Below are 72,089 nucleotides of genomic sequence, written 5' to 3'. Positions count from 1 at the left end.
CACAGGGGCTACCGGTGCCATTGGTCAGCCCCTGTCACATGGTAGGAGCATAAGATAGCACCAGCCATCCATTGCTCCTACCATGTGACAGGGGCCGACCAATGGCACCGGTAACCCCTGTGACATAGTAAGGGTAAAGGCTATCGGCACAATTTTGAATACCGGAAGCCGACGGCCCGAGTGCAGGAGATCGCTCCAGGACCCCCGCTGGACCACCAGGTACTTTTTTAAAGTCTTGGGAGTGGTCAGGAGGGTGGGGGTTTGTAGTTATTTAAATTTAAAGGTTTGGGATGGGGTTTTTTTCAACTTTAATGGGAAACGAATACCGTATGTAACTAATGGACAAATCGGGTTCCCCCGAAAACGGATGCAACGGATTTGGGTCCCGACGAATACGAATACCGAATCGGATGAATCCGTCCCTTCTGCACATCCCTATCAAATACTATTACCTAAATAAATAAAGTCCTAAACTTATACACGGCATGCTTGTCCATCTGTTCTTCTGTAATCCATGAGTATACCCCATCAGTGACCTAACAAAACTTTATTTATGGGATTCTAACTCTAATATCATTTTTCATTTCTTTGGTTTAGGCACATTCCGAAGTGGACATACTCTGTTAAAGATGTTTCACTGTTTATTAAAGGGTACAGATATTTTTCTTTGCTGGTGAACAAAACTAAGTAAGCAAAGACAAAGAGGAGATACTTAAAAAGGGCTCCAGAAGTGATCCAGGAAACTATAGACTGATTAACCTGACTTCAGTGCTTGGAAAATTCATGGAAACTATTATAAAGAAATCATAGAACATATAGACATGATTTAATGGGACACAGCCAACATGGATTTACCCAAAGGAAGTCTTGCCTCACAACTCTATTATATGTTTTTGAAGAGGTGACTAAAAATGTGGATAAAGGTGAACTAGTAGATATGGTATATTTGGCTTTTCAGAAGGCATTTCACAAAGTCCCTCAAGAGAGGCTCCTAAGAAAACTAAAAAGTCATTGGATAGGAAGCAGTGTCCTTTTGTAATTGCAAACTGGTTAAAAGACAAGAAACAGAGTGAATGATTAAATTGTGTTTTCACAGTGGAAAAAGGTAAACAGTGGAGTGTCTCAGAGATCTGTATTGAACCGATGCTTTTTAATATATTTATAACTGGTCTGAAATGGGGTACAATAAGTGAAGTGATCAAATTTACAGATAACACAATTATTCAGAGTAGTTAAATCACAAGCAGATTGTGATAAATTGCAGAAAGACCTTGTGAGACTGAAGACTGGGCATTCAAATGGCAGATGGAATTTAATGTGGAGAAGTGCAAGGTGATGCATATACAGAAAAGTAACCCTTGCTGTAATAGCAAAATGTTAGGTTCCATATTAGGAGATACCACCCAAGAAAAAGATATGGGCGTTATAGTTGATATTCCATTGTCGGCTCAGTGTGCTGTAGCAGTCAAAAAAGCAAACAGAATGATAGGAATTATTAGGAAGGGAATGACAAATAAAACAGAGGATGTCATAATTCCTCCATATCACTCCATGGTGAGATCGCACCTTGAATATTGTGTGCAATTCTGGTTACCACATCTAAAAAAATATGTAGTTATACTGGAAAAAGTACAGAAAAGGACTTGAATGCATAAGTGTGAATCAGTTATTTACTTTATCTGATAATTCAAGGACTAGGGAACACTTAATGAAGTTAGCAAGTTGCACATTTAAAACAAATCGGAGAAAATTCTTTTTCTACTCAACACACAGTTGACTCTGGAATTCATTGCCTAAGGATGTGGTTAAGGTTGTTAGTGTACCTGGGTTTAAAAACAATTTGGATAAGTTCCTGGAAGAGAAGTCGATAAACTGCTATTAATCAAAAGGGAATAGTCACTGCCTGTTGCCGGCATTAGTAGCATGACATCTGTTTAATGTTTGAGTACTTCAGATACTTCTGACTTGGATTGGCCACTGTTGGAAACATAGTACTGGGCTTGATGGACTCTTGCTCTAGCCCAGTATGGCATTCCTTATGTTCTTATATAGTCTTATGTATCAAAGGAACAAGAGAAAGAATGAAAGAATAGAGTTGGTCATATAAAGAGGGAAATTTTATATAATGTATATCTAATACTTATGGATATGATATTTTGCTAATTTACATTTGCTAGGCATAATAATATAATAATATAAGAGCCATGCTTGGTCAGACCAATGATCCACTGAATCTAGCATCCTTTCTGACAGGGGCCAGCCCAAGTCACTAGGAAGTACCTGTTATATCCCAATAGGAAAATACATTCTATGTTGCTCATTCCCAGAAATATGAGTTGGAGATACCCAGGTCTATCTGACTAATAATTGTTAATGAATCTATCCTCTGGAACCTCATCAAACCTTTTATAAACTCAGCTGTACTATTAGCATTAAACAAATTATCTGACACGTTTCATAGCTAAATTGTCAATTAACTGAAAAAAAAAACTTTCTTAAATTTGTTTTAAATCTGCTGCTAGTTAGTTTCATGGAGTGTCAACCTCTGTCTCAGTCATTTCTTCTCTGAGCTGATCAGCCTTTAACGTGTTTAGTCTTTCTTCTTAAGGGAGATGTTCCAGCCCCTTTAGCATTTTTGTTGCTTTTCTCTGTGCTTTGTATATATCAGCTTTTCTTTTATTCTAAGAACTGCACACAATATTCAATAAGGGTGATAACCCCAAAATATTTTGGGTTCTTTTTGTTTTCAGTCCAGGGATTGTTGTGGATTAGCAGGAGAGAGTTGTTGTGCTCCCCAGCTGTGGCAGGCCCGCGGCTGGGTTCATTCATCCCCGACGCCAAGCCTCCGGAGCTGGCCCGACTTCCTTGGTGGCAGTGGCAGTCGCCTCCACGCCCATGGTCCCTCGGTGCTCCTGGGACCCTCCTGTGCTGCTGTGAGTTCTTCTGGGGCCAACCAGGCCTCCCCTCGTTCGATGCAGGGAGACGCTGCCACCTCCTCCTCATCGGCCTATTGTGTTGCCACACGTACCTACTAAAATTCCCCCCACTTAGGTGCTCGAGATGGCATTCATGTGCACACGAAGTAAGAGATTTAGGCATCATTTTAGACAGTGAATTTAATCTTAAGAAGTCCATAAAAACCATAGTAAAAGAGGGATTTTACAAATTACATATCTTAAAAAAACTAAAACCTTTATTACACACTAATGATTTCAGAACAGTTCTTCAGGGTCTTCTATTTTCCAAATTGGATTATTGTAATCACCTGCTATTAGGCCTCCCTGCTTCTTCGATTCACCCTCTACAACTTCTACAAAATGCTGCAGCACGGCTTTTAACCAGCAGCAAAAAACACGATCACATTACCCCAGTTCTGAAAGACCTCCATTGGCTCCCCATCCACTACAGAATTCATTTTAAATGTTTGAGCCTAATACATAAAACAATATATGGGGAAAAAATCAAATGGCTGGACGCCACTATTCATATTCATACTCCTCAGTGAAACTTACGATCTTCAGGCAAAGCATTATTATATATACCGACCCCAAAATTAGCACATTTAAATACTGTCTGAGATAGAGCTCTCTCCTTATCAGGCGCCAAAATATGGAACACATTGCTTTTGGACATAAGACTCGAGTCACATCCTCATTCTTTTAAGAAGAAACTTAAGACATGGCTATTCGAACAGGCATTCTCATAGTCAGGCTGGTCCCCTTATTTTTTATTTTAATTTTACATTTAATTTTAATTTTATGTTTTATTTTAATTTCAGTTTTAATTTACTGTACTATTATACTATGCATTATTTTAAGGGCAGTTAGAATTACTTTGTTGCTAGAATTTAAAATCCTTATTTAATGAACTATTTGTAAACTTATTTTATAATGTTTTAAATGTTTTCTTTTAAAGATTGTATATTAATTGATTATGTTACGCATTACTGGTTTTTTTATTTTGATTTGTAATGTTAACCATTATGAAGCTTCCACGAATATCGGTATATAAAAGAGAATAAATAAACAAACAAATAAATAAATATAAAATTGTGCATGTTGTATGCGCAGATAGCTGATTTTATAAGACCTGCACATATGTTATAAAATAGGTGCATCCATGTGCAAGCAACACACACACACACGGGTCTTAAATTTTACTTCTATGTGAATCAAACAATAGTATAACAGAATCACGGACCATTTGACTTCAGGATCTTTCTTTAAAGATGTTCTGCAATTATATATTGTATACAGCTACTCAAACTTTAGTTTGACACTGTCATCTAGACCCTGGCATAATACCTCTGATTCACCAACTCGCAGCCTCATCAAGGAAACATTTTTCAGCTCTTATAATGACAGATGAAAGCATTTACATTATACTTTGCACAACTGCAGAGTTTCTCATACATAAATTCAATCTCTATACACCACTCCTTTCAATTGCAGTGCTCTTGTTTGGAACATATTGTATTTAGAATTTTTTCTTACGACAAAAACACAAAATTTAAACAGTGTAAGACAGATATGAAAAATATACTAAATATCACCTAAAGGCACGAGTAATTATCAGCATTATTTTATGGCCTGTTTTAACTTGTTCTTTATTTGTGTGACTGAATCTCAGGAAGTTTTTTTTAACCAATTTCAAAAGTGCAAAAGATCACCTCATCTGAACCACCTCATCGGCCACTGAGAGAAATTTCTAAAATATACAGAAACATGTCCCCCAACTCATTTCAGAGCCGCTAGCTCCAATAACTGATCGGATTGACCCATCTATAGACTATTACAGAAAATCTTCCCACTTGATACTTGAAAGGTTTTAATGATCCAAAGACAATGACAAACCTTTTCCGTTGGAAAAAAATCAGCAGAACCTGGGTCATGATTTGAAGCTCCAGGGAGGAAGACTCAGAACCAATTTCAGGAAGTATTTCTTCACGGAGAGGATGGTGGATGCCTGGAATGCCCTTCCGGAGGAAGTGGTGAAGACCAGAACTATGAAGGATTTCAAAGGGGCGTGGGATAAACACTGTGGGGTACATTTTATAAAAAAGCGTGAGCATGTACTTTTGTTTGCACACCAGGCACAAACAAAGTACGCCAGATTTTATAAGATACGCGCATAGCCGCATATATCTTATAAAATCTGGGATTGGCACGCGCAAGAGGGTGCACATTTGTGCACCTTGCATGTGCCGAGCCCTGCGCGCACTGTCCATTCCCTCTGCCCCCCCACCTTCCCCTCCCTTCCCCTACTTAACCCAAACCCCCAGCTCTATCTACACCCCCCCACCTTTATTCCCAAAGTTATGCCTGCTCGAGGCAGGCGTAACTCGCGCGAGCGGGCCGGATGCTGGTGCGCCAGGTTCCAGTCCGTGGGCTGGTCCAGAGGCCGCGGCCATGCCCCCCAGAATGCCCCCGGACTGGAACCACGCTCACGTCCATGCCCCCGGAACACCCCCTGATGAAGTGCCTCCGCGACACGCTCCCCTGGCATGCAAAATAGGCTCGAAGCACACAGGGGGAGGTTTGGGGTAGGTTTTCGGTGGTTATGCACGCACGTTACGCGCATAACCCTTTGAAAATCTACCCCTGTGGATCTATAAAGTCCAGAGGATGTGAATGAAGAGAATAGGCATGGAGGTGGCTTGCGGAAATGACAGCTACTACCTGGAGATTAATACCCTTATTCAATAAACATACACACGGTTAATGTGACTCCAACATTGCTCTATGCTTCAACAGCAAGAGGAAATGTGGAAAAAAGGATTTGCAGTCACAAGAAAGCAGGGGAGTAGCTGTATTCACAAAAAAGCAGGGGAGTAGCATGCTTGTTGCGGTGGTTACTACACCAAACCAAATAAGCCTGATACTTCACCTTCAATGCATATCCAGCAGAGCTCTCTGCTTCAACGGCAGGGGGGTGGGATGAAGAAAAGAGGATTTATATTCAGACAATAACCAACAATGTCTGAATTACATAGTCTGGGTAAACAAGCTTGCTTGCTATGTGGTTACTACCCCGAATCAATTAAGCTAAATACTTCACTTAGATGCAGCTCTAGCACTGCTCTCTACATCAGTGGTGGGGGTGAAAGGTAAATGGAACCAAAAAGTTACTAATAAAGGCCAAGAGTATCAGATAAGTATGAGAAAAAAATAAGTGTGAAAGCTTGTTGGGCAGACTGGATGATGGGCCATTTGGTCTTCTTCTGCCGTCTTTTCTATGTTTCTATGTTTCTATGATCTTTTCATTTAAGCAAAATGACTGTAGCATTTACCGAAAAATAAAATAGTTTTCCTATCTCCAGGCTCAAAGAAATATTACCCTCAGTTCAAAATGATGCAATGTATAACAAAAAAAAATTAATTCATCAAGAGAATGATTCATGGCTATCCAATAATCAACAAAAGGAGCTTCCATTTTTTATTTCATATACAGCATTTATGTTCAATGATGTGACTTTTAATTTGGCCTTTTGTTTGACCGATATGTAATTTTATACATGGATATGTAATCACATAAATGACATTTGTAATGTTACAATTATGTGTGCTTCAGTGAAAGAATATAATTGTCAAGTATCTCACATTATTCAGTGGTTCATTCAAATATTTTATCCAGAGGTATGCATTCAAAATGCTTTTAAACAAGCTCTATATGCCAGCAAAGACAAGCTTTTACATAGGACTGATAAAGCACCTTTAATGCAGTTGGCATGTAAAATTCCAACTCTAATGAAATCTAATTGTATCAAACAGATTGTTCTTCATTAGCAGGGCATTTTCTTTACATGTAAAGCATTTAAGAAGTGGCCAATATTTGCATTTGAAAGAGGGAGAAATCTATGGAATCGGCTGGTCTCTTATATGTTTCCTTCTTCAGCCAACACTGCTATCTCTGACTGGAGGAGGCAATTTTGATGTGGCATTTGCCCTATGAGTGCCAACATTTTAGAGCTACAAATGGTTAATCATCACTGGCAACATTTTCAGTACAAGCCTTCTGGCTGTTTTAATTATTACACTACAGAAGTCATTTATGTGATTACATATCCATGTATGAAATTATATATTGATCGAACAAAATATCAGATTAAAAGTCTCATCACTGAATACAAATATAGAAAATTTTTAAAAAGGAAGCTCTTCCTGTTAATCATTAGATAATCATGAATCATACTCTTGATTCATTAAAATTGTTAGCTATACAATGCATCACTTCAAACTGGGGGCTAATGTTTCTATGAACCTGCAGCACTGGAAACAGTACTTTATTTTTTAATGGAAGACACTGCAGCTATTTGGCTTAAATGAAGAGATAGAGTGGAAAGCTATTGAATCAGGTGGCTCTAAGTTGGGGAACATGTTTCTTTAGGTTTTAGAGAATCTCACTATTGACCTAAAGCACAGAAAAGGTGATCTTTTGCACTTTTGAAATTGGTTAAGAAAAACCTTCCTGAGATTCGGTCTAGCACCATTAGCCAGATAAGGAATAAGTTAAACTGAGTTGGAAGATAACACTTATAATTACTCTTGACTTTAGATGACAGTATATTTTTAACAACTGTAATATATTGTTTAAATTTTTGCATTTTCTGTAGAAAGAAGTAATTTTAAATATGTTCCATCCAAGTGCTCTGCAATTAAAAGAAATTTTGTGTGAAAACTGAATTTATGTATACAAACAAAGCTCTGCAATTGAATACAGTATAAGATAAATGTTTTGATCTGCCATTATAAAAGTTGTAAAAACTTTTCCTTGATGAAGTTGTGATTCAGTGAATCAGAGGTGTTTGCCAGGTTCTTTCTAGAATAGTATCAACCTAAAGCTTGGGCTGCAAGTATGATATGTATCGGCAGGATATACTTTAAACAAAGATCCTGAAGTCAAATGCTCCACGATTCTGTTATATTAACATATTATTATTATTATAATTACAAACTTCTTTTTGAAGCAAAGATTTTCTAAGTTATTTCATACAAACCACAAAGCATGGGCTATGGTGACATAAAAAATAAAAAGTGTTTGGACTGTTTTTGTATGCTAGTTATGATTACAGCATAATAACTGTTACTTCCAATTTGATCACAGTTTTGGTATGAACTGTCTTTTTCACTCATCTTTTTTGAATATTTTCTTTGATTATATTACCTTTTTGTACTTGTTTCAATATATATTTCAATATATTATTTGCAGCAGTAAGAATTGTGGGGGCCCATTCTCACCTGCTGTGCCTGATCAGAGTTATCTAGATAAGTTCTAAACCTCTCCTCCCCAGAATGCTCCCCATTTATCCAGCTAGAATTTAACCAGATAAGCAGCTCAATATGCTAGTTTTTCCATTTAGACAGTTAATAGGGGTGTGCATTCGTTTTGAACTTAAATGTAAAACACAACTTTTTTTTTTTTTAACTTAAAAAAGTGATGAGGCGAAAACGATCGGATTTCCAACTTATTCAACATAGCTATGTTGAATACGTTGGAAATCACGATCGTTGATCCTAAATAAAAATTTAAACCCCTCACCCTCATTAATCCCCCCCAAGACTTACCAAAACTCCCTGGTGGTCCAGCGGAGAGTCAGGAAGCCATTCCTCTAGTCCTTTGCGAGGAGCACGTGACGGCCGCATCACGTCGATGATGCGGCCGTCACGTGGTCCACCGGGGTTCCGCTCCTGGACCCCTCGTTGGACACAAACTGAACTTTTGGCCAGCTTGGGGGGGTCAGGAGGCCCCCCCAAGCTGGCCAAAAGTTCCGTTTGTTCAAAACGAGGGGTCCGGGAGCGGAACCCCGGTGGACCACGTGACGGCCGCGTCATCGACGTGACACGGACGTCACGTGCTCCTCGCAAAACCACTGGGAGGAATGGCTTCCTGACTCCCCACTGGACCACCAGGGAATTTTGGTAAGTCTTGGGGGGGGGGGGGATTAAGGAGGGTGAGGGGTTTAAATTTTTATTTGCACATATGGACATAGACTCAACTTATGGAATTCTCCATATGTCCATATTGACCGCAAATGACCCCCCCTTTCGACTTATGGACTTATGAACATAAACTCTGCACATCCCTAACAGTTAACTTTCAAGTTATCCATCTAATGGCTTTTGAATATCGATCTCATTTTTTTTTTTCAAACGATTATAATATGGGTGGTCTCTAACTCTCAGAAATCTCACTGACACATGGAATGGCATTTGGCAAACGGCCACAGTTTATTAGCACACCTTAAACAGTAAGTTTAAACAACCCTAGCCTCATGCTTTGACTTAATATGTGTCTCATAACCCTCCCCCAGCATCTGAGCCCTCCCCCAGCATCTGAGCCTCCACAGCCGCCTAGATGACCCTTGCCCCTCTGGTCCGCCTTAGAACTGTGAATGCATAAGCGCACACATGTGTCCACAACATTCTGTGTCAATAAACCATCTGATCCTGTATGAACTGCATCAGTGCACAGTCACCAACTCCCCTACCCTCACAGTTGCAAAAAAGGTCAGCATAAAAACCACTCAGAATAGAGTTGCTTGATATGATGACCAGCATACACTAGGTAAACAACCCACTAGGGCAACCAAGTTTACATACCTTAATCTTTGCTTATCGAACACTAAACACTAAGCCCCTACTTTTTTTTCCAGCCAACCAGCATCTGCCTAACCAGGAAGCTAGCTATGGGGTTGCTCCAGCCCAATGGTTTCTGAAAGAAAGAGAATCCCAATAGGAGAAAATGCACTGAGGCCAGTGAGTAACCTAAATTCTTAAAGGTGAATTTTAAAAGCCTGGCATGGCCGAAAAATGGGAGATACACACACAAGTCAGGCTGGTGTGCACTGAGTAGATTTTAAAAGCCACCTGTGTACAAGCTACATGCACAAATGAAAATTTATGGAAAAGGGGTGGAGTGTAGGCATGGTTTGGGCAGGGCATGGGCGTTCCTGGATTTCATCTTGAAATTTGCACATAAATACTTATGCACACAGATGTATGACAGAGTCCCCTGTCACATACATTTACTTTTGCTATGGATGGTATCTAAGTCATAAAACAAAAAAGTCTAAACCCATCAGCAAGGTATTAATGGTCAGGGCTAACAGGGGAAAAGGGAGGCTATTATACTAGGGTGTTTTGGAAGTCCTATTCTTTACCTGGGAGAACTAGGAATGTAGACTAGAGGCCGGTCAATGTAACCCCAATATTTAAAAAAGGGTTCTAGGGGTGATCCGGGAAAATATAGACCAGTGAGGCTGACTTCAGTGCCAGGAAATATAGTGAAAACTATCTATCTATTTATTTATTTATTTATTTAACACTTTTATATACCGAAATTCATGTAGCAAATTACATATCAATTCGGTTTACAGTATAACAATAACTAGCATGTAAGAATGCTTTTACATTTAACAGGGATAAAAACATGGAGCAATGGAACAGGATCAACGTAACAATAAATAAAAGGATTTTATTTTATTTTATTTTAAAGATTAAGATCACAGAGCATATAGAAAGACATGGTTTAATGGAACAGACAACATGGATTTACCCAAGGGAAGTCTTACCTCACAAATCGGCTTCATTTTTTTGAAGGGGTTAATAAATATGTGGATAAAGGTGAACCAGTAGATGTAGTATATCTGGATTTTCAGAAGGTGTTTGACAAAGTCCCTCATGATGTTGCGGAGATGGACTCTTGGCCCGAGATGATATTAGCGCTACCTGTGGGGGGAACCCCCACAGGTCCCCACCATAGGAAGGAAAGGCCGGATGGGAAGCAGAGACCAGCTGGAGCTTTGCCAATACCAGTTTTGCCAGTACCAGCCCTCATTCCCCGCAGGATGAGCCCTTGGGTACCGGGACCGGCTGGACTTAGGTGGTCCTCCATGTGGATGATCCTTTAGGAATGGCCAGAGGGTGACACAGTGGAGAACAGCAGCTGGCAAAAAAGTCCAACTGGGGAAATCGGCTGGCGAGACTGAGAGACTGAATCAGAGGACTGGCGGACGATAGGCAGCTTGACGTGGAGAGGAATCTAGACAGAAAGGCGAGACCTGCATTGGGTGCAGGTCAGGTCCAGGTGAAGAATCAGAGGAAGTGGCAAGGTATGGGGTCAAGTCCAGGCAAAGGGTCAGAGGCAGGTGGCAAGGCATGAGATCAAGTCTAGGCAATGGCTCAGAGTCGTGGAATCCATCCGAAAGGAAAAGGAGGACTGGAACAGGAACTGGGACTGAGGCAGGATCAGGATCTGGAACTTGAGCAGGATCAGGGAGTGGAACTAAAGCAGAGTCAGGAACTGAAGCAGAATCAGGAATGCAGACAATGCAGAGCACAGCTGAACAGCGTGGAGACCTGTTGCCAAGGTGAAGTCTGACTGCCGGAGCTCTCCTTAAATAGGCGAGTTTGCTGATGTCATCAGAAGGGGGTGGGCGGCTTTCCTGCCGCGGTCCCTTTAAATTCAGAGAAGTCATGCGTGCGCGTGCCTAAGGCCATCAGGCCAGACAGGAGGCAGCAGTAGCGTCTGGCCGCATGGTGGGGGAGACGCCTAGGTGGGCCTGTAGGGACTCCCCGCTACACAAGGCATTCCAGGAGGCGAGAGAGCAGAACGGGAGTGGGAGCCACTGTCCACCACCACTGAAGGAGAAGGGGCCAATCTGGAGAGCTGGCATCGGGGGTGAGTGAACCCGGCCGCACACCTGTGGTGGCTGGGAAGCGTAACATATGAAAGACTTCTAAGAAAACTAAAAAGGCATGGGTAGAAAGCAATGTTCTTTCGTGGATTACAAATTGGTTAAAAGACAGGAAACAGAGAGTGGAATTAAATTGTCAATTTTCTCAATGGAAAAGGGTAAACAGTGGAGTCCCTAGCGATCTGTACGTAGACCAGTGATTTCCAATATATTTATAAATGATCTGGAAGGAATGTGATCAGTGAGGTAATCAAATTTGCAGGTGATACAAAATTATTCAGAGTAGTTAAATAACAAACAGTTTGTAATAAATTGCAGGAGGACTTTGTCAGACTGGATGATTGGGTGTCCAAATGGCAGATGAAATTTAATGTGGACAAGGGCAAGGTGATGCATACAGGGAATAATCCTTGCTATGGTTACACAATGTTAGGCTCCACATTAGGAGTTACCAACCAAGAAAGAGATCTAGGCATCATAGTGCAGAATACATTGAAATTGTTGGGTCAGTATGCTGCAGCAGTCATGAAAGCAAACACAAAGTTAGGAATTATTAGGAAGGGAATGGCAAATGAAACAGAGGATGTCATAATGCCTCCATATCACTCCATGGTGATATGGAGGCATTATGGTGAGACCGCACCTTGGTGCGGTCTCACCATAATGCGGTCTCACCATGGTGAGACTGCACCTTGAATATTGTGTGCAATTCTGGTCATTACATCTCAAAAAAGATATAGTTGCACTGGAGAAGGTACAGAGAAGGGTGACCAAAATGATAAAGGGGATGGAACACTCCCCTATGAGGAAAGGCTAAAGACATTAGGGCTGTTCAGCTTGGACAAGAGACAGCTGAGGGGGGATATGATAGAGGTCTTTAAGATCATGAGAGGTCTTGAACGAGTAGATATAAATTGGTTATTTACTCTTTCGGATAAGAGAAGGACTAAGGGGCACTCCATGAAGTTAGCAAGTAGCATATTTAAAACTAATCGGAGAAAATTCTTTTTAACTCAATGCACAATTAAACTCTGGAATTTGTTGACAGGGGATGTGGTTAGTGCAGTTAGTGTAGCTGGGTTTAAAAAAGGTTTGGATATGTTCTTGGAGGAGAAGTCCATTATCTGCTATTAATCAAGTTGACTTAGGAAATAGCAACTGCTATTACTGGCATCACAGTAACATGGAATCTACTTAGGCTGGATACTTGCCAGGTACTTGTAGCCTGGATTGTCCACTGTTGGAAACAGGATGCCAGACTTGATGGACCCTTGGTCTGAACCAGTATGGCAATTTCTTATGTTGTTATGTAACTGGTAAAACTGGTAATGGAGGTGCACATTTCTTTTAAAATCCCCCCCACGAACTGTGCTTATGTTCAGGCTATTTTATAAATGCGCGCATAAATGTGCATATATTATAAAATGGCTGCGTACCTAGATACAGGCTGATGAACACACGCACACGTGCACTCACTCACCTGTTTAGAAGTTACTATCTTAGCCTATCAAATGTATTGCATAATTGCCCCCCCCCCCCCCCCACAGCAGGCACATCCTTCCACCCCATTTGGCTCTAAACACCTGAATAGCACCCATGCCCTTCTCATAAGCAGACTGTGTCACGGGCACTAGAGAATTACAAATCATTTCCCCAGACTCGCATTTATGAAATGTCAAGGGTAGTCTGGTACAAATGCTCTGTGCTCCTCTGCTCTCAGTGGTAAATGCATGAACAGTTCCCACTTTGAACAAGAAAGAGCTTCCACAACTGAGTTCTTGACCCCAGGGACATGCTTTGCCTTAGTCATGATGTCCCACTTCAAGTACACTAAATTCTCAGCATAGCAGACACATGTTCACATTTGGGAGATTACCTATTAGCAACCTCAATAATACCCTGGTTATTGCACCAAAACACCACTTTGAGGTCCCTCAATCCTTCACCTCCAATCACATGGCCAACATCAAAGTGAATAACTCTAGAAAGGTAATGTTCTTCATTATTCCACTTTGAAACCCGAGCATCATACTCTCCTCCAATAAACTCTGAAACCTACAGACCCTGCAGTATCTGAGAATAGCTCCAATTCCCTGCTAGAAACCTGTGCCTCTTTCATGACCAAAACACCATTAAAGGACTGCAGGAAGGTGTCCCAGATTCAAAGCTCCTCCCTAATCTAGATATCCTAATGAAATGATGACCAAAATGCCCTTCCACTGTAGCAGCCAAAAGTGTCCTAATAAATCTCTCCCCATGAGTATGATTTGACAGGCAAAGTTTATGGACCCAATTGGTGACTGCATCTCCTTCAAGGCTAGTTTCTTAGATACCTCAACTAACCTGACCAAGCATCTGTGCATTATCTATCCCTATCCCTAATAAAGCAAGCCTAGACTCAGGGAGCATCTGTGCATTATCTATCCCTATCCCTAATAAAGCAAGCCTAGACTCAGGGAGCTAAATTTTTTTCTCAGGAAATAAGAATGCCAAATTGCTTTTCCTGCAAAAAAACCCCCCAAAAAAACCTCTCACCAAATCTGCACACACACTTGCTTAAGCAGGACCCACAAACAGAAACTCATCTAACTAATGTACTATGCTACACTGACCCTCCAACTACACAGGAACCTGATGCATGAAGATGCTGAACATTTCATAAAGAGAAGGCATCAAATGAGATAGTAATGGCCATCAAAAGTGAAACCCAGCAAAGGGAAATCGTCTGGGTGAATAAGTAAGAGGTGAAAAGAGAGTCAGTGTCAACCTTTGCCAACAATGCACCTCTACCACAGATTTAAATGAGGCATACCACACAGAACATAATTCACCCAGCATGAAATTTATCCAGTTCAATATGTTTCTAGGGACTTTATTTTGTTCCTTCTCCTTCTCCTTCATCTTCTTCCCTTTCTGCTCCTCCCTCTAACAGGTAAAAGATAACTATGTAAGGCAGGGCTTTCTCTTAATCTTCTTCCTTAATCCCTGGGCACTCCTTCCCACAATTCAGACAGGGCTACTAAGGCTGTGTGACCCATGTCCTGCTGTGGACCCACATTACTCCTCATAGACCTTGCTCCACCTGAGGAATCAGAAGAAGCCAAGCTAGAGCTGGAAGATGAAGAAGATGCAGAATTACTCTTTTTTACCCTTTTGCCCTGTCCCTCTTAATCTGCTCCCTGGACCCTTAACTTACTGTCTGCATTGATTGAGGGCTGGAGCCATCTTGACCTCCTTTATCCAGTGATCTGTTCATGCATACCTGGTTACAGCTGTACGCTTTGCCGAAGCATCGCAGGTTCCCTATTAGCCCATCTCACTATCTTCTCAATCAGCTGATATGTCTGCTCCCCCACGGTCCCTCCAAATTGGCTCTCCACCCATACTGCTTCATGCTCCAGAGCACTATATCTGGCCACCTCTCCATGCCGTGGACATCTCTCACCCAATTCTGGAAATGCCCAGGCCTCTATGCCCATCCACTGATGGACCTCCTAACCAATACCCAGCAGCGTCCCATTCACCAACATAGATGTCCATGGGTGCACTGCTGGCAGTCCATCAAACAAGCATAGACGCCACATTACATCACTCTCCTCAGCTTTGTGGTGTGCTTCCAGAGGAAGACTGCATCTCCACTGGACATCTTTAGATTCCAATAGGTTTACTAGAAGAGAGGGTTTCTGCAAGGGAGATCCTTTTTGCACCACCCTGGACCTCTCCCCAATTAGTTCCCTTTCCTTTCCCCTTGCCGCTTTTGAAGTGAGTTTCTCACAGGCTGAATGCTATTGTGGGTCCTCACATCTTGGCCCCTCTCCACCATGCCAGGGTTACACCCTGCACCAAGTTGGAAGACATTTGCCCTGGGCCCACCTTCATCCATTCTGGACTCAAACTCTCAGCCTGCGCAAAGGCCTAGGAGGCCTCCAGCATCCTTTTGTACCTGGGCAGAGCATGCTCCATTCTCAGTCAGGCCCAGAGTCTCCTTGTCTTGATCACTACTCCCACTTTCTCTGGCCGTTACAAAGGGTGTTACAATAACTCCTGTTCTTGTTAGGTGATGGAGGATCCCCCTCAACTCTGGTACAACTGTTCACCTAAACATGTGAAGCCAAAGCTGCTGACTTGACCACTGTGCATGCTGGCCACCCACCACCGCTGATCCCACCTTGCCTTGTCTCATCAAGACTATAATGATAAGGCACTGTTGGTTTAGATGCTGCTAAAAAAACTGAGTGAAGTGCTTGACTGTGCCATTTTAAACCTAGAGCTGACTGTTCCCATTATCACCTGCCCCTGCGGGAGCAACTAACCAGGACTTGCATTGAGCCAGTTTGAAAAAATAATCTCTCGAGGACAGAGAGGCATAAAGAGGGGCAAGAAGGGGGTGCCAGAGAGTAAGGAAACAATGGAGGTGGGCAAATTTCTGCCCCTTTACTGGCTGAACTTTTTCCCTTCCCCCCACCATCAGCCCTTTCTCAACCTCCAACCCAATAGGTTAGAAGAGGAGGAGGATTGAGGGAGCATCATGCCACCATCATGTTTAAACAGCTGGAAGGGTCTTTACTTTCACAGCCTTAAACTTCTAATAGCTCTCCTTTTTTGTAGTTTGACTTTTAAAGAGTACTCCTTGTTGAGAGACTTCACTGTCAACTTGTCAAGTTCTTTAATCACCTCAGGTAAATTTATGCATATAGAAGTCTATATTCAAATGGTTTGTCTGGCTAACTACATGACTTAGCTGGACTAACCATGGGATTTGAAAATCCCACTGTGATAACTCCCCTAGCTTATCCTTATACTTAACCAGGTATGTCAGCAGCATTCCAGGGTAAGGATGACTTTTTGGAAAAACTTAGCTGAATAATGCTGATATTCAACATTACCCTAGAAACTTATTTGGATAAGTCTGATCATGCCACAGAACAGATCTAACTTTGAATTATTTGGGTATATTCAGTGACACAGCTGCACCACTGAATATCCCCTCTAATTTATCTGGATTGCCTGCAGCTGAATATCAACCTCATAATACCTACATGAAACTAACTTTACCCCCTGTAAGAAGAGGAATTCCTGGGTATAGAGTTGGGAAGTGATTTGGTCTGGTATGCATACTTTAGGATTATCAAAAATAATCTATTTTCTGTTTTATTCACCATTCCCTTCCTAATAATTCCTAAAATTCTGTTTGCTTTTTTGACTGCTGCAGCACACTGAGCTGACAATGTCAATGTATTCTGCACTATGATGCCTAGATCTCTTTCCTGGGTGGTTGGAGTCAGTCCAGAGAGTGGCTACTAAAATGTTCAGTGGTCTTCATTTTGAAGTATATGGGGATAGTCAAAGATCTAAACATGAATACTCTAGAGCAAAGATGAACTGGGTCAAGCCTCTTTGAACTGAAAGGAGAAACTAGAACAAGGGAAAATAAAATGAGGGTGAAGGGGTATTCTCAGGGGGAATAGGAAATATTTCTTTACAGTGAAGGTGGTGCATAAATGAAACGGCCTTCCAGTGAAGGTGGTCAGAAGATAAACAGTATTTGAATGCAAGAAAGCATAGGATAAACACAGGAGATCTCTGAGAGAGTGATGGGAATTGCAAAGCTTAACTAGTTGGATGGATGGGAAGACTAGATAGGCCATATGGTCTTTTTCTGCTGTTATTTTTCTCTGTTTCTATTTCTAAGAGAAATGATTTAAAATTTCATGGAGTGGTTAAGCATTGGCACTAGTTTTTCTATTTATGAATCAATGCATAATCAGCACCCATGTGAAAGTTCTAATATTAATGCAATTAACTTTGAAACATTAAGAGTCAACAAAGGCAAGCCAGAATATGACCCCTTTCAGCCTTAACTCATTGTTAATGCAGTTCAAATATGGCCCAGTAAATCAGTTGCAAAAAATAAACAGGAATAGTAAAATAATACAAGAATATACAAGATTTAAATATTTATTGGTTACCATTAACAAGGAATTAATTTTGATGCAACACAGAACTTAAAATAGTTTGCATTATTGTATCACTTTTTAACAGCTTCACACATTTCATTTTGCACTGGGTCATGCTATATACAAGTTTATATTTTCTTTTTAAATTTTAACAAAGTATAAAGAAGTATTTTTCCCAGAAAGACACTGAAACTAGTTGCTGAACCCTCTCAAACATTTTCAAAGACTTAAATTTCTGAGCTTGACAATGGTATTTCTTCAAACTATATTTTAGTCAAGATAAAAGGAATCCTGTTCTTCAACAAAAAGATATGTCAAATCTCTAATGTTTAGCAGGCACTGTACAAACAGAGCTGTGGTGATGAAAAGATGAATAAGGCATGTCAATACTGCAGGTAATACCCAATCTTCAGATAATACAGAAAGAAAGCCCAATGGGTAATGAAGGATTTTGACCAATTTAGCAAACAAGAATCCCAAGTACTGTTTCACTTCAGGGCATGAAGGCATCATGCGTATCCATAAACTAACATCAGAGTTAAATTTCCATCAAGTTCAAGAAAGCAGGGCTTTCAATTCTAATTTTTCATTTCTTATTTTCAATTCTATATTTTTTTTCTAAGAAGTGTCCCTTGTGTTTCATGAAAAAGCTTTACCTGAATTGCAATCAAATCAGGATCTATCTTAGGGCAACACCATTTAGGGAAGTTTGTTCTGACAAATCATCTGCAGATTTAAAAGACTATGGGGAATGGAATGTAAAAATTAATTATAAAGAAGCATCATGGAAAAATGGCTTATTTGTCAATATCCACTAAATATTTTAGACCCAGTTGCTTGACAAAATAATATACATTTATTGGTAGAAAAAGAAATATCTATTCCAGAGGTCTGTTATAACCACATATGTTCTATAGTATCTATGAGCTATAAATTTAAGAACAGTTATAAATCAAAACTAATCCAAGTAATAGAAGATACTTCTGAGTGATGTGATTCTTTAATCTTTTCATCTCAGAATTTCTGGTGCTAGTGATTTAAAATATAGGACCAGATATACTAAGCATTTTTCCCATAAATATACAATGGAGAAGATTCTTTAGTATATCAGGTCCATAATCTGGAACAACAAACATATTATATAGAATGTTGTTCAACCCAACCCAACCCAACCCACGCTGATTATAGACACTTTGATTACTATATGAGATCTGCCACATTCCAGCATAAAGGTAAAGTATTTATGTGTGCAGGTCTCTGCATGTTTAAATCGCAGATTAGACAGTTGAAAAGACAATGTAAAGTCTGAGCATGTACAAGAAGCAATCTGTATTTCCTTTCTACCTGTTGGAAGAGAAACATGGTAAAGGGCTGCTTCTGATCTCTGTGCTGTAGTGGTCAAACTCACTGTGCCAGGAAGACAAGAGGCAGTGGCACTGGGGGAGGGTCAGAATAGGAGACAGAGTGGATAATGTAGCAATGTTAGTGATTTCATTTATGTTTCTGGATAGTGAAGTGAGCATAGCACAAACTAACAGAATGAAGAGAAGAAGAGTCTCACCAGGCTGCCAGTCTCTTTTGGTTCTGCTTAGTGTATAACAATTTTCTTTCTGTATGGAGTCTGTCAGCAATGCACAGAACACATACACTGTATATGTGGCTGTGTGTGTGTGTGTGTGTGTGTGTGGGTGTGTGGGTGGATGTGTGAGACAGATAGTTCTCCACAGAGTGAGTGGTACTGTGAGTGGGGGTATAGTTATAGTATCAATAAATAATGTAATTTGTAATATTCAAATACCCAGTAGGCAGTGCATGTCAACAAATTCCATCATGTCAGGAAAATGGAGAGGAGGAAAGAGCAGGCTTGGCAGCTTTAACAAGGGCAGAAAAATTGGTGCAGAAGAAGATCCAGCCCAGTCTAGTAGCAGCAATAAAAAAGGCACTAGTCTTTATATTTATCTTTATTAAATGTATATACCACTCTCTGGTACAGCTCAGGGTGATTATTATCATAAAACATTCATAATATTTAATACAAAGCTGACAGACAAAAATAAAAACAGATAATACAATTTGTCAAAGTACATTTTTGGCTGAATTTTCAAAAAGCCGCACACGCAAAATTCGAGAGATACGGGCATGGCCGGGCCGTGCGCACGTCGAGCGCATTTTGGAAATGGCCCGGCCACACGCATATCTCCTGGTACATGCAGAAGGGCCAGACCATCCAAAAGGGGTGGGCCAGGGGGCAAGGACTGGGCAGGGAGTAATGGGGTGGTTGGCCAGCACATGGAAGTTACTTCTGCTTGGAAGGAGCAGTAAGTTATAAACCAAAACTTTTTGGCCAGGTAAGAGTTAGGGGGTCAGGGAGGAGAAGGGAAAAGGTAGGAAGGGTAGTTAGTGGAATAGTAAAGTTCATTTCTAGTCCGCTCCTTAATTGGAGTGGACTGGGAGGGAACTGGGAAAGACCTACTCGCATCGCCACATATATTTTTTTTAAAATTCCCCCCCCCCCATTGCATGCGTGAAATGACACCCGCCCATATATTTCCTCACTGATATTAAAATCAGCCACATATGTGCATGTGGTGTTGGGTATCCCGGCTACAGCAGACCCGCGTCTGGCTCTACTCACCCCCGACGCCTGGGTTCCAGACCTGGCCCTTCCTCTTTGGCAGCGGTAGGCATTCGCAGGTGCGCCCGCGCTCCTACTATGCTCCCAGGTTCCTCTAGTATCTCCACGGCCTCCTCCGGTCCCAGTCAGGTCTCCCCACGTGCATCGAGGGGAGACGCCGCCACCACGTAGTTTCAGTCTGCCTGCCTCCTTCCCCAACTTTAAAGGGGCCACGGCGGAAACCTTCCCACGGCCCAAGATGATGTCGTCTCCAGACCTTACTTAAGGCAGGCTCCGCTATCCAGTCTTTGCTTTGGCAACAAGTCTCCATGCTTCCAGTAGTGTGCTTAGTTGCTGCTTTTTTGTGTTCGTGTTCGTGTTCCTGTACCTGCCCTAGTTTCAGTCCTGCATTTCTGTTCCAGTCCTTGTGCTTCAGTTTCCAGCTTCCTGTTTCCTGATTATTCTTTTACGGTTCCTTGGCTTGACCCTCGCTTGTTCCTGATCATGCTTTGGATGGATTCTCTGGTTTTGACCCTCGCTTGTTCCTGACCATGCTTTGGATGGATTCTCTGGTTTTGACCCTTGCTTGTTCCAGACCATGCTTTGGACGGATTATCTGGCTTTGACTCTTGCTTGGTCCTGACCTTGTCTCCAGCCGCCTGCCCTGACTTCAGCTTGTACCTGACTGTCTCCAGCCACCTGCCCTGACTCCAGCTTTTATCTGACTTTGCCTCCAGCTGACTACTTGGACTTGGCCTTTCTTAGGCTTTTGCTTATTTACAAGCCTGGACTTAATGTGTTCCTGACTCCTAGCCTGCTTCAGCCTGTCCGGGCTTCTGGATGCTGGCCCTATCTTGAACCCAGCCCCATTGGACCCTGTGTATCCACTGCTTTCTGGCTCCCTGCTTCAAGAACCCTCCATGGGATCAACCATGTGAAGGCCTGCCTAAGACTAGCCAGCCCCAGTACCCAAGGGCTCAACCTGCAGGTAAAGAGTGCTGGTACTGGCAAAGCTCCAGTTGGCCTCTGCTTTCCGTTCTGCTCCATCTCTCGATGGTGGGGACCCATGGGGGCTTCTGTACAGGAAGCATCAACTCCACCTCAGGCTAAGGGTCCACCTCCACAACATGTGGGAATCATATTTTATAACATGCGCGCGGTGACACCTCTTTCTGCTTATTTTGGAGCAAAGGGAAAAGTGCATAAGACAAAAAAGGTATGGGAGCTATCCAAAACAGCCTGTAACAGGACAGGGGCATGAACTGGGGGCAACATTCAAAACAGCTGATTGCTCTTCTACATTAGTTGCTGCTTCTGAGGCAATGGATTCAGTATTTTCAACAACTCAGAACTTAAAGAACTACTAAATGATGAGAATTTGGGAGGATTAGTCAGTAGCATCTTAGCCTCCAGTTCGGTAATGGATAGATGAAGATACTGACAGTGATAAGAGCAATCCACAGCAAAAGCAAGAAATGCAGGTAGAAAGTGTGAGTGATGCTCCTGGCATTTTTATACAGGGTCTATTCTCAACCCTCCAGTACCAGCATCTTCAACCAAGGATGTAGATAAGTGATCAAAGCCTCTTGTACTAGTCAAAGTAAAAGCTAGAGGAAAGGGCTTGAAAAAAGGAAGACTTTTCTCCAAGTTGATCCCATGGCTCCTTGCAGAAGTCATGGAAGGCAGCAACCCCCTATCATGTGTCTGCAATGCAAGTCACCATAGAGGAAATAGGATGGTGTTCCATAGCACTGTCCCAGGGCAAGAGTCGGGCAATGCCAAAGCAATATCAAGGAGCATTGGGGAAGTGATTGAATGATTTGCCCCAGCAGGTAATGGAAAATATAGGCTTTAAGCATCTGCTTCATGTGTTAGCCACACATTGCTAAGTTTCATCCCGAACTACATTTTGTAGGAAGGCCAACTACACCCTGTACAACCAATGCCACAGTGATATGCAGGCCCAACTGACTATGACAGAGGGGAGTAGCATGCATTTTGCCAGCATTATATGGACCACCATGAATGCTACACTTTGTTACCTCTCCTTCATGGGACCTGGCTGAGGCAGGGGAAAGCATCAGTTCTAGCAGGGATGGAACAGCAGAGTTTAGGTAGACTTTGTTGAACTCTCAATTGATGGATAGCTTCCATACTTTGAGAAATATTCTATCAACCATAAGAAAGATGCTGGAGGGTTGGCAGCCAGACTGGAGAGGTAGTAATATTCAAGCAAATTTCTTTGTAACAGACTGTTATGCAGTGCAAATATGGCATAGGCAATAGAAAATGGAAGTTTTCAAGGTATCCATTGCTTTGCACAGTTACTGCACCTGGCAGTGAGTGATGCCTGGGTCTGGAGCCCAAGGACCATGGGAATCTATTCCTGATGTAGTGGACACTGTCTTTGAAACCTCATGCTTCAATAAATTGGGTATTCTATAAGATGCCACTCAACTCCTATCATTTTTTGCTACATCAGACTAATATGGCTATCCCTCTGAGGATACAGTGAAGTCACATGAAGACCCAAGTTATGAATTTCAAAAATACAGACTTTGTCAAAATGGGGATGTATCAGGAGGAAGAACTAGAAGACTAGGAGAAATTGAGTGAGATGGTACAACAGTGAAAACTAACTCTTACAAAGGTTATGAATCTATAAGTTAGAAAAGTAAACACAAGTAAAAAGAAAAAGAAATTGATCTGGTTTTCAAAGGAGGTGGCTAAAAAAGTAAAGGCAAAAAGAACAGAGTTCAAGAAGTATAAAGGCTCCCAAAAAGGGTAACACAGGTAAGAATGCCAGGTGAAATTGAGAGAGTTGGAATAAAGAAATCAGGAAAGCAAAAGGTCAAGTAGAAGAAAGGATTGCCAAAGAGGTAAAGCAAGGTGACAACAATTTTTCAGATATAATAGAAAGAAGGAAGGTCCGAAATGGTATAGTGAAATTGAAAGGTGACAAGGAGCAATGTATAGAGAAAAATGAAGAAATTGCAGAAATATTAAACAAATACTTTGATTTGGTGTTAATTAAAGAAGATCTTGGTGAAAGACAGTTGCTGGTTGACAAGAGCATAGATGAGAGTAGGGTAGATGCAACTCCTTTTACAGAAAAGAATGCATGGGAAGAGCTAGGAAGACTGAATGTGAACAAGGCCATGGAGTCGGATGTAGCACTTGCAGAATTGAATGCATGCTGTATCACATTTTACGTTCTTGTAATGTTTGTTTTTAATTATGTATGTAATAATGTAAACTGTTATGAACACTTATGGAAAAGCGGTCTGTAAAATTAAAAATAAAAATAAAACATCCCAGGATATTAAAGGAGCTTAGAGATGTGCTGGTGGGGCCACTGAAATACCTGTTTAATAGATCCTTGGAAATGGGAGAAGAACGGATGTAGTCCTAAGTCACAAGCATGGAAACAGAGAGGAGACTGAAAACTACAAGCCAGTTAGCCTCACTTCGGTGGTGAGAAATTAATGGAGACTCTGCTGAAGGAAAGAATAGTGAACTATCTATGTTGCAGCGCCTGGCCGCGGCAGCCCCCAGCCAGTCCCCCCTACCTCCTCTAACCGCCCAGCACGGTGGCCCCCTCTCCACGGCAGGCGTGAACGGTCGGCCGCACAGCTCCTTCAGCGTCTTCCTCCCAGCCAGCGACGGGGCCTCACTTGACACGCGCACGTGGGGGGCCCTGCGGCAGGAAAACCAGCCCAGCCCCAGAAGATGATGTCTGCAAACAGGGGTATTTTAACCCCACAGCTGATTTCTGAAATTGCCTTCGCAGCAGGTCTTCTCTGTTGCTGCTTTGGACGTCCCTGCCTTGCTCCAAATTCCTGCCTTGCTCCAAGTTCCTGCCTTCATTCCTGTATCCAGGCCTCGGCTTGATCTCCTGGTTTGACCTCGGCTTGTCTTCTCGTCCCTGATTGTCTGCTGCCAATCCTGACCCTTGACCTGTGACTCCGTTCTGCTTCTTCGCTGCCTGCCCAGACCCTGACTGCTGACCCTGCCTTCCTCCTCTACTTCACCTGCTTCTCAGAGGTGCAAGAGCCTAAGTCCTGCTGGCCCCGGCACCCAAGGGCCCAACCTGTGGGGTACGAGGGCTGGTACAAGTGAAGGTCCTGTCGGGTTGTCCTCACCAGTACCACCTCCCGGAGATGAGTTCCATTGGGAGCAATCCCTCGGTGGTCATCACCCCTTGCTCCAGCTCAAGGGTCCACTACCATAACAATCTACAATATGGTAGGTCGCTGGACCCATGGCAACATGGATTCACCAGGGGAAGGTCTTCTCAAACAGTGCCGAGGATTCCTGAACTCTCTGCCGGTTCCCTCTGCAGGATCAGCAGTTTCCGACAGACCAAGTTAAGATGTCCTTCATCCTCTCCTTACTGGATGGTAAAGCCCTGGCCTGGGCATCTCCACTTTGGGAGAGCAGAGATTCCATTCTGGGAGACCTGCCTCGGTTTGTCTGGACATTCTGCCAGATATTTGATTAGCCAGGTCGCCAGTCTACAGCCACCTCTGAACTGCTTATCCTCCGCCAAGGTTCATGCACGCTGGTCGACTTCTCAGTAGAATTCCGCACTTTGGCATCTGAACTGGGATGGCGTGAGGACAGCCTACATGGTGTTTCCTTGAAGGGTTGTCCCCCCACATTAAGGATGAGTTAGCTGCTCAGGAGCTTCCAGATGATCTTGAGATGCTCGTTGAACTGGCAGGCTGAATTGATCGGCGATTACAGCAGCGCGCTAAGGAGTTAAAGCCAGTCTGTTGCACGGTTCCCCTGGCTCCTTCCTTCTCCTGCCCAGTTGTCACTGCAACTTCTTCTGGGGCTTTGCTAGAATTCAGGGAGGAGCCTATGCAGCTGGGGCGCAGCCACCTGACAGCTGAAGAGAAACAGCGCTGAAGGAAGCTTGGATTGTGTCTCTACTGCGGTGGCAAGGGACATCTGTTGGCTCAATGTCCTGAATGGCTGGGAAGCTCTCGGGTCTAGGTGTCACAGGGGAGCTGACCCTAGGCTGCATCAATCCCACTCCCCAATGCATGGTTCCTGTTACACTGCAATTCTCCAGAGGATTCTTTACAATATTAGCTCTTGTCAACTCTGGTTCCGGGGGGGAACTTCATCCTATCCTAACTAGTTCATCAACTACAACTACCCGTGATGTCTCATACATCACTGTTATTGATCTCGTCCATCCAAGGAGACCCACTCCTGGGATGGGTTACTCTCTGCGCTGCTCCAGTGATACTTCAAACCAGAGTTCTCCACAAGGAAAAAGTGTCCTTCTTTATCCTCGAGAAATCCATTCATCCCGTGGTCCTAGGTCTTCCTTGGCTACAAAAACACTCACCCACCATTGATTGGAAGGCCCTATAGTTTACGGCCTGGGGTACTGACTGCTTTTCTACCTGTCTTCAACAAAGACCTCAAACACACTTGTTGCTCGCTAGCACTAACCTTCAGTTCCCTCTTCAGTATAGCAAATACGCCGACGTGTTCTCCAAGGAGGAGGCGGAGATCCTTCCTGAGCATTGATCCTTCGACTGCACCATTGATCTGCTACCTGGCACAGTTCCGCCCCATGGATGCGTGTATCTGCTTTCCCTACCAGAAACACAAGCAATGTCTAAGTATATAAAAGAGAACCTCGACAGAGGGTTCATCCGCCCATCTTCTTCCCCAGCCGGTGCTGGGTTCTTCTTTGTAGCTAAGAAGGACGGTTCTCTAAGACCCTGTATCGACTACAGAGGGCTCAACGTGATCACTGGAAGGGATCGTTATCCTCTGATTCCTGAACTGTTGGATCGCCTCCGTGGAATCAAGGTGTTCTCTAAGTTGGACCTTTGCAGGGCTTACAATCTGGTCTAAAAAAAACCTGGAGACGAGTGTAAAACCACATTTAATATGCGTGATGGCCATTACGAATATCTTGTAATGCCATTTGGACTATGCAATGCACCCACGGTGTTCCAAAATCTAATGAATGAGATATTCCGGGACATGTTTCATAAAGGTGTAATTGTCTACCTTGATAACATCTTAATCTATTCCAAAGACCTGAATACACATCGCACTGATGTTCATCGGGTTCTCTAGCATCTAAGAGAACACCACCTATTTGCAAAATTAGAGAAATGTCTCTCTGAACAGGAGTCTTGCCCTTTTTGGGATTCATCATATCTACCACCGGCTTCCGAATGGACCCAGTCAAGTTAAACAGCATTTGGGAGTGGCCGCAACCTATGGGACTTCATTCATTGAAACGGTTTCTTGGCTTTGCCAATATCTACAGGAATTTCATTCCCCATTATTCACGTATTGTAGCACCGTTAACAGCACTAACTAAGAAAGGAGCTGATACTAAGCATTGGTCAGCTGAAGCTATCCATGCCTTCGAAGAATTAAAGAAGGCATTTCTGCAAGAGCTGTGTCTTCATCATCCCGATCTAACTCTTCCATTCATTGTGGAAGTTGATACCTCTGGCTTCATGGTAGGGGTGGTACTCAGCCAACACTATCAAGTAACTCTTCTCCCCTGCACCTTCTTCTTCCACAAGTTCTCTCCCGCGAAGAGGAATTATGGAATCGGAGATAAGGAACTGCTGGCCATCAGGATGGCTTTTGAGGAATGGAGACAATGATTAGAGGGGGCACAACACCCTGTCACAGTTTACACTGACCATAAAAACCTTAAATTTATCAGTAAGGCTCAACGTGCCAGGCAGGTTGGTCACTTTTTTTCAATCGATTTGACTTCGTACTCTGCTACTGTCCCGCAGCAGAAACTACACAGGCAGATGTACTCTCCAGACTAAATGAGCCCAAAGATGCACCAGTCTCCCTTAGGGATGTGCAGATGGAAAGAATTCGTTGGATTCGGTATTTGTATTCATCGGGACCCAAATACGTTGCATTCAGTCAATGGGGGAGAAACCCAATCCGTCCATTAGTTGAATTCAGTATTCATTTCCCATTAAAGTTGTAAAATAAAAAAAACCCCACCCCAACCATTTAAATTTAATTAACTACAACTCCCCCCTCCTGACCCCCCCCCCCCCCCGCCTCTTAAAGGGGCCACGGTGGGAAAACCAGCCCAGCCCCAGAAGATGATGTCTGCAAGCAGGGGTATTTTAACCCCATAGCTGATTCCTAAAATTGCCTTCGCAACAGGTCTTCTCTGTTGCTGCTTTGGACATCCTTCCTGCCTTGCTCCAAGTTCCTGCCTTGCTCCAGGTTTATGTCTTTGTTCCTGTATCCAGTCCTTTGCTTGATCTCCTGGTTTGACCTCGGCTTGTCTTCTTTCCCCTGATTGTCTGCTGCCCATCCTGACCCTTGGCCTGTGACTCCGTTACGCTTCTTCGCTGCCTGCCCAGACCCGGACTGCTGACCCTGCCTTTGTCTTCTACTTCACCTGCTTCTCAGAGGTGCCAGCGCCTAAGTCCTGCCAGCCCTGACACCCAAGTGCCCAACCTGAAGGGTACGAGGGCTTGTACAGGTGAAGGTCCTGTCAGGTTGTCCTCACCAGTACCACCTCCCAGAGATGAGTTCCATTGGGAGCAATTCCTCGGTGGTCATCACCATTTGCTCCAGCTCAAGGGTCCACTACCGTAACAATCTACAATATGGTAGGTCACTAGACCCATGGCAACATGGATTCACCAGGGGAAGGTCCTCTCAAACAAATATGATTGATTTTTTTGAATGGGTGACTAGAGAATTGGAACAAGGAAGAGAGCTCAATGTGATTTCCTTGAATTTCAGCGTAGCTTTTGATATGGTCCAGCAAAGGAGGCTTATGAATAAAATGAGAAGCTTTGGAATGGGTGCCAAGGTGGTGCAGTGAAATACAAACTAGTTGACTGATAGGAGACATCATGTAATAGTTAATGGAACCTACTCTGAAGTGAGAACAGTGTTAAGTGGACTGCCACAAGAATTGGTTCAATGTCTTTGTGAGCAACATTTTAATATGGATAGAAGGTAAAGTTCATATATTTGTGGATGACGCTAAGATCTGCAATAGTGTGGGCATATCTGTTGGAGTAGAATCAGTGAAAAGTGATTTAAGAAAGCTTGAAGAATACTCAAAGATTTAGCAGCTGGGATTCAATACTAAGAAGTCCAACATCATGCCTCTGGTATACAGTAATCCAAAAGAGCTGTATGCAATGTCTTTCACTCCTTATCACATACAGGGACCTTATGGTAATAGGGTCTGGAGATCTGAAGGCAGTAAAGCAATGTGACAAGGTGATAGCTAAAGCCAGAAGAATGTTGGACTGCATAGAGAGAGGAGTAATCAGTATGAAAAAGGAGGTGACAATTCCCATGTACAGGTCCTTGGTGAGGCTTCACCTAGAGTTTTATGTTCAGTTCTAGAGACTGTATTTCAAAAAGGATAGAGACAGGATAAGAACATAAGAACATAAGAAATTGCCATTCTGAGTCCGACCAAGGGTCCATCTAGCCCAGAGAAGGGTGACAAAAATGATGTTGGGTTTGTAATGGAAGACTTGTGAGGAAAGGCTGAAGGATCTAAATGTATATTCTGGAAGAGATAAGGTGCAGGGGAGATAGGATACAGACCTTTAGATACCAGAAAGGTTTTACTAATGCACAAACTTCTAACCTTCTCTGTTGGAAAGGAAACCATTGAACTTGGGGTCACAAAATAGAATTCCAGGGGGGCAAAACTCAAAACCAACATCAGGAAATATTTCTTCATGGAGAAGGTGGTGGATATCTGGAATGCCCCGCAAGGAGTGGGAATTATTATCCTTAACAGAAACATGGGGGAAATCTGCACCAAGCAGCAGTTACTACCATATAAAACATGATGGGCATATTCAATGATTCATTTGGTCTTTTTTCGGCATCAATATTAAGTTACTAAGTATGCAATTCATAACACTTCATGCCTTGGTGATTCAGACACCTTTATGCAATTTGCAGTGTTCTTCACTTCACATCTTGGAACTTAAAAACTTTTGTACTGATTTTTTATGGCATAATCTATGCCTTGGTGGTTTAGACACTTTTCTCTGTTTGCAATTCATGCCTTTCACATCTTTCTGGTTTAGACACCTTTGTGCTGTTTGCAGTGGACCACACTCAATGCCATGGGAGCTTATACACAGTTATGCTGTTGTGATGGACGGCAATCTCTGTCTTGATGGTTTTGTTATATTCCACTTCTTGATGATTTGGACACCAATGAGATCAACATTTAGTAAGTCAGCCAGCAGTAAAGCTATTTGGGTAAAATTACCCAGACAATTTTAGCCAAACATTTAGTGGGGCAAATCTCTCACTGCAAATACTTGCTAAAGTTACCCGAATAATGATATCTGGATAACTTAGCCCTTAGCTGGCTTAATGAATATTGGTTTTTATTGAATCAGCCAAACAACCCTGATTCCTCCTGCTCCCTCCCGATCCTCCAAATAAATTCTTCTTTATTTGGTGAGCAGATCCTGATCCCACAAATAAATTATTCTCTAGCGGGAAAGTAGCCCCAATCCTTCTTGTCAAACACACTCCTATTCTGAACCTTTCTCTTCCACCTCCCATCCCCCAAAAATCATATAGTTAAGCCAGTGGGAGGAGAGGTTCTGTCTTTCTCCCTCTCGATTCAGTATTACATGTCAGTAATGCAGAGAGATGTGCCGGCATTTAATATGAATTTATTTTCTTCACTGGCTTTCTGTTTGGTGCTTTTACTGACAGTTAATAAACAGCTCAGAAAAGGTCCCATCAGAAAGCCAGTGAAGTGAATAAATGCATATTAAATTCTGGCACAGCTCTCTACTGTACCAGCTTTAAAAGTTAAACCAGCGGGAGCTGAAGAAAACCTCTTCTTCTGCTACTGGCTTAGCTGTATACTTTTGAGGGTTGGAGAGTGGCTTAGGGTGGTTCAGAATAGCATTTAAATTGGGGGGAGGGATCTAGACTGCTCAACGTATGCATAAGAATTTATTGGGGAAATTGTGAGGGATTGGTTCTACTTATCCACTAAAGAAGAATTTATTGAGAAGGAGCACAAGGGATATGGGAAGCTTTCCCACTACAGAATACTTTATTTTGGGGGATCAGAAAATAGCAGGAGGGATTGGGGATCCTTACCCAATAGAGAATAATTTATTCATGGGATTGGAAGGAAGTGTGGAAGGCTGCAGCTGCACAATCACTTGTGATTTTTTTATTTTTTTTTTGTGGTAGGCAAGAAGCTCTCCTGCTGACTTTAGGACTGCTTTTTTGCCATCCAAAGTTAGCTGGAGAAATTTTATTTTTTATTAATTTTATTTAATACTTTTCCACATTTAAACAGAACATGCTGCACTTTACAAAATATGACGGTGTTTACCCCCACAATTCCTCATCCCTCCCAGACCCTTCCCTTCCTTAGATCTTTCTTCCAAAGCAAGAACTGTAAGGCATCAGAATACCCCAAAAATAGTATAAAGAATGTTAAAGCTCACAGAGTCCTCTTGGCCTTAGATTGAGGAAGGTGGTCCTTGACAAATAATAGTATCTTAGCTGGAGAACTTTATCCAGCTAGTGCTGATATTCAGAGCTATTCAAGCAAATGTTTAGCATAAACTTGATTGCCCACATCCTGCCCCTTTTTTATAATCTGGCTTAGTTTTAGCCATGTAATGACTTACATGGGTAAAATATAACCATTCAGCTTAGAGGGATATTCAAAGTATAGGGTTTATCTATCTAAGTCTTGAACTTAATCAAAAAGCAAGATGAGTGCTGCAATGACACTAGTATGTGGATTAAAAATAAAGACAAATAAAACAAATCGAGTTATAAACAATGAAAATGTAGAACAGCATTCATTCCAAATGAAAAATATGCTTTTAATTAACAAAGGTTGTTATAGATATAATAAATTATACAGTGGTCACTTAAATAGATGTTAATACGTTCAGTCCCCCGACATTGGGCCATGTTTCACAGAGATGAATTGGGAGGGACAACGGCATCGGTCCACTGTATCTTTGTGGTGTTTACCTTGATTTTGTTGACATTTTTTGATGGCTTCTCCAGCAGAAGATACCTTCAATTACTCAGAAAAGGATTGTCAAGCCTTACTTCAGGATACTCCATTATTTGTGGATACAGAAAGCCTACTGGAGAACATATCTTGGTCTGAAGCCATCTTCTCACAGAAAAGATTAACTCATGCAGAATTCCATGCTGCAACTCTTGTTGAATATTGCTGGATTCATAGGATTCCACATGGTCTCCTTATCTTCAAGGAAGCACACCTCCATACTAATAACCAAGATTTCATTACAAGGTGGAATAACATTTTAAACAAGTGTTCTTTTGACTTAATGATCTTAATTAGTGAAATTACTAAAAAGTCTGTTTCAGTGCTTCAATAACAGGTCACTATACAAATTGAGTCCCTTTGAACCCATACTCCTCCAGAAACCTTTTCTGCCCAATTACAGGACTTTCAGACCAATCTAAACAAATGTTGCACAGAACTTAAAGTCCTTAAATATAAAAAAAATCCAGCTTTACTTAGTTGACTACACAAAGAGGTTCATTTACCCCTGGTTGAATAGCGCATAACCATCATGCAAGAAAGTTACCTTTGGTTCTTCTTCATCTTCCTTTTCCTCTTGTTCCCCTGATGAATCTTCAAATGAGGAACCATGCCATACACTACAACCACCACAAACCTTCCACAGTTAACAATAGGGATGTGTAATTGTTTTTCCCGATTTTAGGCAATGTCAACGAAATTGCCAAATTTGGAATGGTGTGGGAGAACTGAAAAATGATTGATTTTTCCTGAAATTTCAGGAAAAATTGGGGCCTCGGAAAATAAAACCCAAAACCACGGGAAAAACAAAATTCCTGCTGGGGTAGGGCCCAAAATGAAGCCTGACATGAAATTTTTACCCGATGCACATCTCTAGTTAACAACCACCACAACCCTCCTCTTCAACCTTTTCTTTATCTTTTTTAGATTCACATCACCCACCTTCTAACCCAACATATCCAAAACTCTGGAGCATTCTTCATCCAACTCTTTCTCAGTGAGTAACTCACTCACAAGGCCAATGCTTACACAATCTTTGGCAATAAGCACAAATATTTTGAATGATTCTTTAATCTATCCTCTGAAGTCCTAACATATTTTGAATACAGTTTGACATCAACGTCTTACAATATTTCCTTTTGTGATACTGTAGGAGTCATTCGTATCATTACCTGTCCCTGAAATTTATTATATGTAAGCAAAACCTCTTGCCAATTGAAGGTTCGTATTTTGGAGCATCACTGACAGAACATAGGCACCATCCTAATTACACACTGTCTGACTTACACTTTTTTTCCCTAGAGGTACCCTATCTTCCCTCTCATGGGGGTGATTTTTCTTCTTTCTTAACCATACATAAGCAACCATGGATATTTGAGCTTCAGTCACTGGTTCCCGCTGGCCTTAATAAAGAGAGAGAGTTGATTGCATTGTTATGATTTCATATGTACTGCTTCCATTTTCCTCTACTTTTAAGCCCATCCCCATTGTTTATCCTCTCTCATCCCTTCCTTTCACTTCCTCTTCCTCCCTTTCTCTTTTCCTCATCTTCCTTTATCCTTCTACTCTCTCATCTCTACTTCCCCTTCCCCTTCTTTCCCCTTTTTTCCTTTTCACTCGTTCTCTCTTTTTCCTTCTTTCCCCTTCCCCTCTCCCTCTCCCTCCCCTCTTCACATTTCCCCCTCCTTCCCCTTCTTTTCCCTTCCCCTCTTCTTCCCCCTTTCTTTCCCTTTCCTTCCTTCCCCTCTTCTTTCTCCCCTCCCCTTTTTCCCCCTTTCCCTCTTCCTTCCCCTCACCCTCCTACTGCTCTACCATAATTTGTTCTTAACAGTTCCCTTACTCACATGCAATAACTAGTTATCTTTTTACCTATTTAGAAACCTGTCCTCTTGTTGGACTCTAATTAATTGGATAACTAAATATACCCCCTTTTCTCTTGACAGCATTATTTTTTCTTGACAGTAGTTTTTTCTTCCTCAAACTGACATCACATTCTCTGATGTCAAGTGATTAACAGCCCCCTTTTGGTGGGATTTCATGCTTGTATTTATACCATTATACTTTACAACTTGTTCTTCCTTGCTTAGCTTCACACATTCAATACTTTCAAGGTAAATAAACAACTTCATTTCTATCTCCTCTAACATCCCTGTTTATGTTGGTGGCTTGACTCTTGCAAAAAAAAAAAAAAATTCCCTTCTTTATTTGTTTTGTAGGCACTTAGAGGTACTGAATTGTATGAATCTTAAGCTTGTGATTTAATCATTCTTCTTGCTCGGTGATCCTGCTGTCGGGACATCACTGCCCGGCTTCACGTTTTTCAAGATGTTTGGGTATCAATCTGCTTCTACCCAGTTTTATCCTATATCTTAAAATATTGATTTTATTCTACACACATTCTTTAGCTTTTGGTTTTTACTTTTTATTCTATAGATAATAGTGAATATCTTGACCCAGTTGTTGAGTGTTTTTTGCCATGGATTCTGACTTGCAGTTTTTCCACTTTCTTTATCATTTGAGACACTATGGGGACCACACATTTCACTTCCACAATATTTTTCAAACATTTGAAGCAGTAATATATGTTTCTTTGATTTAACAGTTCTTTCATATATATTTAACATTTGTGTTTTCTGACTTTTTATTTCTATTTCACTTTCCATATTTAGGACATTTGGATATATTTTGCTTACATTTAGGTTATTTCATAAATTATTGTTACCCTCTCAGTCAAGACAGGTTTGTTTTTATTTTTATTTTTGCTTTAATTCTGATATTGTTTTCCTTGCATTCATAACTTCTTCTAGCATCTTTATTGCTCCAAGGGTACTTTATTGCATGAAAAATTTGTTTAAAATTACAACAAATTTTCTCTATATTTTTCAATTAATTATTTAAATTATTTCTTGTACTTACTCATCCGTATTTTTCATTTTTATATTTGTTCCTTTATTATGATCCACCATCCTTTTTCCCCCTCCCCTTCCCCACTTTTCCTTAAAATGTACACTCATTTTTGTAAAGAGTATATTATATCATCTCACTAGGCTTTCTTTATAAAATAACATGCCACACTGTTTTTGGATGTTTTCATTTGTATGCATATTTTGTATGTTGTTATTTGTGTTGTACATATACCAAATTTATGCCTCTTGCTGGATAACTCTATATAGATTTATTCCTGTTGTTTTAAATTTAAACTTTTTTGCTTATACACATTTATATTATAGATTGTCTACTATTTTTAAAGTCAGCCTTTGTCCCTCCTGATACAGCTCTGCAAAACATGGTCCCATGTCAGGGGACTGAACATATTAACATATATTTAGATGACTGATGTATAATTTATAACAACTTTTGTTAATTAAAAGCATATTTTCCATTTGGAACAAATGCTGTTCTATGTTTTCATCATTTATAACTTGATTTGTTTCATTTGTCTCTATTTGTAATCCACTTACAAGTGTTATCACAGCATACATCTTGCTTTTTTATTCCCTTATTGGTGTGATATCTGCACATTAGACCACTGTATCTTTATAATCTTTACTTTGTAAGTCTTGGACATAACCAGAGAAGCCCTTTTGAATTTTAACCTCCTTTGTGCTGTTTGCAATTCACCACATTGCATGCTTTGGGAGTTTAGATACATTTGTGCTGTTTACTTTGAACTGCACATCATGCCTTTTTGGAAAAGATATTTTTGTGCTGTTTGTTTCATTTCACTCTACATCTTGGTGGTTTAGACAACTTTGTGCTATTTGTAATGTACTTCACTCCAAACCTTGGGGGTTTATATACCTTTGTGATAGATCACACTCCATGCTTTGGGGATTTAGAAACCTTTGTGTTGTTTGTGATGGATGATACTCTATGCCTTGGTAGTTTAGACACCTCTGTGTGCTTTGTGATTGAACACATGCCACACCTTGGTTGTACTCCCTACAATTCCACTGCACTGTACACCTTGAGCCTTTTATGATTTCATACTTTCTATGCCTCTGCGTTTTGATGCTTTTATACTATATTCAATTCCTCACATTGTATATCTTATTTATTTATAAAATTTAAAACCCGCTGATCTGCACATCTCAATGGGCACAAAATACATACATACTTGTAGAAACAAATAGCACCATATAACAACATCCTACAAAAGGAAAATATAAACTGAACATAAAACCTAACATGATAATCTTAAAATATAAAATTCTTATAATACCTAATATAAAACTCCAAGTCTTAAAGAAAATAAGCCAGGGATAAAATGGATATTAGCTAATTGGAAAAGCCTCATTAAACAAATGTGTTATGAGTATCTCCCTAAAGTATGATGGGTATTGAACTACTTTTAGAAATTCCAGAAGCACATTCCAAATAATGCAAACTGTTACTGCAAATATACTCATGATATTCCTGTAAGCAAACATGTTTAACAAATGGAACCTCTAACAAATATTTAGTAGTCAAGTACAAGTACAAGAGGGCTGGTATATTGATAAATCAACTGCATAGCCTTGGGTAATAAACTATGCAGGATTTTGAATACTAGGCCCAATATTTTGAACTTAATATAGTAGAGCACAGGAAGACAATGCAGGTTAGTTAATACTGATGATATGTGGTCATGATGAGAAGATCCTGAAATTAAGCAGGCTGCTGAATTCTGGATAAATTGCAGTGATTTCAATGAGGACTTTGGAAGACCCAAGAATATTGCATAACAATAATCTAATGAAGGTAATATAAGCTATTGGGTCATTAAACGGAAATCAGAAGTTTCTAAAAAGGGTTTTAGGGAACACAAAAGCCAGAATCTGAAAAAGGAATTATAAATCAAAGTCTGTATATATGGTCAAAAAGAAAGAAAGGAATCCAGAACTCCCAAATAATGTACTTGGGATCTAATGGGAATGGATACCTCCCCAAATGACCAGCAAGGAAGAACAACAGGGATCCCCACCTGTGAGAGAAGCAAAATATTAGTTTTATCCACTTGTACTTCAGTTTGTTTCTTAACCATTAATTTATTGATGAAAAGCAGTTTGAAAGTTTGACTAAAGCCATGTTGAATAATGATTTGATAGGAAAAAATATTGGATGTAATTTGCAAAAATTTGGAAAGAAATGTCAAGTTGTGACATAACAGCGCATAAAGTCCTCAAATATATATTAAAAAGAGAGAGGGATAATGCAGATCCCTGCAGAAACCCTGTAGACAGATCAAATATATTAGAACTAGCATCCCCAATTACCATCTTATAGGTGTGATTGGACACAAAATATGAAAACCAGAATAACGCTTTTGTGGTCTTACCCAATGAACCCAATCATATCAATAAAATGGGATGGTTCACAATAGCATATGCTGCCAATAAATCCAGCATCACAACAGGTCCAAGAATCAAAATCCCATTGAATAGAGTTGAATGAAGAAAGGAACAAGATTTTTGTATTATAGCAGGGTTGGAACCCAAATTGTGACTTGTAAGATGTGATTATCATTTAAGAAATCCTATAGTTGCTGAAGAACAACCTTTTTGAGAATGTTAGACAACATAGGAATAGAAGAAACAGGTTGATAACTAGAAGAGTCACTGTGTTCCAGATTATTTTTTTTTGAAATGTGAGAACTGAAGTTTGCTTGAAGCCCATTATAATGAGGTATAAACCATCCCTTTAATAAAAGGGCCTAAACATCCCAGAATACTTTGATACATGCAGTGGAACAGATTGAAGTGAGAGAAGCTATCTTTCATAGTATTAACCTCAGTATAGATATCACATAATGGGGGAGTGGGGGGTGGGGTGGGGAGAAGTCACTCCATTAATAGTAGATGATATTATCTGTGAAAAGAATCTGGTACAGAGTCCAAAGATTCTAGTACAGGGTCAAAATATTTCATTAAAGCAATTTTATCCTGAAAAAATAATGCAGATAATGCCAACTGCCCAGTATGTTGAGGATACACTAAAAAAGTGTACCATATGAAAAGTTCCCGAGGATGGGATAAAGCACCATTGTGAATAAAAATCTTTTTTACTCTATCTAAGGATGATTTATATAGTATGAAATTAGAATGGTAAAGTTCTAACTTATCAGATGACATATATTTATACCAGGTCCATTCTGCCTTACGTACTACCCCTCACTTAAGACCATGTAATACAGAAGAGAACCAGGGATTTCTGCAAAATCTACCTGACATATAGGATTTCATAGGAGCTAAACTAACTAGCGCAGAATGAAGAGTGGATTGCCACTTACTCACCAAAGCAACTACAGTGGCACTAGATAGCTAGCTTTTCCGAAGTTAGTATGTAGGGTTGGGAAGAAGAAAAAGTTTTCTTTTCATTTTTTATTTCATTTAAGAGGGTTTGATTTTTCATGAATTTTGTGTTGTCAAATGCTTATTTAGTTCATTTAGTTACAAAAACAAAATAAACATTTAAACAAAATAATAATAATAATTTAAAAAAAAGAAACAGCATCTCCCAAGGCCTCCCAAGCATCCTATCTATCCATCCCACCCAAAAAAATGCCAGGGCAGGGATCCTCCCTGATCTGGGGGGGATCTGATTCCTGGGCCTTACATACGGCATAGGCCGAGATTGCAGAGACCTATTGTGACCTAGTCTTACACAAGGCCAAGGCTTCAGTCTAGGTGTAGGCATCAGGATGGTCCCAATGCGTATGCCTAGGCTGAAGTCTTAGACTTGCATAAGCCTAGGCATTGTAGCTCACCACAACATTGGCCTAGGCTACTATGCAAGCCCTAGGATTTAAGGCCACATCCTGATGCCTGGGCTTCCTGCATAGGCCAGGGCCCAGGCCTGACACTGTGACCTAGTCCGTAGACTGGATCCCAAGGGCAGGGCCTCAGCTCAGACCCAGACCTGATGAAGGGATCTTACCCAGAGGACAGGTCCCAATGCCTGGGCCTCAGCCTAGGCCAGGCCTGACATCAATACCCAGACCAGAGATGGGGTCCCAAATCAGGGACTTTGGCCCCTACACAGGTCTGATGCTGTGACCCTACCCTGATGCCTGGTCCTAACGCTGGGACTTCAGCCTAGGTTGGGGCCTGGGCCCATGCCCGGCACTGTGATAAGACCCAGAGGCCAGGTCCTGACACCAGGACCTCAATATGGACCCAGGTCTGATGCCGTGACCCAATCCGTAGGTCAGGTCCCAACACTTGGGCCTGGACCTAGGCCTCATGCCACAACCCAGTCTGGAGACCCGATGCCAGGGCCTCAGCCTGGACCCAGGGATAATGCTATGACCTAATCCAGAGGCCGGGTCCCGAGGCTGGGGCCTTGGCCTAGGTCAGGGTTTGGGCCCATGCTTGATGCTGTGATCTGACCCAGAATCAGAGTCCCGATATCAGGACCTCAGCCTGGATCCAGGCCCTATGCCTCAACCTGATACAGGGGCCGAGTCTCAATGTTTGGGCCTCACTGGGCCCGACACTGGGTCCTTTACCCTTAGGCTAGATCTCAATACCTGGGCCTCGGCCCAGGTTTCAGAGCCCAGGCCTGGAGTTCTTCTTCTTCATCTTATTTCTTCTGTGCTTGAAAGCCAAATGACAATGTCTGCTGCATTCACCTGGCAGATGGCATCATTGTGATGTACAGCAATGCCGTCCGGAGCAGGTACGTTTTTTTTTATATATTTTGGTGTAGGCCCCAGCATTAGGCCTGGTCTTCAAGAACCTGGCTTCATGCTTTGGCAAGGCCACAATTCATTTATTATGCTGCAGTCCAATGGATCAATTTTGTTTTCAAAACAAAATGTGAAAACCAATGAAATTTTGTTGGATTTTCAATCATTTTGCTTTGATAATGAAATAAAAAAAAAAGGAAATGTCATGTAATTTACTATTTTTCTTCTCCCAAATGCCCTTTCCTATTAATCTGAATCAATTGATAGATGACTTGTAAGGCTTTGAGGGGCAAGAACTCAAAACAACTTGATCTGGGACCTTAAGAACATAATCAAGCACATAATGGTTGGCCCACAGAACTGGGGTAGCAGAGAAAACCAGAGATTTAATTGCTTCTATCCGAGAATGGCCTCAAAAATGAGTAAGAATGTCAATAAATTGTGACCAGCTCAATGCCTGTCTAATGGCCAAAATTTATTCACAGATCTGGGATAGTGGGACAGAATCTATGTGAAGGCTGAAATCTCCCAATATAATAAAATTATTTTTATCTTCTTTACCCTTCAGTTACATCCAAAAATGTCCAGAGTTATCCTGTAAATAACTTGGAGGATAATATGTAATTCTCAAATCCCAATTCATAGGCAAAGATTAACACAACAATTCCAAGGGCAAATCAACCTCTAAAGGGGTTACAGACAAGTCCAAATTTTTTAGCCACTATGAGGCCTCACCCTCTCTTACCAATTTGAAGCTTTGAAAACACATTATAATCCAGTAAACAAAATTGATTTAATACAACAATTCCTGAGGTTGACAGCCAAGATAGCAAATCTTGGAAATTTTCCATCAAAAGATCCACCAAAATGTGGGCTTTCCACTGAATAGATTGGACCCAAGAAGCAAAGCGGAAGTCAATCCAGTTAACTGTGTAGCAGTGAAGAAAACGAGAATCGGATGATGGAAAAAGCCCTTTATTAAAATGTGCCCGACTCTGGCCGAGTTTTGCTCTAGTGTATAGAGCTGCCTCAGGGGCAAGTAAAAACAAATATATAAACATTAAACAAATGAACACAAGTAGAAAATTAAAATCAATAAATAACATGTATGGGTGTACAAACTCCAGACGTATAATGGTATACAGAAGTGATGTTGATAAAGAACACAGGAAACTAAAATAGTGCAAATTTAAATATTATTATAAACACAGACAGGATAGTGATTGAGAAGCTAACTTTGTGTTAGAATAGACCGTGATGTAAACATGCTTAAAAAGATGTCAGGGAGTCAGTGGTTAAAGAATCAAAAAATAAGAAAATTGAAAATAGACAGTGACCATGTGAATCAAGATGCTTACTCAAATTGAGCAGGACTTAAGGTGTGCCTGCAGGGCAGATGTCACAGTGTCATATATAAGCTAAAAAACTTGTGACCTATATATATAGAAAGTAAAAAAATAAGCTATATTGAGAGATGACAATTAGATTGGAAATAAACAAAATAAAAAATAAAATAAAAATTAATGAATAAAATGAAATATTGAAAAATAAAATACCAAATGGAAGTAAAAAGAAAAAGAAAAAGAAAACCATTGAGGATTAGGACTACCTACAAAGCTAGCTATTTACCTGTTGTATCATGAATCTCTACTTTGATCGTGTAATCATGCCACGTAGCACCATTAGTGGAGAAGACTTCATCAACATAATTTTAAATTGTGTAGCTAAAGTGAACAGAACAATTGAATAACTTAAAAATGACATGTTGCTGCAAACTGTTTTGATTACAAGATAATTGAAAAAACGGGTGTACTGTATTTATGAAAGATCCTAGTGCAGTAGTTGACCATTAGGATTCTGTTGTCATTATATTCCCGTAGTCACACTGACATCTTTTTCTCATTTTCTTCACTGCTACACTGAATAGATTGACCATTAATTAGAAAGATAGATCATTCCATGGAATTATCTCACAACTTTGCATGAGGAAGTAGTTTTGATTTGAGTCAGTGCCAAACATACTAGAGGGAACCTGGCTGTATTGACCAAATAAAACTGGGATTGGATAGCCCATAAATGTGGTGTATAATAAAAAGAAAAATAAGAAAATACCGTATTAAATCTAAAAAAAGATGAGCTTAATCCCATCTTAATCCTTGACAGCCACAGCTTGTGAAACACCATAGCAACAAACAAAATATTCAAAGAAACACCAATAAAAGTAAAACCACTGCATAGCACAATAAAACCTCCAAAAGAAGATTCTGTCACACATGTACACACGAAGAAGCCCAAAGAAGCCAGAGACTGGCATCATCAAGGGGCGGGAATTAGCCCAGCACCAAGGAGGATAGCAGAGCAAGACAGAAACCTGCAGTGACACAGAGAGAGGCATATTCAGTCCAAAAGCTGAAACCAGGAACAAGGGCAGAAGCACAGCAGATTCTTCCATAGCAACAAGTAACACAGATACAGCAGTTAATAGAGGGCTTTTGCACCTTTATTCTGTTTGTGATTCCCTGCACTATGTCTTCTGGCTAAGCACTCTTTGGCATGTATTTGCTCTACAATCAATCACCAGAGTTATACACGTAACAGATGGAAAAGGAAAATTATGTTCTTACCTGATAATTTTCGTTCCTGTAGTACCAAGGATCAGTCCAGACTGCTGGGTTATGCCTCCCCTCCAGCAGATGGAGTCAGAGAGAAAACTGAAAGCACCCCCTAGATATACTGGTGTGCCACCTGCCATCCTTCAGTATAATTGATATCAAAGCAGAAGAAAAGTAAAATAACTCCTCCGCCCACTTAGCCAATTAACCATGGCAACTGTCTAGATCAAGTAGTAAAATTCTGTCAAAGAAACAGCAACCTACTGAATAAATGAAATGCGCAAACAATGCAAACAGTAACCCTTCATTAATAACAATGCAAACAGTAACCCTTCATTAATAAGGCACCACCCCCAAAATGAAAGGAAATGGATCTCCACTTACCCTGTCCAGAGTGGAGCAGCTATAGGAAAAAAGGAATTCGAGTGGACTCTCCTGACACACAATATCGGGCGGGCGTCTGGACTGATCCTTGGTACTACAGGAACGAAAATTATCAGGTAAGAACATAATTTTCCTTTCCCTGTACGTACCAGGATCAGTCCAGACTGCTGGGATGTACCCGAGCCGCCTTAAATGGGGTGGGACCTCGAGAGTCCCGCTCGAATTACACTGCTGCCAAAGGAATCAGCCGACGGCCCTCAAACATCGACCAGATAATGTCGAGCAAAGGTATGCAACGACTTCCATGTGGCCGCCCTGCAAATCTCCTGGGTAGAAACCAGCTGACTTTCTGCCCAGGAAGTCGATTGAGAACGTAGAGAATGGGCTTTGAGCCCTTCAGGAACTGACTTACCACAACCAATGTACGTGGATGCGATTGAGGTCTTCAACCAACGGGCAATAGTTGCTTTGGAGGCCTGCAGCCCCTTTTTGGGCCCCTGCCACAAAACAAATAGGTGATCCGACATTCTAAAGTCATTAGTGACCTCCAAATACTGCAAGAGCTCTCGGCGAACATCTAAACGCTTCAACTCTGAACCTTGAGAAGACTTCAGCTCCGTCTCCGAGAAAGATGGCAATTCCACAGACTGATTAACGTGAAAAGCCAATACAACCTTAGGCAAGAACGAAGGAACCGTACGCAATGACACTCCGGAGTCTGAAATACGCAAGAACGGCTCTCTGCACGAAAGTGCCTGTAGCTCCGATACCCGACGGGCGGACGCAATGGCCACTAAGAACATGGTTTTGAGTGTTAGATCCTTTAAAGAGGTCCGCCGCAGAGGCTCAAAGGGAGCTACGGTGAGGCCCTTGAGAACCAAGTTCAAGCTCCACGAATGACAAGGGGCTCTGAGAGGAGGGCGCAAGTTCCGAACGCCCCGCAAGAATCTGGCTACATCTGGATGATACGCTAGAGAGGATCTTCCAATCTTCCCTCTCAAACAACCCTGAGCCACTACCTGGACTCTCAGAGAACTGTAAACCAAACCCTTCTTCAGACCATCCTGCAGAAACGTAAGGATATCCCCTACCGACGCCCGGCGTGGCGGAACTTCCAAGGCAGTGCACCAGGAGTCAAACACTTTCCACACTCTGGCATAAGTAAGCGTGGTAGAAGGCCTCCGTGCGCGAAGCAGCGTGGAAATGACAGATTCTGAATAGCCTTTGTTCCTCAAATGCCTCAGCTCATAAGCCAAGCCGCCAGACAAAAGCGATCCGCTAGATCGAAAAATACCGTTCCCTGCCGAAGTAGGTGCGGAAGGTGGCCCAGACGTAAGGGCCCGTCCCTCGCGAGATTGACTAGATCCGCAAACCATGGTCTTCTTGGCCACTCGGGAGCCACTAGAATCACTGGACCGCGATGGGATTCTATGCGTCTTAACACCTTGCCTACTAGGGGCCAGGGAGGAAACACATAGAGTAGGATGTGACAAGGCCATGGAAGCGCTAGTGCATCTACCCCTTCCGATCCGTGTTCTCGTCTCCGGCTGAAGAAACGTGCTGCCTTGGCATTTAGCCGAGTCGCCATCAGGTCCAGGCGCGGCATCCCCCACCGCCGGGTGATGAGACTCATTGCCTGGGTCGAGAGCTCCCACTCTCCGGGATCCGAGTATTGACGACTTAGACAATCCGCTTGTACGTTGTCTACGCCTGCTATGTGAGTGGCCGCGATGCGGGCTAGATAACGTTCCGCCCAGGTCATTAACAAGGACGCTTCGACCGCCACCGGCTGACTTCTCATGCCGCCCTGGCGATTTATATATGCTACTGCGGTTGCATTGTCTGATAGAACTCGAACCGCCCGACCTTGTACCATCAGAAGAAGGTGACGCAAGGCTAGACGTACCGCTCTGGTCTCCAGGCGGTTGATGGACCAAGAAGCCTGTCGAGGGGTCCACGTTCCTTGTACCGCTCGTGATTGACAGACCACTCCCCAGCCTGTCAGACTGGCATCCTTCGTCACTATGACCCACGGGGGGGGGATCGAGGTCCACTCCCTGTAAGAGATGGTCCGGGATCAACCACCAAGCTAAGCCGGACCGCGCCGGCTCCATCAGTGGCAACTGAGCGCTGTAATCCCCGGATCTCTGGTCCCAGCGAGAAAAGAGAGCCTTTTGCAAAGGCCGCATATGTGCAAAGGCCCACGGTACCATCTCCAGAGTAGAAACCATATGCCCAATGACTTGTAAATAATCCCAGGCCATAGGCAACGGGAGGTCCAGTAGGTTCCGTACCTGAAACATTAGGTTCTCCATCCTCTGCTGCGTCAGGAATACTTTGCCCACCAAGGTATCGAAACGTGCTCCCAAAAATTCCAAATGCTGACTCGGAACGAGCTGGCTCTTGGCAAAGTTGACTACTGTGATTTGACTTGTAAAATGTAGAAAGATTATTAATTACCAGTAGTATCAGGGTTGTTCTTTTAAACAATTTTAACTTTGCATTGGGTATTTTCAACACTACCCAACCTAGCGATTGAAGTTGCTGTACTACCGACTGGACTGCTCGCCTGCACTCGCTCTCCAACTTCGCCCGGATGAGCCAATCGTCTAGGTAGGGATGCACCAATATTCCTTGACGACGCAGAAAGGCTGCGACTACTACAAGAACCTTGGTAAATACTCTCGGAGCCGTAGCTAACCCGAATGGAAGAGCGCAAAACTGGAAGTGCTCTCCCAACACCAGGTACCTCTGATGACGTTCCCTGATCCCAATGTGGAGATACGCCTCGGCTAGATCCAAAGAAGCCAAAAATTCTCCCTTGTGGACGGCCGCAATAACAGACCTTAGAGTCCCCATGCAAAACCGGGGAATGCGCAAGGCCTTGTTCACTCGTTTCAAATCCAAGATTGGCCGGAACGTACCTTCCTTCTTTGGGACCACGAAGTAAATGGAATAGCGGCCTGTCCTTGTCTCGTCCGGAGGAATGGGCAAAACTGCTCTGAGGGTCCATAAGCGGTTCACAGTTTGGGCTATAACCAGTTGCTTTTCCCGAGGACCGCAAGGAGACATCATAAAAAGGTCCCGGAGGGGCCGAGCAAATTCCAACTCGTAACCGTAACGCACAACGTCGAGGACCCACTGATCTGACGTGACCTTGACCCATTCCTCCCAAAACAGGGACAACCGACCTCCGATGCGGGGGAGGGAGGAATGGGCCCGCGCGCCTTCATTGCGAAGGTTTTCCAGCGGGCAAGTGCTGCGAGGATCCCAATCGCTGCGGTCGCCTGCCTCGAAAGGAAGGAGACCACGGTTGAGACCTGGGACCTTGTTGTTTCTGGGAAAAGGAGCCTCCTCTTCCGATGCAAAACCGGTGCTGTCCCCGGAACCGGGACCATACATTCCCGAAAGATCGAAACTGACGGGGCTTGTCCTCCGGTAATTTATATACCTTATTATCCCCCAGGTCTTTGATGAGTTGATCTAATTCCTCACCAAACAATAACTTCCCCTTGAAGGGGAAAGAGGCTAGATGTGATTTAGAGGAGGCATCTGCCGACCAACGACGGAGCCAAAGTAAACGCCGAGCAGCGACCGCCGATGACATAGTACGGGCCGAGGTCCTCAACAGATCATACAAGGCGTCCGCCGTGTAAGCGACTGCCGCTTCCACACAGTTGGCCTGTTCCGCCTCGGCCGGCGGGAGCTCCTGCGTGGTAAGCAATTGCTGAACCCAGCGGAGAGTGGCTCTCTGCACCATACTGCTACACGCCGCTGCACGGACTCCCAATGCCACTATCTCAAAAATGCGCTTCAAAAGAACCTCTAACTTTCTGTCTTGGAGATCTTTCAAGGCTACTCCTCCCGTGATGGGAATGGTAGTATGCTTAACCACAGCAGTGACCGCCGAATCCACGGAAGGAACCTTAAAAATCTCCAAAGAGTCTGAGGGCAGGGGATATAACTTATTCATTGCCCTGCTAATGTGCAGGGATGCCTCCGGAACCTCCCATTCCTTAGATACGAGCTGTATCACCTTGGGATGTAAGGGAAAGGTTTGTGGGGGGGCCCTCAGATCCGCCATAGCTACGTCCCCTGTGGACGTATCCGTGTCTTGCTGCGGCGCCGGGATTTCTAATTCCTTCAACACATGCAGGATTAAAATGTTCAGCTCATCCTTGCCAAACAGGCGCACCTGGGGGTCATCCCCTTCGAGCGACCCCTGAGCGTCCGAGACCTCTGTCCCTGCGCCATCCGGAGAGCCCTGGTTGAAATCCGGGCCACCCGGACTCTGTCCATGCCCCTCCCCTTTCCATCCTCTTATGGAGCACATAGATGTGTGTGGGCATTTTTGCATGAGCAATGCTTTTAAAATTGAATTCTTAGAGTGCTTCCTCTACTGCTTTAGCTCTCTTATTGGTGCTTTCCAAATCCCCTTCCAAAATGGCACTTGCAAACCTTTGCTCTTGCTCTGATCATCCAATGCTTTTCTCAGGCTTGACCTACCCAGTTTTCTTTAATAGTTTCCTGTCCTCTTTGACATTTTCTTGAAATTATATTCCCTTACGATTTTGCACTTATTGGTATCATCCAGTATTTAGCCTTCAATGGAAAGTACCACATCAAAAGGCAAGGGCTGCAGAAATGCAGTACCCAGAACCATCAGGACCATATCCCTCTATGATACTACTTCTGAACTAAAGAAAACAATATTTGCAAAAACTGATTCAGAAGAAGAATCATGTCCTGGATTCCCTACAACACAGGATATTAACTAGGGGACTACTTGGTGCCTCTAGTCTGTAGCCTCTTAATTTCCAATGAAGACCAACTCCAAGCCTGAACAGACAGCTTCTTCAGAAATGATATCAGGCCTTCTCCAAGGATTTTCTTTGGCTTCTACCTGTCTAGGGTTTGTACCAATTTGGTTGGTGTTCTTTGCCTCTCATTTGGAGACTTGGGATGTTCTTGCCACTAAGGGTTACTGATTTTCACCTCTCATGATGCTTTGGGGTCTTCATGCCACTTTTTCAGTTACTTCCATCCTCTGCCACTGTGTTGGGGGATTTTCTGCCTCTTTTGGTACTTTGTTCCCTCTTCATGGTGCCTTAAGCTGTTCATGCTACATTTGAGCTACTTTCCCCTCTCATACAGCCTTGGGGGTTTCATGCCACTGTTCCTGGTGCCCTTTGCCCCACCTTTTCAGCCTTGGGGTGATTTCGCCAGTCTTGCTTCTCTTTTGCTTCTTTAATGGTGCAAACTGCTGTTATTGGTTTTCCCCATTGAAGTTCCTTGGGTTCTTCATTCCGCTTTTGTTAACACATTTACATAGACTTGTTTCGTTGGTATGCCTTCATCTTCCTTATGATGTCTACCCACCTGTTTCATTAGAAATTATTAGAAAATCCCAATCTGGGAGCCCAAAATAGGCTGCACAGCTTCTCCCATTGACTATAACAGGAAACAAATAAACACAATAAAATATTGATTTTTGATTGATAGTTATGAAATAAATAGAGGTGCCTTGTAGAATGCATGAATGAATCAAATTGAAAATTTTTCCTCTGCACATACCTAATTTAGTTCTAGATTCATCATTTTGCAATACATTTTGCTAGAATAGTACCTGCAATAAAAAAGTGTTACACTCCTCCCATGTCTGGAGCCACGGGAGGTGCTTACTTTCATGGCCCAGAGGCCGCAGAAGCTGGGGCCTTTCCTGTGGCATGGAGGCCACCATCTTCGCCACCCCAGTGGGTGCCCAGAGCCATATCCAGACTTCCTCTTCACCACGACAGGAGCCATGGCCTTGCTCCTCTTCAGCGGCATGGGACTGCCGACTCCTGGGACCTCTGCTGCAGCTGGGGTCGCTTCCACTTCAGTGGCAGGATGCTGCCATTCCTCCATCACAGCTTGCCTATGGCCTTTCCCCGGCTCTTTCTGTTCTTCGGCGAAAGCGGCAGCATGCCACTGTCCATGGTCCTGCCCCTTCCTCCTAGGGGCATGGCCGCATCTTCCTTCCCTTTTTAAAGGGACAGCACAGGTGTGGCCCTCTTTGAACTCCTCCCAGGGAGTTGCCTCTTCTGCCCTACAAAAGGGCTCCGAGCTCACTCTATCCTTTCCTTGACAAGAAGCCAGTCCTTCTGGGAACTTCTCCTCCATGGAATTCACTGCATCTTGCTCCTGCCTGGCATACGAGTTCCTGATGTCCATGTCCTGATGTCCACATCCTAATGTTCCAGGTCCTGAGTACCAGTGCCTCTGGAGGTTCCTTGTTTTTACATGATCTGAGCTTCCGGTTCCACGTCCATGTTTTAAAGACTGTATCCTATTCCAACTCCGAAGGATCCAAGGGGTAACTTGCCCTGACCTGTGTCCACGTCCAGAACTTGCCCGCTCCTCTTGTGGTCCGCGACCAGCCATCCGGCTGTGTAGGGCACGCAGAGGACAGTGTGGTCCATGACCAGCCTATGGGCTGTGTAAGGCACCTGAGGGACCTTGCTCGCCATGTCTCGTCCCCTGTGTTCCAAGCTCCTCATCTTGTCTTCAGAGTTCCAAGCTCCACGTCTTGTCTCTGGACTTCCAACCTCCACTCCCAGACAAGGCTTCGTCTCACTGCAAGGGCACACATCCCTTGTCCCACTATGGGGAACACCCCCCATAGTGCTCCCTTCCATCACAGCGCAACAAATTTGCCAAGGCCTCCGAACATTCCGATGCTCAAGGCCTCCTCTGCAACGCAACAAAAAGGGCCATGGTTAGGGCAATTTTCCATATACCGCAACATGTGCTATTTTACAACAATGGTATTTTAGCGCAATGTGTGTTAAATTTATTGCACCTAAATAAAATAAATAAAGTATTTTCACATCGAAAGCTGAGAAGTGCCTAGACAAGCTTTTATTGCATTTTGGGGCTGATGATGATGAGAGAGATAGAGAGAGAGAGAGAGAGAGACATTTTATAAGGATCTCATATAAGTAAACTATTTTATACCACTGTAATGACAGCTACACATAGATGATATTTGTACATTGTACTCTTGACCTAGCTTGCTATCAAGAGAGTATCTGTCATCACTCTAAATCACATCAAATCTTCACTGATGTTTACTGTGCTGTTCGTACCTCTGACTATGCATGCAAAACTGCCCCCCAAAACCTAGGCAACCATCAAGACCACACCCTGAGTTACTAGTTGCCCCTCTTACAGTGGTATAAAATGTTGACTAATATATGTACCTCCCCAGAGGTGCTTTCTCTCTGTCTCTCCCCCCACCCCTCTCTGCCTGAAATGGGATTTATGATAATTATCACAAATCCCGTTTTGAGCATAATGCACAGCATAATGCCTGAAAAAAAGTATAGTTATTTCCGATGTTAAATTGTGCATTATGCTGTCACATGCAATGGCAAACACCCCTCATTTTCATAAACTTTTGACTAAATTTTTTGAATTTGCATATGCATCTCTCAATGCGTTATTTATCGCATGCATTACTTATCACATACGTTATGGCGTTATCATGGGCCATAGGGCCCTAATGACTATGATAACATACTAATGCGATTGATGAATTACCTCTTTAGATACCTTGTTTCTGACACATCTATGGCTGGAATAAACTTTTCTGCATGTGTCCTTTAGCCTGATTGTCACACAATTTGATCTGCAGATGGTCTTCTAGTTTGCAGTTTGCTATTCCTCATTCATTTAGAATTGCAGGAATGCCTTTGTTAATTGAATCTCTGAAACAGGTCTTTATTCTTCATTCCTTCCTTCGTTCCTTCCTCTGGATTGTCTCTCTTCTCTACAAATGTTCTTCTGTTTTACAATTCTCAAGGATTTTATGTGGTATCTGCTATTTGATATATAGATACATATATATCTATATAATCAAAAAGCAGATATATATTAACCATTTTTATATCCTGAAATATTTTCAGGACTAAAATCTGATATACTTATAATGATACCTGACAAATGATTTTTCTCAATGTTCTATGGCCAATTAATCTATATAACCACAGTAATATAGATCAGTATATGCTTGTTGCATGCAACAACCTGTTATGAAATTTGCTGCAAGTTTATGGATCCAGCTGGCAACTATAACAGCTGGATAATCAAGATGAAGAGAGTAAGCAACTAAATTGCCTAACCAGATGAATTACATATTCATTTTTTCCTATCATTATCCTTTTTTCTATAGAGATGATTAATTACTTCAGTTGTGCACGGTATACCATTTTAATTTAACATTTCTTTCCTCAACGTCTAATGGACTCCTGGTTATTATTGCCCTTGATATATGTCAGAATAGCTGATAGGAATCATTTATGATAAAATGCATTTTTATAGTACAAAACAGCTGTAATGAACAGACACAAATGCTAGAAAAGCTCAGTAGAATTTTATTCACAACATAAATGATGATTATAAGCAATTTACAGAGAAAAGGGCTTAATCTACTGTAATATTGGCAAAGAATTCTGTGATTCCAAAAGTCTCTTATGTGACAGTTCCACATTTAAAATTATTGTAATTACAGTATTAATTGAATAATACATTCTTGCCAAATTTATGGTGTTATATTGTCCAACTTCAAGGCTTGTAACCGTGGCTACAGTTAATTGTATGTATATTTTAACTGCTGGCTCTCTCTTTTTTAGAATTAGGATCCAAATTTAGTACATTTATTTTAACTAGGAAGGATTGTATTCATTCTAGTCTGATAATGTACTTCTGTATATTAATTAGTCAAAACTAGACATTTTTGTATGTGTTAAAAACCTGTTAGCAACCTTATATTTACCCATAACTAAGTATTGATGAACAGGCTTAAAAGTTGTATAGTTGTAGAAAATTGATTTCTGTATTTGAAGTTAAAATGTTTCAGAAAACAATATACATACTCTCATTTGAGTCTATTCAGTATTGAACCAACATATATTTTTTGCAAAAGAAACTAGTTCTTAAGTTGTTCTTATCAATGTTTGAGTTTGCTGGGGTTGTGTATATGGAATGATTTGCATGAACTGTTATTTATCAAAATATGTAAATGAATTCTCATTTACCAAATGTGTAACTTAGATGTACATCCATTGGAATTCATGCTGACCTGCAGTAGTGTTAACAATCTGGATCCAATTGGATTAAGCTGTCAAAATCCAACTGCCTTCTCAGACTCCTTGGTGGCGAATGTTCACCGTGTGGCAGGGAGCCACAATTGGATGCTCTGATGCATGTGATATTAGGACCCAGCAAAAAGATGCTTAGGGCATGTGTGCACATTGGTGCACATGATTTGGTGCACATTGGCAGGAAAGTCAGGTACCCATTCAGATGATGATGTCACACATTCAAGACTAGAGATGTGAATCGTGTGCCTGATCGTTTTAACGATCAGGTTCGGATGGAGGGAGAAAAAAATTGGATCGTTAGAGATGTGAATTGGAATTGGTTCCAATTCTAATTCACATCGTTAATTTTTTAGTGAGGCCTGAGCAGATAAAAAAAACCCCCACCCCGACCCTTTACAAATGACCCCTTTGCTCTCCCACCCTCCTGAACCTCCCCCAAAATGTTAAATTACCTGGTGGTCCAGTGGGGGGGGGGGGGGGTAGGGGGTCCCGGCGCGATCTCCCGCTCTCGGGCCATCGGCGCCATTTTGGCTACCACTGATAAAAATGGTGCCGATGGCCCGATAAAAAAAAACCCACCCGACCCTTTACAAATTACCCCTTTGCTTCTCCCACCCTTCCGACCCCCCAAAAAACCTTTTACATGTACCTGGTGGTCTAGCGGGGGGTCCAGGAGCCATCCCTTCAATCATACCCTCGGTGCCGGTGCTGGACTGGTTTGAAAATGGCGCCGATCACCTTTGCCCTCACTATGTCACAGGGAGCGACCCGCTCCCTGTGACATAGTGAGGGCAAAGGCGATCGAGTGCCAGTCTGGCGCTGATCGCCTTTGCCCTCACTTTGTCACAGGGAGCGACAGTCGCTCCCTGTGACATAGTGAGGGCAAAGGCGATCGGCGCCATTTTCAAACCAGTCCAGCACCGGCACCGGCACCGAGGGTATGATTGAAGGGATGGCTCCCGGACCCCCCGCTAGACCACCAGGTACATGTAAAAGGTTTTTTTGGGGGGGGTGTTGGGTGGGTGGGAGAAGCAAAGGGGTAATTTGTAAAGGGTCGGGGTGGTTTTTTTTTAATCGGGCCATCAGTGCCATTTTTATCAGTGGTAGCCAAAATGGCGCCGATGGCCCGAGATCGGGAGATCGCGCCGGGACCCCCCACCCACTGGACCACCAGGTAATTTAACATTTTGGGGGGGTTCGGGAGGGTGGGGGAGGGTAAAGGATTGGTTTTAAAGGGTCGGGGTGGGTTTAGGGGTTGTTTTGGTGTGCCGGTTTTCCCGCCCTCCCCCCAAATAATTCCCGTACTCGATTTAATGATTTTTCACGATAAATCGAGGGAATTCCTATTGTATCGAGTCCCTTACCGATTAATGACGATTTTAAAATTATCGGACGGTAATTTAAATAGTTAAAAAACGATTCACATCCCTACTCAAGACTATTTAGCCTGCCTAGAGTTGGATTTATTGCCTCAGTAAGAAGCTCTCCTGGATCCTGCTTCTCCTGGTTCCAGTCTTCTGTCTTTCTCAAGCTATCCAGCCTGGTTCCTGCCTTCAACTTCTGCCTGGTTCTGTCTTCTCAGCATTCAGCTTTACTTCAATCTTCGTCTGTGGCTCCATTGCAGTCTTCAGCTCCACTTCAGTCCTCAGCTTTGTTTCAAGCTCTAACCCTTGCCTCAAGCCATCAGTCTTGTCCTTGCCTGGCTTCTGCCACAAGCCTAGTTTCTGTATAGACTTTTGGACTCAGTAATAGTATGGCCCATGCCAAGACTCGCATACCTGCCTTTGGCGTGGGTCTCAGGACTCTACCTACGAGACTGTGTCACGACAAGAGAGGCTCATGCATATGCAGTTCCTTACATAAACCAGTGAATCACTGAATTCTGTTTAAACTATGGTAATGACTAAGGAAGAATACAGAGTGCTTTGTAGGTGTTGCGTCTGTTGGTCGCAGACAGCGGCGACCCGCTCTGCCTTACCTCTTTTCTACCCTTTTCCTCCTCCTTGGGCAAGATAGTTGCCTCCGGTGCTGCATGCTGAAACCCTCAGCGTCTCCAATTCAGCATGGGCGTCCCAGTCCACCATGCTCCTTCCCGTGGCCTCCTAGGGCGCATGCTCGTACACATTGCCTACGTCTATGTACACATCATGGCGAGAACCTCGGGGGCATCCCCACCGCATGATGTCAATACCTCTGGGTATTTAAGCCTCCACTATGCTACCTACTTTGAGTTAGCAAGGACTTCAGTTTAACTACTCTGACCGCTCTAAGCTGCTTGCTTAGATGCCTTACTACCCTCCGGAGAATCTCGCTCCTGATGAAACTCTAGCCACTCGTTCCTCGGGGGCCTCTCGCTTCCAACTACCCTTCAGGATATCTACTAATTTGACAACCGTTCCTCGTGGGTCTCTCTTTATTTCAGGATCTTCTGTACTATCAGGTACTCACTCCTCGAGGGCCTACCAGTCCAGTGTATCCTGCACCATGGACCTTTGGTCCCACCATCTTCACTGCTAGGAAGACACTTACACTTCGCTCTAGTGAGTACCTCTATGATTCGGATCTCTAACTCCACCCACCAGACTCGGCTTATCCCGCACCGCGGGTTCCTATCTATCTTGAACATCTGGGTGAGACTTCTACATCTGAGACTGTCAGAACATATTGGCACCTTGCCAGACTCCAGTGCCTTTTCTTCCTGCCTCATGCCATCTATCTACAGCAGTACAATAAAGCTTTCTACCTACAAGTGTCCGCTCTCTGCATTTAGCCTATTGCTGTTGTTCCCCACGGGGCCCCTCCCCATGGGAGGAGTCATCTCCACTGCAACTAAGGGTCCACACAATGCCACAAACACAACAGTAGGGAAGCAAATAAGGAAATTCTTTAAACTGTTGTGAAACTTATAGAAAACACATTCTCGTTTCCCAACATTTGAGTTAAGCATTTACACTGGTAATAGTGTGATATACCGGTTTAGAATATCCATCAGATAAGTTTAAGTTTTCTTGAATTTAAAGATGTCTAATTCCTTTCAGTGATTTTATTAGAGATTAATGACTAGGTACACTCATGTCAATCAGGGACACTCGTTATGTCTCACATTATAGAATTTTTCAACATTTCCTTCATAAGACATATATAATCATAGACAGTATGTCTGCCGTTTTTAAAGTTCTTTTTCATCTACCCCATGTGTTCTGTTTTCCTATGCGAAAATCATGTTCTGACCTCACATTGCTTTTGAAGATGCCTCATTTAAGTTCTGTTATCTATTTAACTATCATTCTGTATGTGTTGGAAAAGTTTAACTGGTATCTGGCATTGCTTACAACCATTAAAAACAATGAAGTCAACAAATGTAGTAACCATGATATCAATTTACCAACCTGTAGAATTTCCATATGAATAAGCTGGGTAGAAAATTTCCACATGAACCTAAGATCTTGGAACAGTTGATGAAAGATATCTACACCCCATTGAGATTCAATTATATTTTTTGCAAAAAACAGTCTGCAAAAACCTCTTCACATATGGCTTTTTCTTGATTCAGAATTAATTAACTGCTTTGCATGATATTGCGTCTCAGTAATTCAGAATCTTAGTAAACAGATACATGCAGTAGACTCTGCACATAAATTTGGGATTTGCAAAGGGGCTAATTTGTGAAATTTTTTGCAAATGGACCCTATGCACATAAAACCTGTTACAACCTGTTCCATGACCTGTTATATGCATAAATTTGTGTTATACGACATGTTCTATGTATAATTGTTCGTTCCAATGTAAACCGGGGTGAAGGCTTTCGCTAAACCTCGGTATATAAAAAGCTCCAAATAAATAAATAAATAAATAAATAAAAACATTCAAAAGCCCAAAGTCTGTGTGTTTCAAACTATTTTGCATGTTTTTAATCGTGCAGGCCCTGCCTGTAAAAATATTAGCAGATCAGTGCATCAACCTCCCTATCTATGAAAATACATTTTTTCAATTAACACTTTAAGGTAATCTGGCAGGATTCATATAGGATTACTGCAGAGTAAATCTAAAGTTTGCAATTTATTCAGGGGTAGATACTCAATGTAAGACAATTTTTGTCATTGTTTGCTTGCTTGTTGGAATGTAAACCGAACTGATAAGTAACCCTGTTACTTGAACTTCGGTATATAAAAGCTATAAATAAATAAATAAATATCCAGTTAAGTAAGTTAGCCGGATAAGACTCATCCGGCTAACTTACAAGGGATATTCAGCAGCACGGCCATGTTGCTGAATATCCTCATAAAAAAGGAGTAGAAATAGAATTTGAGTGCACATGCGTGCATCTATATAAAACTGTGTGCACATGTACATGTGTATAGCCTATTTTATACCATGCAGCATATACGTGCATATGTTAAAAAATGGCCGCATCCATTGGTGCAAGATGGCATATTCGCTTTCCTGTGCTCCTGCATGGCTGTTTCAAAGGTACCATCCCTGTGAATCAGGCCTTAAATTAAATGGATAAGTGTATACTCCCCAGAATGCCCATATCCTGTAGAGATGTGAATCGTAATATCGATTGTCTTAACGATCGATTTTGGCTGGGGGGGGAGGGAATCTGATCGTCGCGGTTTTGTTTTTTTAAAAATCGTTTAAATCGTAAATCGGGGGAGGGCGGGAAAACAGGCACACTAAAACAACCCTAAAACCCACCCCGACCCTTTAAAATAAATCCCCCACCCTCCCGAACCCCCCCAAAATGTTTTAAATTACCTGGGGTCCAGTGGGGGGGGGGTCCCGGTGTGATCTTCCACTCTCGGGCCACAGCTGCGTTAATAGAAATGGCGCCGGCGCTACCTTTGCCCTGTCAGGGCAAAGGTAGCGCCGGAGATCGCAGGAGATCGCTCCCGGACCCCCGCTGGACCCCCAGGGACTTTTGGCCAGCTTGGGGGGGCCTCCTGACCCCCACAAGACTTGCCAAAAATCCAGCGGGGGTCCGGGAGCTACCTCCTGCACTCGGGTCGTTTTGCCGTATTGCAAAATGGCGCCGGCCATAAGGCCATACGGCCGGCGCTATTTTGCAATACGGCAATAAGGCCATACGGCCAGCGCCATTTTGCAATACGGCCGCGCTCCATGTTCCGGTCCTGGGGCTGGTCCAGGGGCCGCTGTCACGCCCCCAGAATGCCCCCAGGCTGGAACCACGCCCCCGGATACACCCCCGAAATGCCGCGTCGCTCCCGACACGCCCCCGAAACGCCGCGTCACTCCCGGCATGCCCCCCGACATGCACCTCCATGCAAGCCCCGGGACTTACGCGCATCCCGGGGCTTGCGCGCGCCACCGAGCCTATGCAAAATAGGCTCGGCGCATGCAGGGGGGGGGTTTGGGGTAGGTTTTAGGGGGGTACGCGCATATCTTACGCGTGTACCCCTTTGAAAATCTACCCCTTAGTCTACCATTTGGAAGAAGGTAGTCAGGTATGGACACTGAGCAAGATAGGATATGGGAGTCCTTGTTTTTATCAGACTGGAGGAAAGAGTTTGTGAAATAATGGGTTTGCAGTGCATCTTTGATTTCTCAGATGCTATGGATAATTGGATATGGCCATAGAACTGCAGGAGAAGAGAGCTGATGTAGCTTGCAATCTCAAGACAAGGACTAGTATCCAGGGACACACCCATCTTTAAACTTGGTTGTTTGCTTTAGATAGTGACTCTGGTAAGGATGGACCCATTCCATAGGAGACATGCTGGGGGCGGGGGAGGGGGGGGGTACTCATAGGAGTGGACATATTCTCTGGGAGGAGAACAACCCAAGGAGGTGTTTAGCAAGTTTCAGCATAACAAGTGGATGCATGTATACCTAAACTTTCCTAATTCTTCTCATTTTAATAGCCTCTTGTGGTATGCAGGGCACATGCACTGTTCTAAACTCAGCCATGACCCTGAAAATAGAGGCAGTTGAATAAAGATGCCCCAGGGAATCAGAAGAAGAACCTAAATTTCTGGTCCAATAACCTGTGACATAAACCCTAATATTGAGTGAGTTGAGTCATACTAGTTTGAGCCAGCACACTTGCAGCCAATCCCCTGCATTAAACTCCATTAACACCTGGGTATAATTTTCTAGAACTGAGAGTCAATAGCACAACATGACAGCTTCTCCACTTTATGGCCATTTAGTACTGTTGAAACAACAGTGGATGAACAGCATAATCCATGAAAGTCTCAAGTCTCTGTAAAAAGGAGACATTTTTGTAGAGCCATTGGATGGAGCTGCTACATAAATCCAAGGATAGCATAGCAAATGTTGTATAAGTGGTATCCATTTGGCAACAATGGGCAATTGATAGACAGACAATGAACATTACTAAAATCACCCTCTGTCAGGGCTTTGAGATCCTAAGATCAACCTCTTTCCACCACTATCACCATGTCCATATCATCCACACACACAGGAGCCTGAAATCAAAGGTTCATGGACCAGAAGTGGAATGAGTGGATCTGGTCATCCATTTTATTGGGGCGGGGGAGGAGAGAAAATGTACTATTTCTCCAGAGAAACAAAAGGATGCTCACTGATTATCAACAGTTTCTTCAGTTATGGCTGGTGCCGTAACTGAAGAAACTGACACACTAGTCAAACTGAACATACAATTTGCCTACAGATAGTAGTTAACAAGAAGGGCCCAAAATGTAATGTCAAAACAGGAGATTCTATATGAAGAAAAAGATTTTCCTGGAGTGTCTCATTGCTACGGGATTCCTGCAAACTGGTACTGTCTTCAAAGAAAAGTTGTTCTAGAAGGGCTATGTGGAAATTACGTCCAACTGCAATGGATTTCCTGTAATGGCTGACTGGACTTGCACTCAGAACCATATTGTTCACTTTGTTGTCAGACCCTGTTGTAACAGAGGACACCACTGCAATTTCTGCTGATAAAATTTACCACAATAGAGGTTCCACATCATTGGGAATAGCATCAGTTGGCTTTTGTGTCTCCTCTTCAAGCTTTGATTACTTTGGATTATTATGAGGCTTGATAGTAAAATATAAAGTAGCAAGACACTAGGGCCTGGATTTATAAAAACGTGAAAAATATCACATGCGATAGGAAAAGGGGTGTGTTTTAATGTAATAGGCCATTTTTAGTAGTTTTGAAGCTCCTGGAGAGCCAGCCTAGCTATAAGAAAGTGAGAGTGAGTGAGGGAGAGAGAGAGACTAGCTTAGCCATGATGCTATCACACTAGATATGTATTTATATCTCTATGGGACACCCACCTAGTAACTCGAGGTGAGGTTTAGGTATTAGTGTAGGGGTTAGGGGCCACTTTGACATTCAAAGTGAGATGTACGAACAGCACAGTGCTCGCTTGTGAATATTTGATGACCTTCAGAGTGAGGAAACTCAGCCAAAGATGAGATTTGTGCAATGTTCTCTCAACCTAGCTTGATGGACTCTCTACCTGGGTAACATCAAGCTAGGTTGAGAGAATATTGCATAAATCTCATCTTTGGCTGAGTTTCCTCACTCTGAAGGTCATCAAATCTTCACAAGAGAGCACTGGGCTGCTCATATGTCTGAATGTCAAAGTGGCCCCTAACCCCTACACTAATACCTATACCTCACCTCGAGTTACTAGGTGGGCTTCCCATAGAGATATAAATGCCTATCTAGTGTGAGGCCATCATGGCTAGGTTCTCTCTCTCTCTTTCTCTCTCCCTCCCCCAGGGAGCCTCAAAATTATTAAAACCAGCATGGGCAAATTGCAATAAAGCTCTAACACAGACTAATACTAATGAAAAAGGTGTAGTTAAAGCCACACAATAGGGCTTTGCATAACTGTGATACCACCCCTAACTCCTCCTCTTTTTCAGATTTGCATCACACCATGCATTATGGTGCTATCACATTCATTAAAGGCATTTTTGCATACATTAAAGGGTTTTCACATGCGTTAAAGGCACTTAACACATGCAAAAACGCCTTAACGTGATTTGATAAATTACCCCCTAGGTTTGTTGAGCATGGATTGATGATCTCACCTCCCAGGAGCCATATACACTGCTTCTGTGACATCTCCAGCCCCAGTTGACCCTGGGAGCATAGATGCTCTACATGGCAGTGCACTGCTCAATATTGCAAAACAAATGGGTAGCTGTCATTGTCCTCATGGTGTGCAGGGAGCTGCCAATAACAGGCACTTGGGCAACCATCTTTTCTCTCCACGAACATTCCCGCAGATGGCAGTCCAGACATCCCCCCCCCCCCCCCCCACACACACACACACACACACTCCATTTCTTTTGATAGGGGAATAGTAGCTTACTGGTCCTTGGGGGAAGAGGAGGAGGGGCTGGCAGCCTAATTTTGTCTTACTTTGTTGGCTGGGTGAAGGAGTGAGGAGAGGGGAGAGGGGAGTAAGATGCTCAGACAGTATTGTGTCTGGGCCACATGGTTGCAGTAGGACAGCATTGCTCCCCTCTCAGACCACATGGTGAGGTGTGTGCTATATGGCCATGCAGCAAGAATCCTCAGTCTACCTGGCATGCTGCTTGGCTCATAAAAGCTGAGTCTTGGCTGGCCAAATGCTAGGCATGATGACTGACCAGATGCAGAAGGGAGGGAGCAGAAAGGAAATGGCCTGCAGGATAATAAAAGGGAGAGGAGCCTATTCCCTTCATCTATTAACTCATGCCTTCCATTGCAGGCTGTTTCCAACCCCTCTCCCCTTCCATCTTGTTTTTTAAAATAATTTCCTGTTACATTAACATAGGAGTAGAATTGTGTATAATTAGGGTAGGTATCAGATGCTGAGACTGCACAATAGGAACAGAGGTTTGACACCTGTATATAAAATAGATCCATTGTTATTGTTATTGTCATCTAATAAAGCTGCACCCAATTATTCAAATCACAATTTGAATTGCCAATGTTTGTGTTTTATTGTGGAAGACTGGGAGTCTATTTGAGAAGAGTGGGGGTGAGTAGGGTATGGTCCAAGATACCCCTGAAAAAAGGGTCTCTTTTCTTTTACATTCTGAAATATATATATATATATAGAGAGAGAGAGAGAGAGAGAGAGGGGAGAGATATAGATATAGATATATATAAAATACCCAGTGAATATTTTTAGATTCTCCTAATGTGACAAACGGGTAATTATTATTATACTTGTAGATAACAACATGTTTTCTTCTACTCATTGACATTTAACTTTTTACATTTTTGGGAGCTGTGCATTTATCATCTACAATTTAAATTCCATACAGTAACCTCGTTCACACACTTTGCTTTCACTTTTCTACCTATCATCATAACAAAAAGTATTTCATCTTCAGGAACCGACATATCACTTGCAGATTTCCATTCTGAAGGCTGTTTGAATCTTTAATCACTCTTTAGATAGATGTGTCAGTGAATGATATGGCTTTGCATTTACATTGTTACAACACATTTCCATCTTGTTTATAACAGATTCCCCTGCTGAAGGTATTTTATGTTTCCTGCTGAGTATCAGTTTTCAGGCTCATGAAATGCTGCCAAATCATAAACTGTTTAATACAGCAGTAACTAAAAAAAAAAAAAAAAAAAGCAGGTAATTTAGATGACGGATAAAACTAAATCACTGAGATGCCCATTTTTGTTTAAAATTGTATTTCATTCCTGCTACAGTATTAGTGATGATATATTTTTTAACTCCTTCATAATATACGGGGATAGTGCTGTGCGACTTCCCATCAGACTCCCATGTGAACATCCCACCCATACATGCACTATATAAATAATGCCAAGTGTCTGGAAAACAGATGCAAGGAAAGAGTTTCCTAAAATCAGCAAAATGGTCATAATAACAGGCAGATGCATTATATTTCCATAAAAGGTAAAAACAGATGCATTAATATGTTTGTTTAGGATGAAAATAAAGAGATCATAGTATGAAAAAAATAAGAAGCAATAAATAAATCCTTTATTAGATGCACTTAGTTATACTTCATGGTTACCCTTTGCTCAACCCGCAGTAGCTGCTGAATTAGGAATGGCTATTAGAAGATTGCAATCAGTATTGCATGTAGTGACATATGAGTTAGGAATTGCATTGAAAGCTTTCCAACAAACTGTTGATGAACTTACTATTGTTTCTATGTATAACCAACATGGCTTAGATTATGTGCTCACAGTTAATCATAGGAATGTACAGGAAGAATTCAATGTCCACACAGAATTCAATAATAAGGTGTATTCATTTTAGACGGCAACTCCACAGTATGTATTACAGCAATTTCAGGGGCAAAAGCAGGTCCCCCGTCACGGACCCATGTTTTGCCACGAGGCTGCGTCGGGAGGGACAGACAAAGCTTTAATTATTCTAAAAAGTAAAACATAAATACATTAAGGACCATACCTTAAAAACAGGATGGACAGCAAAAATAATGGAAGCGGCTCCCTTAAATTTAGTAAGAAATTTAAACATACCTGTGTTGCGACTGTCACTGCTCGATGTCCTCACTCCACCCTCTTTACCTCTGTGGTGACTCCCTCCGGGTCTGATGGACAGTTAGCTGTCGTGGCGCCTTCCTTTCATCTCCCTCCAGCGTCCCCAGACTGGCACGATGCTGCAGATCCGCCATGTTGCCTGATGATGTATGGCGCAAGCGCACTCTGAATGATGTACCAGCAAGGGCGTGAACCTTGTGGGCGTCCCCCTGAATTGACGTCATCTGCTTCCAAAATAAAAGGTCTCAGTAAACGCTAACAGATCAAGTTAACAAGGACACGGACACGGATAAGGATTCATCCAAGCTACTCTGCCTCCTCGGACTTACCAGGGGTACCCACTCCTCGGGGGCCTCGTTCTCTTTTCTTTATTTCAGATTGCAGATAGGAACCGGTACTCGCTCCTTGAGGGCCCATGTTCCTGAACACACTGAAGATTCTCTACTGCCTGGAAGCTATCGCAGATACAGACATTTGTGAGTTACCATCGCTCTCTCAGAGCTTTCCCTGAAACCAGATACTCGCTCCTCGAGGGTCTAACCCTTTCCAGCTACTGAGCTTCCTTAATACCTTATGTGAGTTTTGTCATCTAGTTCTGGCTATGAACACAGCATACCCTGCTACTCACTATCTATAGTTTCTCTACAGCTCAGCAACCCTGGGATCGCGGTTCCAATTCCTGAGGGACTTCAGCCATGTCGGGCATATCAACTCACTACTGCCACCTCAGGTTCTACTAACCTGTCTAATAAATGAACTATCTGTGTCTGTCTCCATACCCAAGCCTAGCCGGTGGTCCCTCTCAGGATATCCTCCGGGGGCACTGTCATCTGCCATTGGCCCAAGGATCCACCTATCTACATTCCTCTACAGCTGGGTGCCCTCTCCAAGCACACCACTGGTAACAGATTGCTACTCCTTCCCATCAGAGGTCTTCAGCAACAGATTCATAACAGATTGCTACTCCGCAGTCTATACCTTAACAGATTGTTTACTACTCCCTCTACAGGAGCTGAGCATATCAGATTGCAACTCCTCCTTCCACAGGAGCTCGTTCAAAACAGATTGCTAACTCCTCCCTTCTTGAGGAGTAGAGCATTACAGATTGCTAACTCCTCCTACCTCAGGAGCTGATTCATAACAGATTGCTAACTCCTCCCTCCACGGGACCAGATTCATTACAGATTGCTAACTCCTCCCTCGACGGGAGCTGATTCATTACAACAATTCAACATTTGGCGTCACTGGGCGTGCAACGTGAATGTAAAACATGGTGGCCCGTTAACTTCAACAATTTTGGTGTGAAAATTCAGTAACCAATCAGCAAACAGTGCTGTAAACCGGACGTAACAGAAGACTAACAAGATACTAAAAAGATAGAAAGAAGATGTAAAGGAGAACTAGAGCAGTTGCGGCTGTGAATGCCGTACAGAGTCTAAAAATTACATATAGTGAAAATTTACAGTTAAATACAATTTACAGAGAAAAATCAACAATTGAATTCTTCCTGCACATTCCTGTGATTATTCGCGTGCAGTAGTGCTCCTATCCGTTGTTTAGATTATTTGCTTGCAACACAAGGTGGCTTATGCATTAATTTAAACAGTTCAAAATATTGTATTTTGAGGGAGGATTATACCTTCTCTTTTCCTGGTTCTCTAGCTTAAGCAGTCATTTGCGAGGCCTTATTAGTTTTGTCATTTTTTGCTCTATGCTTACTGCTATGTTTCTGTCTCCCATGCCTTTGCTCATGTCTGCAGCAACTCCAGCTAAGAATGCCTTTCACTAATTCCGTTGTGCAAACCCAATATGCAGAGCCATGTGCTCCTGATACAGAATCCCCTATGTAAACCCAGTGGTAGAAACAGTATGCTAAGGCAATGATGGGTAAAATCTGGTGAGCCCACCACTAGGATGGGCCGTGCTGGACAACCTAAGACAGCCAGGTATGGGCCATCTGGAGTGAAGAATTAGTAGCGCTAATTCTTCAAGAGGGGAATGAAGATAACCTGGATTAAATAATTAAATAATGAAATTAATGGAACAGTTTTGCACAAGAGAAAATAATTTGTTTTTATGAGAAGGCAAGGCAGACATTGGGTGGAGAAGCAGAAGCAGTTTGTGTAGAAACTTGCTGACGCTTCAAGGCCTAGCTACTGAGAGGGGAAAGAAGGGAGTGTAGCAAGATAACAGCATTTTGACATCATTAGTTTAGGTAAAGGTTTAGTAATTCTCCACTCCAAATAAGGGAGCCATCTCAAAACAAAAGAGAAAAAAAACACTGTCAGCCATACATGTCTATAAGACAATAATGTATCTTGTATTAGGGGGAGAAGCAAGAGAGCAGAGCAGGCTAGGTAGTACGTCACTGTTAGATGCACTATGCTTCTAAGAAAGACTAATTAGATATTCATTTCTTGCATTTTACTAATAACAATTATTCACTAAGACAAGAAGTTGTGGATTATTACAGAAGGGCCAGCCTTCTGCCCCAGAGCATAGGCTCCGGAATTGAACTCTCTGTGTGCATTGAAAACACAGATAATTATTATTTTGAACTCTCTGCAAGGGCAGATAATGATCTGAACTCCCTGACCATTGCAGCAATCAGGTAAATGAACAAGGGGGTGATTTCAAAGTTAAGTGGCTCACAATTGAAAATTGTAGAATGGAAATGTGGAAAGGATGTGTTTGTGGGTGGGGGGGGGGGGGGGTATGGGGAAAGAGATGACCTGGTAATGTTTCAGGTTTGAGGACCACTAGGCAAGATAGAGCAATTTACAGATGTGGTTGGAAGCTGCAGGACCTATGATTTTATATATATATATTCTGATACTGACAGCGCTAGTTACCCAGATATCTTTTAAAGATAGCTGGATAAATAGCAGGTTATTCAGCCACACAAGGCCATATATACCCAATATTCTGCTAGATTAGCTGGATATCTCAGCCCCTCTTCAGAACACCCCTGGAATGTCTCTTTTTAATCAAGCTAAATTATAGATGGATAACTATTTAAGATAAGTGGCTGGATAGACCACATTTGCTATTTAAACTTTTGAGTTAACCATCTAAATAGGTTTGAATATGCATCCCTAAGTGTTAATTTCAAACTACTCTTCCATGAAATAACAGTATACCTTATATTATATTTTTATAGCATACTATTAGTCAAGTAGACTAAAGAAAGCTATTGCCATACCTGAGAGTGAGTAACAAGAATTAGATCTACTTTATGAGATCTCCCAGGTACGTGTAAACCTGGAGTAGCCACTATCAGAGGCAGGATGATCAGCTTGATGGACCTTGGTCTGATCCATTATGGCATTTCTTATGTTCTTATGTCCAGGAGTGTAAATTAGGGGCATTTTGAGTGGCAAGTCTTATTGCAATAGAGTGACAGAGTACCACAATTAGCAAAAATTATGTACAATTTTTGCAAGAAGTCTATGGAATGCACTTTATTTATTTATAAATATAAAAGTACCTCCGCAATAGTCAGCAAACATAGGAAGCAATCACAATAGGAATCTCTCAGGAATGAGAATGTCAGAGAATCATTGATTCCATTGTAGTTGCTTAGAGAAGAAAGCTAAGGTCCAGTGTCTTGATTTTGCAAGTAAAAGACTCAAGAGGCCTTTTGTTTTCTTTTAAATAAAGGTATTTTATATTGTTGTAAGAAAGGGAGAGAGTGTTTGTTTCCTCCATCAATCTTTAGTGGATTTGTAGAAAATAATTTTAAATTTGCAAAATAGACAGGTGATATGGGACTTTTAAAAAATATTTGAGTAGCATTCAAGAGTCAAATGGTTCCATCAGCAGATATCTTTTTTTTTTTTTTTTTTTTGGGGGGGGGAAGGAACAGGGAGGTTTTTGTTTGAGACACATAAAAGAAAGAGGTTTTAGCTATTACAATTTTGCTTGAAGAATTTAGAGCTCAAAATCTGACTAGAAAACAGCAATAAGAGAAAGGAAAAGTAAGTTCAAGAGACTTCTTTAAAAAAGTAAGTAGTTCATAGTGAAACAGCTGGATTTAAAAGATATCATAAGAGTATTACATTCTGCTTTATCAACAGAAAACCTGAAGGGCACAAAGACATATCCAAAGATAATCTAAGTTTCATGAACCCATTTTTCATTTCTCACTCTTTAATGTACATTCATTTTAAAAATGTATGTGCAATACACTATAATACACTTAACTGGTTGAATATTTAGACTGTCCATGCTAATGTAATAGGTGCTAGATGACAGCTTTTGTTTCCATCAAAAATACAAGGTACAATGCAACCCAAAGTCAAAAGGTTATGTTTAAAGATAGAAAATTATTTTTTTTTCAAATACATAAATCTAGACTATGAACAGAAACAGAGATTGGCATGATATTCCTCTGTTTTGACTGTCTGTGTCAAGTGTCACCTGAAGTTCAGTGGGAAACTGTGTATGCCATTTTATTTTAGGACCTGTTTTGACCAAATGTTTTTGTTATAATTACTATCTCTTGCACAGCTGTAATCACATCTGTCAATTATACATCTTTCCAACATTAACCTAGACAATACAAGCAGAGAACCAGGTACATCAGTACACTGAAGCTATGTTCGGGAAATGAAGTTTAGATTGTGGTTTTTTACTATAGCATTGAATAGTGACTCCAACGCTCACCTTTTGCCCCTAGTATGCTTCCATCATTTTCTTTCCTTTCCATTTTTTCTCTGTGTTTTTACAGTGGATTTAATGATGAACCTCAGCTAAATGCATTCCATGCCCAAAGTCATCAAGTGACAGGTATGATGCTTTTAGTTTCAAGAATCCAAGTGACCTCATTTCTATTCTTATTTGTCACTTGTCATGCTATATCTCTAGAACTTAATTTTCCTGTGACTAATATTGTGCTTTCTCAGAAAATGAAAGATGGCGATATTCTGTAGGTAACCACAAGATTACATTTCTTATCACTTCTTGAGCTACAACTGAAAGCCTTTGAATGCAATGAATTTTGTATTGATTGTACAAAAAGATACCATTAAGCCCCTAGAATCTTATTGATATAGTCACTGAAATACTGTTTTTTCTTTGGACTTGTGTCATAGCTCTAAGTAATACATCACTGTAAAAATATTGTTTTATTAATGTGTTTCCTGGATTATCATAGCTCCATCACTTATCACAGATCTATGGATATTTGGGTACATTTGTCAAAAACTGCCTGGAGAAGAAATTGTGACAGGTCAAGCTTGACAGTGATTCTCATGAATAAAACGACTTTGTTAATCTCTCAAAAGGTCCATGCTGTCTGTTTTAATCTGTATGGGAGACTGACAGTGTTTGAAATAGGGAATAAAAATAATTCCATGAAAAAATAATGGTCCTATATTTAATATAAAACTAAAAATTTCTATACAACTATAAGAGGCAAAAGGATGAGGGGTTTGTCCATGCTGAACATCATTTAATATTATAACTCCTCCCAATTAAGGACATTGTTTACATAGGTTAAATGCAGAACAGAAAAACTGGGCATGCAGATTAAGCAATTTGAGGTTCCAGTTTCTCTGTTACCAAAAGAAAGACCAGTACTGGTATGTAAAAATCTATTTGCTGAACTTTGCAACTTCCTCCCCTCTTACTTTCCTTGTGGTGCGATCTTCTCTTTCTTCTAGGGAATGCTATGCCGGGGCTATAGAAATTAGGAGGATGCAAGTTGCTGAGGCTGGAACAATTCTGTATGTGTGTGTGTGGGCGGGGAGGGCATAATTGTAACATTTGGTCAGGCAGGTACATATAGCAAAGATGTGCTGAGAAAGTGTGCTGTGCCTGAGTTTCTAGATAGGGATCCTTTCTTGTTATTAAAAATCACATGCTAACTTTAAAATACTGCCCCAACAAAGTATCTTTGACATTTGTAACGGTCAAAACGTCTGGTGGTGGCTAAGCAGTAAAGAAAGTAGGACAAGCTCAAACAAACCAACCCCACAAATGGTGACCCAGCAGGCCACAGAACCTTCAGCAACCTCAGAAGAAATAATGAGGGAAGACACCAAAAACCTAACAATTATGCTGGAAGAAAGGTTTGAGAAGATGCAAGGAACAACAGAAGAACAATTAATGTAATTTTTGCTTTAATCTCAAAGAAGCTCATCAAAGCAGAAAGCAGGATTTCCCTATAGCAGGAAGAAATTGTAGCAATGCACGCAAAACTGCACTCAATAAAGAAAATGAAGACTGCCCTCAGAAGGAAAGCATGTAGATATCCAGGAAACTAGAGATAGGCAAAATAATAACAGGGTAATCAGAGATTGTCAAGAATAGAAAACATCTGCCTCTGTATGAAAAATGACTGATGCAAAAACTGGGCATCCTTAATAATATAGCCATTAAATGGGAAAAAGCATATAGACCAGGAATCACTGAAGAGAAATAATAACAGACTAAAGCCAGTGATAGCAAATGTTTTAAACTGTAAAGTGAAAATCACGTTGGCGTACTAGCAGCATAAACATTTGAATATGATGGGAAACTTCTTTTCTAGCTATTAAACTCACAGATGTGAATTGGCCCTACTGAACATTAGAATATAAATATGCCCTACTGGATGAGACCAAGGTCCATCGAGCCCAGCATCCTGTCTCTGATAGTGGTCTGTCTGGGTCACCAGTACCCAGCAGATCCAACAAATTAGATCTTTTTCTTGTTAATCCTTCTCTGATATAGTGATGGCTTTCCCAAATCTATCTGGCTAATGATTTATGGACTCTTCCACCTGGAACTTGTCCAAACTTCTTTTAAAACCCAGTATCCTACCACATCCTTTAGCAACAGATTCCACAGTTTGACTGTGCATTGAGTGAAAAAGTACTTTCAATGGTTTGTTTTATATCGGCTAGCTGTTAGTTTAAAGGAATGTCCATTTGTTTTGCTATTATTTGAGAGAGTACATAACCATCCTTTATTTATTCATTCCTCCCCACATATGATTTATAAACTTCTATAATGTCCCCTCTTAGCCATCTCTTTTCCAAACTGAAAAGCCTTAACCTGTGTAGCCTCTCTAACAAGGGGAATCATTACATCTCCTTCTTGCTTTTGCACCCCTTCTCTGCAGCTTTTCCAGCTCTACTATGTCTCAACCTAGCCTGATGGACTTTCTACCTGGGTAACATCAAGCTAGGTTGAGATAACATTGCACAAATCTCATCTTTGGCTGAGTTTCCTCACTCCGAAGGTCCTCAAATCTTCACAATAGAGCACTGTTCTGTTCGTACGTCTCACTTTGAATGTCAAAGTGGCCCCTAACCCCTACACTAATACCTAAACCTCACCTCGAGTGACTAGGTGGGTCTCATATAGAGGTATAAATATCCACCTAGTATGAGGGCATAATGGTGGCTAGTCAGTCTCTCTCTCTCTCTCTCTTATGAGGGCCCTGATAGCTAGGCTGGCTCCCTTTTCCAGATTATTTAGGAATAAGGTCAGGTCAAAATACACATCACTCCACTAATGATCTTTCTCCATTTAGAAAATGATCATTTAGACCAACCCTCTGTTTCCTATCTTGTACCAAGCTATTTAACAAGAACATAAAGGGCCAGATTTTAAAAGGGTTACGCGCGTAACCCTTTTAAAACCCCCCTACGCACGCCAAGCCTATTTTGCATAGGCTCGGCAGTGCGCGTTAGGGGGGCGTCTCGGGGGCGTGTCGGGGCATTCCTGAGGGCATGTGGGGGGGTGTGGTGCTGGCCTGGGGGCATTTCGGGGGCACGGCTGAGGCCTTCGGAACAGTCCCGGGTCGCACTGGCGCATGCGAGTTACTCTTGCCGGAGGCAGGCATAACTTTTAGAATAAAGGTGTGAGGGGGGTTTAGATAGGGCTAGGGAGGGGGTGGCTTAGGTAGGGGAAGGGAGGGGAAAGTGCGGGTGGGTGGAAGGAAAGTTCCCTCTGAGGCCGCTCCGATTTCGGAGCTGTCCGTTCCCTCCGAGGCCGCTCTGATTTCGGAGCGGCCTCGGAGGGAACGGACAGCGCGCGCAGGGCTTGGCACGCGCAAGGTACACAAATGTGCACCCCCTTGCGTGCACCGACCCCGGATTTTATAAGATACACGCGGCTACATGTGTATCTTATAAAATCCAATGTACTTTTGTTCGCGCCTGGTGCACGAACAAAAGTACGCGCGCACGCTGTTTCTTAAAATGTACCCCAGCGAGTTCAGTACTATATATACCTTATGTGTCAAAATTAAGGGTTGACTGGATCCCAATTTGCTTAAGTAGCTGGAGGAAGTAACAATTTACAGATAACCTAAGCATATTCTATCAACAGACTATGGTTTTATGTGAGAAGAATTTATTTTTATTTATTTACAAAAATGTATAGACCACCCAAACTTTAAATTCAGATTCCCTAAACTAAGAGTTATTAAGCCAAGTTTAGCACTTATAATAAATATTGGAAAATATGCTTCTAAGTATTGTCCACTGGACTTTGCTTTATGCTGGGAATATATGTTACAGTCTTTGGATGTCACCCATTGGATGATAGAGAAGAACCAGTCCTGCATGCAAAGCAGCTTTATTCATCACATACAAATGAGTGGGCAATCTTCTTATTTGGTGATGCAGGACTGTTACTTAATATTTTTTCCCTTTTCTTACCAAACAGTGCAGCTGTTTTACTATAGTATTTGGGGTGGTTTGAAATAAGGAATTTCTGTCAGTGTTGAAGTTGCCCATCTGCAGAAGCCTTGGGCTTCCAACCAGGGAGTACATACAGATGAGTCTGCATAGCAATATATTTGATTCTGTACAGTTTTTGTTTCTTGTTTATTTATCAGGAGTTGTCTCTGGGTACACAGAGCTTTTGGTATGGATGATGCTGTTTAAATTCATTGAAGATGTTATCTGTGGTTGGTGCCTAGGCTGTGGAAGGAGGTGGAGGCACGCAACACCAATGGACTTAGTCATTTCTTAGTCTTTTTCACAAGGTATGCAAAATTATAGTGGTAATAGTTGCGTGAATGTCTAACCTTTACTTGCTTAACACAGAAGACATTTCCTCTCCTATTAAAGCATACACTGGTTCCTTTTAGGGCATTATGCAGTGTCTTGGATTTGGTTGGTTCGGTGATGTCTGGCTATTATCCATCGTTTCTAGGAAAACATTTCAGGGCATTTGGCTATTATGGTTTACATTTGTATTGTTTATTTATTCTGTTTATAATTTTGTTATAGATTACGTTTTCCCAAGGGCCTTGAATAGGATTATTTATTGATAATTGGTTACCAGCCATCCTGTTTAGGCATGTAGTGTTGCATCTTTGGAAATTAAGGGGTATATTTTCAAAGGGTTACTTGCGTAAGATACACGCGTAACCCCCAAAAATCTGCCCCTGCCTGCCCCTGCGTGTGCTGAGCCTATCTTGCATAGGCTTGGCAGCGCGCACAAGCCCCAGGACACACGTATGTCCCAGGGCTTCGAAAAAGGGGCGTTCCGGGGGTGGGGCCGTGGGCAGGGTGCCAGTCCGGGGGCATTCCGAGGGTGGGGACGTGGGCGGGGTGCTGTTCCAGGAGCGTTCTGGGGGCGGGGCCGAGGCCTCCTCTGTTGCGGCCCTGCCGAGGGATGGCACGCCGGCAGCCAGCCGGCGCACGCAAGTTACGCCTGCCCAGAGGCAGGCGTAACTTCGCCAATAAAGGTCAGGGGGGGGGTTAGATAGGGCTGGGGGGGAGGCGGAAGGAAAGTTCCCTCCGATTTTGGAGCGGCCCTCGGAACGGAGGAAGGCAACACGACTCGGTGCGCACAAAGAGGTAGATCTTCAAAAAATACGTGCCGAGCCGGGCAGCCTGCAAATGGTGTTGCCTTCTAATATCTAAGCACATAGTTTGCTTTTCTGTCAATTGTTCTTCTTTAACCTATTTCAATTTAAAATAAGAAAATTAGGTCTTCGTGGCTTTAGTACTAATACTCAAGGAGTGGTTACCACAAGCAGACAATTAGAATATTGTCCAAATGTTCCAGAATTAGTATGTCAATTCTCAATTTAACTCAATGGCCAAAATAAGCTCCATCTTTCTCATAGTGATCAATGATGAGAAGGGTTTTTGTCCTTGTAAGAAGAAAACTAAGCTTAAGAGGAAAATGAAACAACAAAAACAAAAAACAATTCAGTATAGGTACTCGACTGCAGTTTTTGGGCTTGCAAGCAAACTAGATCAAACATAGTACCTGATTCACTAAAGGTTTTCCCATAGACACAAAATGTGAGAAAACCTTAATGATTTTGGCCCACAGTTCTTAGACCAGCTAACAAAAAAATAGGTTAATATAGTTCAGCACAAGTATTTACACAGTTTCTGAGACTTGCCAGCACAAGTCAGCAAAAGAAAAATGATTTAGCACAGGTACGCTACCTTCGCTCCTTACTTCAGAGAGGCTCCTCTATCACCACATATTATTCCATTGGTTCTG

This window comes from Rhinatrema bivittatum, chromosome 9 (genome assembly GCF_901001135.1).
Source record: "Rhinatrema bivittatum chromosome 9, aRhiBiv1.1, whole genome shotgun sequence".
Lineage (NCBI taxonomy): Eukaryota > Metazoa > Chordata > Amphibia > Gymnophiona > Rhinatrematidae > Rhinatrema > Rhinatrema bivittatum.
This window is presented reverse-complemented; position numbering follows the sequence as displayed.